The 72089-nt window shown below is 38.3% G+C and overlaps 2 protein-coding genes across 2 annotated transcripts; one reads left to right on the top strand and one right to left on the bottom strand.

Moving 5' to 3' along the window:
- Window positions 1–43627: 43627 nt before the first annotated feature.
- LOC145767007 (uncharacterized) lies at window positions 43628–46824 on the bottom strand. The gene is made up of 3 exons (XM_082578735.1): window positions 46115–46824; window positions 45677–45818; window positions 43628–45590 (listed from the first exon to the last, which is right to left on the bottom strand). The coding sequence occupies exons 1-3, from the start codon at window positions 46506–46508 to the stop codon at window positions 44066–44068; spliced, it is 2061 nt and encodes a 686-aa protein (XP_082434861.1). The 5' UTR covers window positions 46509–46824; the 3' UTR covers window positions 43628–44065.
- A 3677-nt stretch (window positions 46825–50501) lies between these two features.
- LOC145766890 (axin-1-like) lies at window positions 50502–66183 on the top strand. The gene is made up of 11 exons (XM_082578590.1): window positions 50502–50760; window positions 54473–54769; window positions 58207–58321; window positions 58869–59066; window positions 59314–59444; window positions 61174–61303; window positions 61630–61801; window positions 62255–62342; window positions 62874–63303; window positions 63705–63772; window positions 64385–66183. The coding sequence occupies exons 1-11, from the start codon at window positions 50543–50545 to the stop codon at window positions 65142–65144; spliced, it is 2607 nt and encodes an 868-aa protein (XP_082434716.1). The 5' UTR covers window positions 50502–50542; the 3' UTR covers window positions 65145–66183.
- Window positions 66184–72089: the final 5906 nt, after the last annotated feature.

Genomic DNA, 72089 nt, shown 5'->3' with positions numbered 1-72089 from the left:
CGGGGGCTGACGGGGCTGCAGCCCCAGGCCCAACAAAAAAAATAGGCCCACCGATAACAACTTATTGAGAGCAACTGACATGCTTATTATCAGGATCGAAACAATAAAGGACGAGAATCACAGAACTAATGCTAACTGTGCAAACCAGTGGTTCTTATAACCAGAGGGCACGCCTCCCCAGGGGGGGCGTCAGCTAGTTTCCAAGGGGGCACGAGACCTAGCGTGCTCTACAACTTTATTTCTGGTTTTAACTCAAGCAAACATCTCACTTACAAATTAATGTACTTATAAGCAGAATTTATGATGTCATAGTTTTTCATAAAACTAGTCGGGCGCTGCAGGATAGCAAAATTACTTTGAATAAGGCAACAAATTTGCTTCAGGGTCTACATGACTTTGTTCAAACATTAAAATCCCAATTTCAAGAATTCGAAGAAAAGGGTTAGTACGACTGTCATCATTATATTGAAGAAATTTCAAAGAAGAAAAGTATGCTTGGATAGCGAAGGTGGATCTGATTCTGAAGACACATCTCTTGATCCATCAAGCAGTTTCAAAGTAGACTCATATTTGCCAATCATTGACCAAATTATTTTGTGTATGAAATCCCGAATTGCAGCATACGATCGTCTTCAAATAAGATTTCCGTTTATGGCGGAATTAAACTGTAAAATTGAAGAGAGTGCTAAAACATTGCTTTACTAACATCCAGATGATCTAGATTCTAGAAGAATCACTGCCTGAAGAGATGATTCATTTTTCTGCACTGCTAAAACTACACCATTTTAACAGCGAATGCAGCAAAGAAACTCAAATGTTTAGATTCATCAATGAAAATGAGTTTATGTATGCATTTCTTAATGTAGCCTATCTGTTGTAGCCTACTAAGAATGTATCTTTGTCTGACGATTTCTCATTGTTCGAGCGAGCGCTCATTTTAGTGCTTAAAAGAGTAAAGAATCAACTGCGTTCATCTATGCCTTCTATGGGCCAGAAAAGGTTACATTCCTTAGCTCTACTCTGTACTGAAAACGAAATTTTGAAAAAAATAGACACCGATAATGTTATTAACAACTTAGCTTTGTTAAATCCAGAAAACATGTCATTTGAATTTGTTTAATAAGTAGCCTAGGCTAAATACTGTACTTTGCGTATAATTTTTGTTATTTCATTTTAATTGTGATTGGTAGCCTACAATGAGGGGAATGAAATATAGGCCTCAGATTACCATACAGCCCCAGGTCCATCAAAACCTTAATCCGGCCCTGCCCAGAAGTAATTGAATATTGTATAGATTTGATCTAGGCTACATTCTACAACAACAAAAATAACAAAAGTCTATTTGTTTTAGAAATATAAAACTTCAACAATATCATTCAAAAGTCTTTTTGACGCATTTTGATTTCTGCAAATTTGGCAATTATTTCATATGAGTTCAGTGACTTCACTTCAGAATGTAATTTTCAATATTCAAAAGAGTTACATAGTGTAGCCGCTCTTGCCCCATCGTGTTTTGCAGATAGTTTTTAATCAACTTCAATTTTGAAAATGATCTCTCTTCAGTACAATTAGTTACCATCACACATTGATAAATAGAGCTTCGGTAGAGAGTTTGTCTTGTTTAACCATAGGCATACGAAGCCGAGCAACGTGATCAAGTTTAACATCTTCAAGTTTATTACATTTACATAAACATAAAACTACGCAACAAATTAACTATCGAACGTTTTCGACATTACAAGATGTCCTCTTCAGGAATAATATACATACAACTTAACTACATCTGAAACAAAAATACAATGGTTAACTAAATCTATAAACAGAAAAAGACAAAAACTGCACACAGTAGCGTATTTGGGGGGGAGGATAAAGAGCGATGGCCTCCCCCTAATGATCAGGTAAAAAAAATACAAATTTTGCAAAAAAAGTTGTAGCGCAAGATATAATAATGTTTGGATGATTAGTCCTAGCGCGGGGAGGGGGCGGGGGTATACTTTTTGCAATGTAATTTGTCAACAGTTTTTCTTCCTTGACAGTTGCATGGCACAAATTCATGAGAGAATCAATGAGCACTGCTCGCTAGCTTTTAAAGTCAGCACATTTTTGCCTTCATTGATTCATGAAGATAAGGACTGCCCGATCGACGAAATTTTCGACTTCTACCATGAAATGCTGGATGTTGAACCAAGCAATTGCTTTGCAGCTACTATTGAATTGCGAAGATAGAGAGCGAATTGGCTTGCAGTTTCTGTGGATAAACAACCTGCGACTCTTGTGGGTGCGTGTCAAGCTGCTGAACAACTCGGCACTTATCCGATTATATGCATGAATTACTTCGAATCTTTGCTACGCTTCCAGTTACAACTGCCTCCAATGAACGATGTTTCAGTGAACACTAAAGTACTTGAAAAATTATTACCGCACGACCATGAACGAGCCACGTTCGGATGGTCTAGCTCAGATGTATTTAAATAAGGATAATGTACTCGAATATGATGCAGTCATTGATATATTTGCCAAGCGCAGCCATCGCATTGTAAACTGTGAATTATCACTGCGAATCGCCGAGAATGTTCAAAAGGTATTCGAGGTCGGAAGGACTAACTTATTGTTTATGTTCTGAAGTGTTTGATATCTTTCGTTGGTTCATTGATTAGAACAGTAGGCTAACTTACTTCTGCGGATTCGCTCTTGATTTTGGACCCCTCTCCCCAATGTGACGGTTTCAGGTAAACCCTCTGCCCCCGTAGTGACACATCATATGACATTTTGGTATTCCTTCCCCCCCCTTATTTAAAGGGTCAAACAAGTTTAATTTTAACTCAAGTAGAAAAAGTTGAACCAATTAACAGCCATTTTCACCAAATTCGAGCTTTCTGTGTAGCTTACTACCGTTGAGACTACCCCGTGTGTACTACCCCCAGACCCCCATTGGCCTCCAGCCGCCGAGTCAGCCGCTACACGGCTGACTGACACAATGTCTTGGCCTCCCCCTAATAAACTTCCTAAATACGCCACTGACTGCACAGTACTTCTGAGTTCTGACTAGCTCAAACTCAACGATATGGGCTCCACGAGAATCAAAGGTAAGTAATAATAATAATAATAAAAACAGAGAGAGACTGTTCACCAGGCATTTGGTAATAAAATTAATTTGCGTTAATTTTATTACCAAATTAAATTAAATTAATTAATAATAATAATGTTATGGTTTTATTTATTGTCGCTCTACAACAGCTAAGGTCTTTTAGCGACAGGGCTCATTTTTAATTTATATCAGGTTTACGATGTTATCACATTATTACCCGACTCATTCTCACTGCGCTATGCAGGATAGAACACAATCGGTACCGTTTTTAAAGTCTTCGGTTTGACCCGACCTGGAATCGATCTCAGATCTACCAGCACCAGAGCCGAAGGCGAAACCACTCGGCCACTGAGCTGGTCAAAGGTAAGTAGGTAACTGCATCAAAAGGTGTTAAACAGATCACATGATATGGTTGTTCCCGACAATTATTCACCAAATCAAACGTCATATAAAACCGTTATGGTCTACTTAACCTAGCTGGCATCTTACGTCATGGAAATTGCTAGAAAATGTCCAAATATTGCACCATCGTTCGTAAAACCTGATGAAATATTGCATTAGCCGCTTGAACACCTGTTTGAATGACTTCATAATTGTCTTTCATTATTGCGTCACAGTTACTGTCTACGTGCATTTGAGATATCGCAAATTATTCTAGTCATTCGTAAAATTGTTTGTTGGAAGTCAGTCGCAAGTTTAACTGTTTGCTTGGTGCTTGCTAGCTGGACAAATTTTCCGTCTTTTATCTAAGTAATCTGTTCTGTAGTGACAAGTTTTAGTGGTGTACGGCGTTGCATCCAATTTCGACAGCCAGGTGGCTAATTTTACAGAAATACAAATTTGAATAGACGTTTCGAAGGAGTGTTTCTTTTTCGGTCATTACATACAGACGAACGGATCCGGGAACTTTATGTTACAATTTTCTCACGAAGAGATTATGGTGACCAATGGTAGAAAGGCAAGGTGCGAAAAAACTAATTTTAAAATTAGGAGAGCAAGAAAGACGAGCCGCAAGCATACAATTGTCTGTTTAAAAGTGGATTGTGACGTTTTATGTACAAGGCTTCCAAGATCTTAGTTTGATACTCAGACCTGCCTCTGGACGTGATCTCAAACTGCTTGATAGAAACATTATTTTGGCATTCTGTACATGAAAAAATGTGATCTTTAATTGCGCTTTTCTGTATAGAATTCAAATTCAGGTGTTCCTCAGCTCTAGTCGATAAATGTCTTGTTGACATACCGATGTATGTCAGGCTTGCATCACGCAAACAACTGAATTTATAAACGACATTAGAACATAGAGCAAAGGGCGTAGGCGACTTCAGCTGAAGGTAGACGTAGGCGACTTCAGCTTTAAGGGGAGGCAGAACGTAAATTTGCCCAAATGTGCACGCTTTTATAGAAATTGCCCAAATAGGCTATAATGTATGCGGTGCATGATAACAGTGAAAAACTGACATAACAAGATCACCAGCAGTGGCGTAGCCACAAATTTTGAAAGGGGGGGAGGGAGGTTGATGACGTGTTTCGCTTATGGCGACACCCATCGGCGGGGGGCCTCCCCCAGAAAATTTTGAAAAATTACTTTGAATTTGGTGCATTCTGAGAATATTTTCAACAAAAATGTGGGTATGAATATTCCTGTAAAATGGTGCTGTCCGGTGGCATAGCAAAAGGATAAGATCATGTTTTCTTCGGCATTTTTCGGAAATAAAGCTACAAGTCTCTATGTTTTCTTGTTGCTAATTCCTGGCTGAGATATTTGAATGTTTGGTAGGTGGCAAAACTCGTTCTTTGCATATTTCATTTAAAATTAGGCAAACTTTGTTTTAGAGGCATAGACTGAAAGCATCATTCTCAATATCGTGACGTCACACACGTGCCAAAGGTGGGTGCAACCCCCAACCCTCCCCCTCCCCCCCCTTGACTACGCCACCAGCTACCTAGAATTTCTTACCAAAGGAATCAAGATAGAAGAACTAAATTCCTCTTTGAAGGTACCTTGCTTGTGCATGTGCATTGCTCGATGCTTCTGCACTTTGGCATGGTAGATAGGAGTAACAAATATTGTTTTACACACCACAAATAAAAAACAAACCCACTTAAATATTCAGTCGCTTTCGTTCAGACATGTGCAAATGGGGCCTGGCTCCCTCACCGGGATGCGAGTGTGGCGCCACAGACCAGACAGTAGATCATGTCGTCCATGACTGCCCAATCCATCAACCACCACATGGAGCGCCTGGACTGAAGGCCCTAGATGACGAGACTGTCGAGTGGCTGATGACATCATGCCCAAACATATAGTCCAGAAGAACAGCTCATACGACGAAGAAGAAGTTGTGATGTCATAAAAGACTCAGAAAAATAAACATTGCAGGAAACCTGCTCAGTCTGACCATACGGATTCAGAAAAAAGTAATAAACATGTAACTACATAACAATAGAGAAATTTAATTAAATAAAACACAGACATACTACTTCTTTTCAAATAAACTTTGTACGAATTTTAGTACAAAAAATAAAAAGGTCTGGCAGCACTACTTCTAAAAAAATAGTTAGGCTAGGTAATTTGATGACAAAAATTGTTTGTTTGTTTATCTTTATCCTGCATTGCGGGAAAGCGGACTTGAGCGCTATTCATCGGTGTACGCCTTCCGACATACACCTGACCCACGCTGCAGCCGACTGCAATGTCTGTTTCCGGTTCTTTACTCTACTTAAATGACGTAAATTTGGTACTACCCATTAATCGAAATCGATCACTAGGTAGAGGCAATTATCGTATAGTTTCTTGCCCAGAGAAACAACAGCAAGTGCGGGTGGCTGGAGTCGAACATGCAGGCTCTCAACTGCGAGCCCAACGCGCTAACCACTCGGCCACGGCTGCCGACAATATATTCTAAGGTTGAATACAGACGGTGACGTAGGATTCAAAAAACCCAATTAGTCTAACAGTTCGTATTTACATTTTCAATGTCTGAATATTGAATAATATTCAATCGTCGGATTTGTAGAAGACGTCGTTGGATTTTCAAAAAATCGCCGAATAGTAGCAGACCCTTTTATAAAAGTAACCAAACAAAGCTAAGCTACACCTTAACATAGGCGTAGCCAGGGGTGGGGCGAAAGGGGCTATGGCCTCCCCCCCAAATTTTCAAAGTTTGGATTCCGAAGTTGAACCCTTTGTTGAAAATATAATATAATTTGTATAAATTTATATTGTTTTTCAAGACATCTGGCTATTAACACTCTCCAGGACTTGTTTTAGACACACAGAAAGACACCAATGAGTTTTGCAAATCGTAAATCGCGCAAAGTTTACGCGATTTACGCTTCTTTTAACTAATCTGTGGAAGCAACTTCAGGATCGCTTATTCTGTTGGTTTTTTTTTGTAGTTTTTGTGTAGCTAAGTTTTTTTGTGTTCTCTAATTTTAGCCGCAATTTTTGCCCGTTTGTGTGTAACAGCTACCTTTAATAAGTTAATAACTGTTTATCTGTCTATAAATTTCATACAAATATTCCCTGAAAGTGTTTCCAGAAAGCGCTATAATCTATTATTTGAGTGTAATTTTGCAAAAAATTTCCTGGGGAGCATGCCTCCGAACCCCTCTAGTATACGCGTGCCTTCGGCACGCTCTAACCCCCCATCAGCTTTATTGCTTCTATTTCTTAACCCACCAGGAAACGCCACTGCAGATGTATTAAAATAAACACTTTGTCGTTCTCTTCAATTCATCAAATATTTGGTCCCCCCCAAATTTTTTTCTGGCTACGCCACTGCACCTTAACATTACTTTTAACAGGTAGGCTATAATATTTTTTTGTTAAATGTTGTGGTGTTGCTTAGCTATGTCTGTTTATGGTTGAAAAAGTACTGTAACCTCTCCACCCGAATTGTTTTATAAAAGTGTTTACGAGATTTATATAAACTCATATTTTGTAGTCGCCCAAATCAAGATGATGCATTTATGGATATTATGAAAAAAATTAAAGACTTTGTAAATTTTGATGCGAGGCAACTGTATCATGCCAATTGGGCAGTTTTATAAATAGACTATGATCAGATAATTTCATATTTTTTTTGTTGCCCAAATCTAAACGATACAGTTATGTAGGCTAAATGGGAAAAATTAATGAATTTGTTCATTTTGGGGAAACTGCCTCACGCTACTTTAGGCAGTGGCTATTTGACCGGCGCCGGCCTTTTAATCTGAAACACTATTTAACCGGCTTTGGTCTTTTAATCTGAAACACTATTTAACCAGCTCTGGTCTTTTAATCTGAAACACTATTTAACCGGCTCCAGTCTTTCAATCTGAAACACTATATGACCGATATCATATATAACCTACATTACTGTGGTTGTTCACGAAAAAGCCACTGCCTTAAATTAATGAATTTGTTCATTTTGGGGAAACTGCCTCACGCTAATTTGGGCAGTTGCATAAACAGACTAATCAGTTTTATCAAATAATTTCATGTTTTGAGCTGCCCAAATCAACACGATGCATTTGCGAAAATTAATAAAATTAGCTATATATATAGCAAATTTTGCGTTTTGATTTGGGTAGTTTCACAAAAGTATTAGAGACATATTTTGGTGGCTGCCCAACTTGGCATGATGCTGTTGGTTAAATGCATTTCGTACTACAGTTTGATCACCATGCAATACAATACATCAATATTGTGTGGCCAAATGAAGATTTTGCGGCCCATTTCTTGTGCAAATAAGAGGCTGTACTTAGTTTGATAGGTAAAAGATATTAATTTATAGTTTTTCTTAATTCATGCAATTTTGTAGCTTTTCATATAGCAATTTTTGCCCTAATAATTTCAAGATTTTGCCCGAATTCGCGACGTTTTGAAACAACAGGGGGGCGGTTGCCCCCCTGCCCCCCTGCCCCCCTGGCTCGTACGGCTATGCTTAATAGGGATTGTAGATCATAGGGATGTGAAACTTCATCCGCTTTTGGCTTATCTGCAACACTAGAAGGGTTACGTTTTTTTCTAATTTACAAAATATTTTACTTTTTATGGGTTATATAAGAAGAGTTAAGTTGGTTTTAAAGTAATTTAAGGTTTATAGTTGAAAGCAAGCCTGCAGTGAAGCGTAAAAAAATGTCAAATTGACAATTGACCCTTCTAATGTTGAAGGAACAACGGAGTTGCGCGTCTCGTAATGTACCGTCCCTAGTAACTTAATCATGCAGTTGCCTTTTTCCTAATGTAATTTGTTTTCCGTCTGCCTGTATTTTTTCCACACTATTGCTTTCAATTGTTGCGTGTTTCTTGATGCTTATAGTTAGTTGTTTAGTTAGTCAGTTACGGTACTTACTTTCAAGAAGTTGAAATTTATTTTATAACTATTTGCATATTCCTGATGAGGGCTTAAGTTAAGCCGAAAACGTTTGAATGTTAAACTATTTGTAAATAAAATTTTACATATTTGTAAATATGTAAAAAATATACTGTTGTAATGCTCAACCCTGTGGTATTGTTGTGTCTTGCCTGTTGTTGGTATAAAAAATGTTTAAAAAAACGCTAAAAGAAGGGAAGCAAGATTGGTTTGCAAAACGTTTTCATAACAATGGTGCGATTTCAGACTAAACAAAAACCATTCAACCCAAATTTTGAGTAAGTTCATTTCCTTTTTCCTGTGTAAGATAATATACAATGTAGGCTACATTGACATGACATCGGGTTCTTGATAAGTGATAACTAACCCATAGATCTCCTGCTTAAACCTCTTATTTGTTTTTCAAAGGTGTTTCTAATGTGACATCACATCAAAAGCGGTTTAATTAAACCGATCAAGCATTTTAACTGGTTCAAAAAAATAATTGAGTACCGGTACTTTTTAATGTTTTTCATCTGTTTCACTTTTACTTATCAAAATGCAACTTCATTGGCTATCGCATGTCCTCAATTTCATAAAAAAAAAAATCGGATTTGCACAGCAGCCTATAGCTGATCGGATTTGCACAGCCACACCAGCGCGTGTGACGTCAGAGAAAATGCTCGGGCGCTCCACTGCACAAGCAAGATCTTTTTAGTGGCTTGTTTAGCTTACATAAAAATGCTGCTTTGTTGAGTCAAATCATGGTTAAAGTTAAACTTTTACAGAAAAAATTGTTTTCGGGTGGCAGTTGGCAGCTGTCAAACCACGATTTCAAATTAATTTCCACCCCTTGATTTCCACACACAAAGCTGTGAACTGACGTGTCACACTTTCAACGCAATTGTCCGTTTGTTTGTCTTCGAAAGAAAGTAGTGCTATCACGCCAAATCGTGCAACATTAAAACTCTTTGAGAGAATAAGACATGCTTTTAGTCAGAGCAGCATAAAAAACGTATGCAGAACATGCATGGATCTATCAGCAGGGTGGGATAAGATTTTGGTGGACCTTGGGATATATGGTAGTTATTCCGTTCATGACACCAAACAAAATTGAAATGAAACAGCAAAAGATATACCAGACGTATTTACATATTACACACAGTCAGATGACATGTTTCGAAGCAAAGCTGTTCATAACATCATACTGTATTAAATAAATTTTAGTTATTACTATCTAAACCAGGGGTTTCCAACCTGTGGTACGCGAAGGTTTTTCAGGTGGTACGCGGGTAGTTTCCGTTTTTTTTTACAACTTTATATTTTGTTTATCTGGTTTTGTTTACAAAAAAATTCCCGAAGCCTATATTCTTATTGTTACGTAACTATTCCTGTTGTTTTCGTATCATTACGATCTTTAAAATACAGGTCATATCAATTAATTGTCAACAAGGAGCGCAGTTGCTTTGAAAAGCCGCACAACGCTGTGGGACAGTAGGCGTTAATTACAGTATGTCAAATGATTGCTCTTGATAGATATCATCTGCTGTTTTATAGCTTAATCTACAAATAGCCTAGCGTTGAATAATGCTAGTTGTAAGCTAAAAATAGATCGGAATAAAATGTTCAATAACAGTTAATAAGGAATGCTCTCCAACGAACATCTGGCTCAGTAATGGCCTCTTCATATTCAACGCTAGCTTCCCATGCTGTTCCACAGCTACTGATTTTCCCTTCCTCATGGAAATGCGAGCAGGGATTTTCAGTCATGATGAACATCAAGTCAAAAAGTGGAAACCGACTAGGTGCGCCCGGAAATGACTTCCGATGCGCTGTTGGCAAATTTACACCGCGCTTCGACCTATTGGTGGACAGTAAACAAAACTCTCATTAAATTTAATTGTGGTGCTTTAGTGTTATTTTAGTGAGCCAATATTATTCTTCTGAATAAAATATAATTCGATCAAATGAGTTGTTCAGCAAGAAGTGGTACGGTTGGCAGTACAGTGCGTCCGAGTGGTACGAGATCGTAAAAAGGTTGGGAACCCCTGACTCGGTATAGGGGATTTTTTTATGGTACCTTTTACAAAGTTGCCTCGGACTCGTCTAGGCTCGTTTGATCTGTGTTTCACCACAGGACTTTATTTGCCGTATAAAATCAAATGCTGGAAAAATAATTTGTGGTTTGGGTTCATCGTAAAACACGGTAAAGTGGTCATTCTGGTTTGTGGGCACGACTACATGCATGCGCAAAAGCGTACTAACAATACAAATATTCTGTAGCCTATGTTTCTCGGCAGCCGATTGTAGCAAAAATTGACAACGATAGACACCGAGTTTCGCCCGTGAGGCTAGACTCGTCAGTATCGCAACACTAATTCTTGCCACAAGAGTATTCGACCGCCGCTTTACACAAATATTCTGTAAGTCATTAAAGAAATAGAGAATAGAAATAGGCTACCACATCAAATTAATCTAAGGGTAAGCTATAGCAGGCCTACAGCTTTTATCTCACAAGTCACAAGTATAGGCTATATGGCTTGAAAGTTACACCTATCTTTCTTGCAAAAGTAGAACTTTAAATCTTCTTTGATGTATAGTTGGTTGCAGTGTTGTACGTTGACGTCGTCAAATTGACGCCAAGTCAACTTTTTGTTGACGCTGAGGCTAGCGTCGTGAGTTTATTTTTTAGTTGACGGAAGTGATAGCGCCGTCAACTATTTTGCCGATTTTAAGCGTCATGCGTTATGCGTCATTTTTTGTTTTCATGGAAAATATCGTTTCACAATGTAGCCTATTTTGGCCAGCGCGACTCATTCGAATTACCAGCTTTCGCGTGGGTTGGAATGGCTATCTGGAATACAAGCGGAAGAAGTTCGCCAAAGGGTGATCACTCATATCGTGAACAGTATCGAGAACGAAGGATCAGAGAGAGAAAGCGAAAAATCAATGAATGTCATCGCGAAGGTTGAAGATACTTATTTCAAGAGCTCTACGCCTATGCCCTTGAAAAGAGCGATGTTGGTGCAGTGGACCTAGTAAAAAAACTTATATATGCTAAGCCATCACAGCACGCTTGGAACAGTGATACCTTTCCGAGTAAACGTTTTCAAGACTTGTTTTTGAAGTACAACACACCAATACTAGCTATTCAGCGCTGCTGTGGAACACATGTTTTCACTTGGAAAGGACATTATGCGTCCCAAACGCAGCAGATTTTCAGACAAACGCTTTGAAATGCTTGTGTTTCTACAAGGAAATAACTCGTCGTCGTCGTGTGAGCCTCTGGGGCCGAGGGTCTATCCTTTTACCACCCCAAAAATTACACAAGTTATGCCTCTAAACTAAGTTGCAACTTTAACTTGTAAGATATAGCATTGTTCAATCAATTTCGCTTCGGTATAGTTAAGTTTATATTACTTTTCAGGTTAGGCTATTTCACTTTCGTGAGGAGACAGGAAGGAACCGTGAGGTCATCGAGACAAATATTTCATCTTTACCATCTGTCTGTGGTAGATAGACGGGATTCCTCCATCTTCATGTGTGAAGATCAGTTAGGTTTGTGAAGGTTTAAAGTTTCAGGTCTGAAATGGATCACTTAGCTTAATTCAGCAAATTTGCAACTATGGTTATTGGTTTTTAACTATAGTGTGCTGCAGATTCCGGAACAAGATTTAAGTTAATTTTTGCCTATGAAGAGAGTAAAAGAAAGTTGAGCTTTTTTTAGAAAGAAAAAGAAAGCTAGAGAAGAGGAACTAAAAAAGACTGAAGAAGCCAATGAGATAGCTGAACGAAAAAAAATATAGGCCATATGTGAATTCATAACAACAAGCCCGCTTTAGTTGTCAAGATAATTTTTATTATAATAAAATGTATCAATGTGGGTGCACTGGCGGTAGTTACGCCCTGTCTGAGGTGTCTCTTGGTGAGCTCTTTTTGCATCGCTTCCAATCAGGGGCGCGGGAAGTAGGGGTGCTCAAGAGGTGCATCCCCCCTAAAGCTAATTTAGACCCCCCTGAAATTTTCGATAATTGCTTCAGCCCTTCCTCCCTAGAAAATTCTAACAATTTAAGGTCAATAACATATTTTCAGAAAGTTATTTGACCAATAATAATTCTACGATGAATCGAGTTCCTGTTACATGTAGTCGTTTGCAATAGTTAAATGTAGTCGTTCTCATCATTTGCAATAACGAGTCGTCAATCACATTGAGCTATAGGCTATAGCCTACCTCGCAGTAGCGGTAGGCTACTAGCCACCCTCCCTACTAACACGGCAGTCCATCGTTTATTGGACATCATTCTGCAATATTTACATTTCATGCTGTACTTCTAAACATTACAATAATACATGATGTTGCTTTTTCGTCTCGTTTTGTTCGTTTGTAGGTCACCAGCTGTAGGCTATGTTGCTGCCTTGTGGCGTAGGCCTACTCATCCACTTTACAGCATAGAACAGCAAGAGATGACTTCGGGATTGCTTAGGCAACAGTTGATTTGTAAGTCGTAAGCTAATTTAAATTTTCACTTCTTTATTAGAAAAGATGAATCCGTTTCCAAACATGAAAGGAGCTAACGTCTTTGCGTCTGCCAATAACCTAAAGACGCCAAAGGATCCCCGAGTGAGCAAAACTCCAGCAAGATTTCGAACACACAGAGGAATCGGATACCTTGTCGTCTGCGGGAGAAGGAACGTGGAAACAGCAATATACATCGAAGCCCTTGATTTGGTTCAAGCTGAACTTGGTCGAAGATTCGACCATGCGGATCTGCTTACAGCAGCCAACAGAGAAAGGGCTCTTCTGAGCTGTGCAAACGGTGAGGAAAGATTTGATACTGAGATCGGCTTACCCGATGCCATCAGAAAAGATCGCCAAAAAACAGAACTTACCTTGCACAGCGATGTTGCAAGTGGAAAAACCGCGAACTCCGTTCAAAAGGTTGCTGAGATACTATCACAACCAAACCTTCAAACACTACATTTTTTCAAAGAAATGCGAAAATTTGTGGAGCTCTTCCTTTGCCTCCTGGTTTCAGCAGCATCATCAGAACGTTCTTTTTCTTCTCTAAAGGTGCGTCTACACGACGACTGTTTTCTTGCTTAAGCTAGCCAAACTTCTTGTTTCTTTAAGTTAATCGCAGTTTGTGCCGCTTACTTTTAAGAAAATGGGCGAGTAAGCGAGCCGTCGAGAAAAAATACGCTCCAGAGCGAAAAACTGGGCGCTTAAGTTAGTTCTCTTGCTTAGAAATGTTTTTCCCGCCAAAATCTCAGGTCTCCTCTCAGCTCAGTATCCAGACAGGGCAGGGCGGTATCGTTAAAGGATTTCGTTAAGTTTTGATCCCAACCCGTTCTTATTAATATTGCGGGCTGAACTGGCGGTGACCGTACTCGAAATAGCCCATAGAAAGCACAATATTTTCCAATTTCAAATCCAAAACAGGATCTCAACAGAAAACCATTGCCATTGTACAATGTACACTGGGTAATAAAAATAGCGGAGGAATGATCTTGCTGGTTGTTACCAGTCACCCACACTGACACGAAATTCTGTTTCCAACATTTCAACCTCACTGAGGTGTCTGAATGCTTCAATAAGCAGTAAATTGCGGGTTTGCATTCTTCGCTTTTTGCAGCATTTTTTACACAACTTCTAGGAAGCCATGACTGAAAGACTGCAACAACTTCAAATGGTTAAAGAACAGTCAGTTGCTTGGTCTACTCTGCTGCGCGAACTGCTATGCTTTGGCGCGAACTTTTTAAAACGTGACGTCATTGGAGATTAGATACTCACGTGACCGCGATTCAAGCGAGCAAAATCTTCGTCGAGGTTGCCAGTGTAGACGAAACGAGCTTAATCACTAGCTTAAGCAAGAATTTCTAAGCAAGAACACTTTCTCGTGTAGACGCACCTTAAGACGCATGAAAACGTATTTGAGAAGCTCAAAGACACAAGAAAGACTTAGGCGTACTCATTTTACGTTGATGCATGTTCACCAAAACATTTTGGACACTGTCGATGTCAAAGAACTCGTGACACAGTTCATAGAAAAAACACCTGAGGGAAAAGTAATCTTCGGAAGCGTGTGAGAACTAATTTCCACAAACTGTAGTTTTCATATCACTTTCTAATTTGTTCGTTTTCATTTTAATTTCCTAAACAGCTGCTTTGTTGTTGCCGTTCTTCATTTGTTACAATTTACAATGTGTGTGTTTTGGCGTCGTTTAAGCTGACAACACCAAGGCAGCTTCAGCCCACCTTAGAGAAAAATAGTTCTCGCGCCACTGCCCCCAATATCATTGATTTAGCGATATAATAAAGCGATGTAGCTAATGGCTGGTACAATTAAGACCAGATTATGGCAGGTAGGCTACAGATGAGTTTCAGCATAACTATCTACCATAATAACTTACTTAATAATATGATCTGTAGGAAAATCCAGCACAATGAATGATACTATCTCTTATAGCCCTACAGCATGGTTACCCAACTAATGTTAACAAAGGTCCGGTTTGACAAATTGAATAATTTTAGCGGTCCGGTGAATAAGTTATTTCACACGCAACCACGAAAGTTAAACTATCTGTACCAAACCACTTTTTTAGGTAAAATGTAACTCGGCTTGGATTTTTGAGAAAGTGTTGAGGAGTCCGAGCGTCGAAGCCCGCCAGCAACTAGGATAATCACAGTAAAAATTGCTTCCTCCCAGTACAAATCTGTTTAAAGAAGCCCTGAAACGTGGCAATGAGGTTATTCTACCAAAAGCTCAAGGTCCACCATCAACACCCAGAAGGTCCGGATTTGGACCGCGGTCAGCCAGTTGAGTAGCCCTGCCCTACATGGTCTACTAATCTGATGTAGCCCAAAGAGTAATGCGATTTGGCAAGCCTTTTGTTACGTTGCGTCACGAGAATGTCTATTCAGCAGGTGTTTAATTGCATTATAAAAAAAAAACGTTCAGTGACTGGTAGCATTTGACGATGTAAATAATGCCCGACTTCAAAAAGAAAAGACATGTTTTTTGTGACTACCGTAATTTAAATATTTTGCATTTATGCCAAACTAGAGATTGGTTATGGGCCAAACCGCAATGCCTACACTACACAGATGCCGATAAAAACACATGGTAAAATGCTTCGGCTTGTTTTAGTGATGAAGTTTCAATGACATTCATCAGGTGTCGTAAGCTTCAGAGCCAAACCAGCGCCGTTTGATCATGAGACTTCTTTCTGTGCAAAGTCAAACGCGCGCAGTAGCAGTGATAGTAATCTCACATTGATTGATTGATTGGCTTCAAGTAGCTACTGCATGTAGCTATATAGCCTACACTTTATGTCATCTCAAAATCTCGATGCTGGTTATATAATCATAATTTTTTGAGTAAACAAATAGCTGAACTCATAAACCATGCAAAACAAAACAAAAAATTAAAGTTTTTTCTCAAAACATTATTTTAAAGTTTCAGTAAAACCTTCAATATCACTTGTACAGCAACAAGTTTCTGAATAAACAGCTTCCTCAGCCTGCTTTTTACACCATCGAATTTCAACGGTTCCCACGCGTGGGTGATTCGTATATTTTAAACGCGAAAAGAAATTTTAAGGGGAGGGGGTTTGAACAAAAATTTAAACAAATGTCCAGAGGTCTTAGAATGTTCTGTTGTATTTTAAAACCAGGCTAACGTTGAAATTGAAATAATCCCCCCCCCCTCTCTACAAGTTAAGCGAACGTGCTGACGAGTTTGCTCTTTTTTTCTTTTTCACATTGCCTCACGATCGTATGAGAGAATGATCCACAAACTACAAGAAGAAATCTGTGGATGGAATGCGTTAAAGTGGCTGTTTTGTTTTCTGTGTTTTGATAATTTATGTGAAACATCAAAGGTAGGGAGAGTGGGGCTAGTCGGAAAATTTTTTTTTTAAAACTGAAATTTTAAAAAAATGGTGCATAACCTGACAACTTGAAGTGACTTAAATTATCATTTATGATGTCCTCTGTCATACAACCAAAAATAAGTATTGAGTCAATTAAGTTTTTAATAAAAATTTAAAATAAACAAACTTACTATTGATTTTTCAACTAACCCCATGCTTGGGGTTAGTTGAAAATGTCAGTTTAATGCCCACTAATGAACTGGATACTCTTCTTTCAACCAACAAACATTTACATAGGGTTGTAAGCAAATATGCTTACTTGCTTTAAAATCAAAATGCAATCAATTCTACACCTGATCATCATAAAAACATTTTTTAATAAACGCATTAATAAAACTTGTGATTGTGATGCCACATGTATATCACTTTCCAAGTTATTCAAATTAAAATTTTACAATGTTTGTCTGCTTAAAACAAGTAGGCTACATTGGAGCTTATACTACTTAGGCTATTATCATACCACGACGAAATACTCGTATCATAGCCTACTACATAGTTATCAAAACATTTTCCAACTAACCCCACCAACAATTTTCCAACTAGCCCCATTAGCGTATGACAAGTTATTTTCCTGAAGTATTCAAGCATGGTGCATTAGACTAAATTTTTTTTATTTCTTAGTTTTGTAGAACACCTACAGATGACACACACCAAAAAACTTCTACCTATCTTTAACGATATCGACGCATAAGATGTTTTTTAATACGCCAAAAATTTTACTTCGAAAGTAAGAAAATACAAAATTGTCAGTCAAACAGGTATATCTTGACTTAACAATTCGAAACTAACATGGATTATGTGTTTTTATAAACTACTTCACATGTTGACAGTAAATATTTAAAAAAGTTATCGACAGTTAAAAAAATGATCACTTTTCAACTAACCTCGCCTTTCAACTAACCCCACTCTCCTCTGCGGGTTGGTGGAGCGTAGGAGTGCTTTATAGCTCTGCAAATAAATTAAGAGCTAGATTTTTTAGGTGTTCTCAACTGGTCAAAAATACATTAGGCCTATTTTGATCGTATTGTAGGCTATGCATAGGTTATGTATGGAAGCGAACTAATTTTTGTATTCTAGAATTCATCGTTCGTTCCGTATTTTATATGGACTGCCTTGTCACATCAGCAATTATGAGCTTCAAATCTCTTGTGATATAATTACATTTGAGGCCTTAATAAGAAAGGCTCTTTTTGCGTTCATCAAGCAGAAAATCTCAGCTAATAGTTTAGTTTCGTTGCTTTGGAAATTGGATTATTTTTTTTTGTGGTTGTTCCATGAAGATTAGGCCTTACTGTACAATCAAACAATCCCAGACAACCACTTTATCTGGTACAGATCTTTAGCAGATTGGGTACGGATCTACACCAGATAAAGTGGCTGTCTGGGATGTAGCCTATCTGGTCCTATTCTAAATATGTCTAGATTAGGTTAGTAGGTTACTTGTTTATACTGGCATAGCCTATGTCTTAGTCCAGGGGTCGGCAACCTTTCTTCAGTCGCGGGCCAAAACAAAACCGCGCAGATGTCAACGGGCCGTACAAGTTTTCCATTTGCACTTTCGTTTTCTTTACTTTTCATAATATTGTTAAAATTGGCGTTCTTATCAGAGTATCTCCATATTTAGCTACTATAGGCTTATATAGATTAATATAAAGAAAATTAGTAACAATTGGTAACGAAAAACACCAAGTACTTTATTTATTGACAGCACAACATTAATGTGATATTTGATGTTGTTTCCTGCTAGAAAGTTTCTGAAGGTCAGGTGATAGGTTGGATGAGGCAAGAATCATAACATCTTGCAAGTGGTCATCAGTAAGTTGTGTTCTCAACTTGCCGTTAAATATACGGTTAATTGACTATTACTAACGCAACTCATGTAGCCTGCAACTAGCATGCAGTAAATAGGCTAATATAACCGGACTTCAAGGTGAAACTGCCAAGTACCTTGATGCTACTTTCTGCAAGCTTAAGCTAAATTTTGCCCCAAACCTAGTTTACTATAACAAAGCGACCCGTGATCGATAGGTCGCGGGTACAAAGGCGCTTTGTGATAATTTCCTATGCTTGGTGGATTCTAACAAGCAGCAAATTCTTCAAAGACAAGAATCACTTGTTGAAAAAAACGGAAAAATGGAACTGGGAGTAAATTATAACTCTAGAAAATAAAGTAATTTAAAAGTCTGGACCGGCTGTCACTAAAAAGGCCAATTTCTGCTTCCTAAGCTACACATATTTCTAAACTATCAACCTTCAAACAAACTAATTCTTAAAACTTCAAATCTATCAAACTATCTGTCAGGCCTGCAACGTCGCTCTCTCTAAAATGCAGTTCGCAGAGAAAGAATATCAAGGAAATTCAAAATGGCGACAATGCCCTAACTAAGCATTGTTGCGGCATAAGTACACAGGCTACGTGATTACAAGTGAGCGTTACGGATAAATATGGAAAAGTAAAAATTGCGAAAGTTTTACATAACATTCAGTAATCTTAATTCTGTTATGTAAAACCAAATGGCAGCATAAAATAATGGGATGTTTGTTTTGGCCGCCAACTACAATTTGCAAAAATGCTGCGGGCCGGATAATTTTGCTTGGCGGGCCGGATTCGGCCCGCGGGCCGTAGGTTGCCGACCCCTGTCTTAGTCTATAGCAGGAGTCATCAACCTTTTTTGCATGCGGGCCACTTTGGCTCTTAGGAGAGCTGTGGCGGGCCGCACTAATAAAATGTTAGGTAGGTTGACTCTTATGCTAGAAAAGAACGCATTTCGTACCCAGTATCAAGCGTTACATGTTGTTCATATTTATGTTAGAATACCGCAGAAACAAAATTAATCGAACAACGCTACTGCCAGGCCAAGCTCCCTTTACAAAACTTTTGACTTTTTTAACAATGCCTAATAAACGAGGCCACTTGTTTTGCGCACTTATAGCAAGGCGAACGGTTTCATCAGAATATTCATCGCAAAGCAAGAGTGGTGTTGTCACTTCGCTTCACAAAAGATATCTTGCCAGTAACAGTTTCAGGAAACATGGAAATGTTTGACACAAACACATCGCAATACAGGCAACAATAGTGACCTGCAAACATATCACTAGGGCCCGCAAAAGTCAATAAAGTCAATTTTTTTTAAGGTACTTGTCTGTCCATGAATCAAAAAATACAGTTGTTTGCAGCACCTAGGGGACTGTTTTTAAGAAGTTTATTGGTCAAAATAAAGTCAAAATTTTGATTAAAGTCAAAATTTGTCAAGTTATCGCTTTTGACGAACTTTTTGTGTTTCTCAAGAGTAATTTTTGTCAAAATCCTCGTAGAAGCATTGTAAATCAGGAACTGCGACACAATTAAACCATAGCAACCCATAAAAGCAGGAATGCCCACTTGGATCAGAAGTAAATTTTTTTGCAAATTGTCCATTGTTTATTCATTGCTAAGTATTTAAATAATTTCTTATAAAACACTTCCTCTTCACCAACGTGGTCTTTTCGAAGATCAACAGTTTGGATTTTAGGAATAGATTACTGACATTCTGTTATACAAATATGCCTAAGCAAGCTAAATCGTCTTCAGCAATAGTTAGACAGATTTGTCGAGATTTTTCTCATGAAATTAATGCAACTCCCAGGGGTGATTTAAGATGCAATTTTTGCTAGTTTATAGTGAAGTGCGATAAAAAGTATTCTGTTGAAAGCCACAGGAAAAGTAAACGCCATCAAGCTGGATTGGAGTGACTGATAACAAGCATCGCAATCAAGGCAAACTTTTATTGAACAAGCCCCTTTTCTTGAACACGTTTGGGTCTGAAATCGACAAAATATTAATTATGTTTGGGTACCTGGTATCAATTCAAGAAAGAACTGTGGCCTCTACAAATAAGCAATTTCGTTAGGACAAAATAAAGTCAAAATTTGATAAAAATAAAATCAAAAAAATTTTTTTTAGGTCAAAATAAAAATGGTCCTACATATCACCGAAAAATAGGCTCCAATAACAGGGAAAAAGAAACCAGGCACCATGAAACCAACGCTTGTGGAAATCACACGAAAAACGTAACTCCATCGTAACTCATGAACAGTGTTCCCTCTAAAAAAGCAATGAGTTGGTTTTTCATCCTTTTTGTGAGAGTTTATAAAACCGTCTTTCCTTGATTATTAGACAAATGTTACTTGCTGTGTGCTTATTAGCATGGCAAGAATTGTTGATTAACAACATTTTGCAGGAGGCTACTAAGCTAAATATTTTCATAATTGGCTACCAGAAAAAGTCTTTTAATTTGTATATAATATTTTTCCAATTAATTATAAATTGAGTTGGCACACCGACCTATTTTGCCAACAAAAGCTTGCATAAAGGAACACTGCTCGTGAAACCCAATAACGGTGAAGCGCACACTAGTGTTTACAGGACATTTACAAACTAATAAGCAACCCTATGCTCACAGACGTTTTCGAATTTCGAAAACGTTTTAATCAACCACTGGGACAGTGTGGCTGGACATCGCATTGGAATAACTTTAAACTAAATATACGACCCCTACCTGCTACCTAGAACTAACTTAAAATCTGATTGGTCGGTCGGTGGAATCGTATGCAAAGCAAAAATATGCTTCCTGAAAAGTATTTTTTGCCTTCATGCTGTTTAACTCCTCAAGAAAAGTATTTTTGGTTATACTTGTGCGCTGATACCTTCCGCGGGCCGCACATAACAGCGTGGCGGCCGCATGTGGCCCGCGGGCCGCCAGCTGGTGACCCCTGGTCTATAGTGTAGGCTATGTTGTATTCAAATAGATTTGTTGAATTGTTCTCTTCGCTTTATATGGATCGAAAGGTCTGAAATAAACATTTAGCCTAATAATTAAAATCCTAGCAAATTCACCAAAAATAAAAGTAGAAAAAACATTCAAAGTAATGCTTATTATGGCTACGTAAATTGTAGACTGTAGTGTGAATTTTTTTAGAAATTGCTTGAGAAATAAACTTTTTAGCGCTGATAAACCTAATTTTGGTTCAAAGGTTTCACATCTCCCCTCCTTTTTTTTTTTTTTCCGAAGTCAGACCATTTTTTCAAGGTCAATAGAATTTTATTTGAATAAGGACCTTCTGATGACCCCCCTTATAGGATGAATCAAGCTGTAGATGTGTAGAGAAGAGTAACTATATTTGATGTAATTCACTCTGCTTGGGTTTTTGCTTGGCATTGAGCACTTTTCGTAGTATTAACACAAGCATTTATTAAATAATATGAGATGTTTTATTGGTACAAATTAAGCTAAACTATCACACGATGTAGCCTATAGCCCACAGTGACAATCTTCTTTTATTGCGACGTTTCGTCAATCAGACACGACTGACTTCTTCAAGGGGCTATACCAGGTAGTGACTACCTGTATAGCATGGCCAGTGTTGGGCGCGATAACTCATTTTTCAGTTAAGCGATAACGATAATCGATAAACGAAAAATGCCTAAAGCAATAACGATAAACAATAAATCAAAAAAAGTTAAGCGATAACGATAAACGATAAATTATCGCTGATAATGTCCGATAACAATAATTTTTTTTTTTTTTTTTATTAGCGCTGCCCCATCCCATGCAGCACGAACTGTTTTCATCAACATGCCGAAAAATTGAACATAATATACTGTAAAGGGACAAAACTTTTTGTAAGTTATGCATAAATAGAATCGCAATAGCGGCAGTGGGTATCGAATCTTCAACTTCTTGATCCAGAATCAAACCACTGAGGTAACCGCCGTGCTTATAATTATGCCTTCAGATACCAGTTGAATGCTTTTATCAATTGAGTTACACTGCCGCTTACGTGCAGTAGGCAAAATAATTAAATCAAATGAAAATACCATAAAAAATTCCAAACTTTGTATTTTGCTTTCTGCTTAAAGGGCTGTTTACAGCAAAGTCAGCAATAATTGAAAAAATTCCAAAAAACGCAAAATGCTTGAAAATTTATCAGTAATTTTAAGCGTTATTGGTAGTAAAAATGTGCATAGCCTACTGTGAAATCCATCAAGCTTGTCAAATTAGTCGTGTTTGTTTAAGAACAATAACATAGTGAGGAAAGGGGCGTTCTTCCCGGCTATCAGCACATGGCTGAGCACTCATAACATAATTATCGTAATTTACTGATAATTTCAGATAATTTTTTTTTGTTTTCTTTTTAAACACCATCATTAAAGCAATGGCAGAACGCTGAGTTGTTGAGATAAGAATTACTATGTAGGCACTGTATTAGTGGGAATAAAAATATTTGAATGAGGTAGGCTATGTCGCATAGGTAGGCTACAGTAAATGAGAAAGGTTATACTGTATTTTGCATAATTTTACCACGCAACTCGATCCGCCTATTGTCATGCCAAAAACTACTACAAGATGCAAAAAATGTGATGTCGGTCTGCATGTTAAATGTTTCAAGCAATATCATATTCCGCAATGACTTGTTTCAGGGATGTTGTGTTACTTTGCTCATTTTCATCTTCATATTTTTTGAACTTTCATTTCAATAAAATGCTCGATGACAATAATGACATGACAAGACATGAACAAGACATTTCCCATTTATCACTTTAAGCGATAAGTAAAATGTAATAACGCTTAAGCATTACGCACAAGAAACTTGTGAAATTTGATAACGGACTTGCCTAGCGTCTTATATATAGGACGGCCTTTTTCTCAAAAAGTACAAACACAATTAGAAAAAAAATAATTGTGATATGTTTTTAGGTCATAATTATGCAATATTTAAATTTTCCGAAAATTTTTTTAAGTACTTTCACTTTGGCAAAAATGGGTTAACTTTTTAAGTGAAATGGCACTTATGCATTCGGTTATTATTTTTGGATTAAAGTTATATCGCCAAGCTAGAAAAAAATCGATCTTACAGTCTATAACCGATCTTGTGTTGTTATTGTGTGTGAATTTTGTCTTTTAATCTGAGTTTGTGACGTAACCGCACGTCTCAAGGCAAGTTCTTGCAATTTTAGTTAATCTACTCATCTAAAGATTTAATGTGCTTAAAACAGTAAGTTTCATGTTTTGACGAGAGAGATTTTATTTTTTTTACGACAATTACTAAAAACTAACACTTTCAACTTTCAACCATGTTTCCGATATAAAAGCGGCCTCGTATTGCAACACTTTCACAAACCACTTGCCAATTTCTTTCCTTTTGCTTCAAAGGAAGTTGTATCGCCTGTGCGCTTACATTTTAATTGTAAAATTCACTCGCGATTGCCCAATGCAGCAAAACAACAAGAGACTTGTTGCATGCATTTCATTGCATTGCAATTTGCAACTCTAAAAATTATTGTGTTGTCAGGGCCGTCGCTGCAGGGGGGCGTGCCCCCTCCCCTGATAACGACCTGTGCACACACACTTCAGGCACTGAAGAAGAACTGGTTTTAATTTTAGTTTCATTAACTAGGTGGCTAGTAAAATTATTATTTTTCATGATCTTTCCACTTGTGTGTTGATCCGAAATAAAATTTATCAGCGATTAATTATCGGCGATAATCAAATATTGCCTTTGGCGATAACGATAAACGATAACTGAAAAAATAATTAAGCGATAAAAATTTATCGCCGATAATGCCCATCACTGAGCATGGCAAAACACAGGACATACTGCTGAAAACAACTAAACATGCAAAATGAAAATTCAACTTCTGGACAAAAACTTATCGCGCGCAAAGTTTGAAATAAGTTCCAAAAAAGGGGAGACTTATTGTTAACGATCAAACAAGAAACTTAAATAACAACAAGATAGGAGAGTGAACGGCATGAGTCATGAATCGAGTTTTGTACGCACTACTGCACAGTTTTATAATCAGCATGAAACCAATTTAAAAAAACGTCAAATAAGCACTTAGGCTACAATAGATTTTTGTAGATAGCAGGAAAAGAGATGCCATCATTGCGATTCATTACATGAGGCTTTTGATTGGTGATCCAACTTTCAGAAAACATTCGCTTTTTATAGCCTAATCACTTTTAACTTTTAGAATTTTAGAATTGCTCCAAGTTATTTTATGATCTGAAGTTATGGCATGCATGCAAGAAGCAGAATGTTCAGGGCGTTGATATTTGAAAGCAGTGGCGCCGGCAGAGGGGGCAGGCGGGGCAGCTGCCCCCCCCCAATGTTTTGGGCATCATCTTTTTAATTTTTTTTATATTATTACATATTGTTATTATTTTTTTAATATTTAGATCCCAACCTGAAGTCAACTCAAGTTGCAAGGGGGGGTAAAAGCTTTCTCTTTTATTTTAAACTTGCTCTTCTTGCTGCTCTTATTACGATTTTGTGATTCTATTCACGCACTTCGCCTGCTGCCTGTCACGTAACAATTGTTACCGGCTGTTCAGCAGAATGGCTCTTGCTTGGTTCTTGAGTGGTGGCAGTGCATACAGCAGTGGGTCTTTCAATGTTTCAAGGATATAATTGGTCACAGCGGTAAACCATAATCTCTTCTTGGGAAAATTTTAACATAAAGTTCCCGAATCCGTTCGTCTGTATATAATGACCGAAGAAACACACACTTGAACTTCTTTTCAAACAGTGTATTTCTGTAAAATTAGCCCGAGGCTATCGAAAACGAGGGGGGTGCAACGCCGTACACCACTGAAAAACTGTCACTACAGAACAGATTACTTGGTTAAAAGACGGAACCTTTGTCCAGCTAGCAAGCACTAAGCCAACAGTTAAATGTGCGGCCAACTTTCAAACAATCATTTTACGAATGACCAGAATAGATAGCAATATCTCAAATTCACGTATGCAGTACTGTGACGCAATAATGAAAGACAATTATGAAGTCATTCCAACAGGTGTTTAAAGCTGATGTAATATTTCCTGTTTAAACAGGCCCAAACAGGTTTGACACAATTCTTATGAACGCTGGTGCAATTTTGGCACATGTTTTAGGAATTTCCATGACGTAATATTCAGTAGACCCGAACGGTTTCTACATGACGTTTGACCAGGCGAACAACCGTCTGGAACATAGCGGCCCCTAGTTATGACAGTCTGACATGGCATAACTAAAAAAGAATTGAAGACAATTGTGAGCCAATGAATAAAAACACATGATACACAAATTGTTTGAATCACTCACGTTTAAGTTAATACGCAAATACAAAGGGCTTGCAAAGAATGAACAGTAATAAGAATAAACACGATGATACATGAAATTGGTACCATAGGTATTAGGTACACGCAAAAAATGACGCTATATACAATGGTTGCGATAATAACCGACTGTTCTGGGCTCAGACAAGGGTCGGCCATCGCAGACAGAACCAGGCTCAAACCCTAACACTTAGGTGTTCTTTACGGGGGCGAGGCACGAAATATCCCTCAACACGTAGTCTACTTTCACTTTCCCCGTACTCTCATCATAGTTGCAGACGGCAACTTTGGCTCTACGAACCACAGGCTTCCCTTTCCTAATTTGTGGAACTACCTCATGCACCCTCCCAAGTTGATACTTCCCACGTTTACCAATGTCTTGGAGAGAACCTACCACTACAAGTTGACCAGGCTCCAAATTCTCGGCCATTTTTAGCCATTTTTTCCGGCCCTGAAGACCTGGCAAGTAAAAATCGATCCATTTACTCCAAAACTGCTGAGAAAGTGACAAATTGAACCGATAATCCCTTCTTAATTGGTCACGATCATGTGGTTGCCCAACAGCACAGTATGGGTCTAAGTATGGGGTCAAAAGTGAGGCAGGGGTGATGACAGTAAAATCCCTAGGGTCGTCACTCAAAGGTACCAAAGGGCGTTCGTTCACGATCCGAACGACACTGCCTGTGTACGTAAGCAGTTCAATAAAATTGGGCTTACGAATTGAAGAGTCCAAAATGTGAAAGAAGTATTTGGTCATATCGGCCACGAAACCAAATCTTTCAAGCCGAAATCTAGCCAAGACATCTGCCAGAGGGTTTAACAAGTCAGACAAGTCAAGACAAGAAGACATTAAATCATTAACACAAGTTCCTCGAAATTCAGACTTGCCATCGTAAACAATGCGTTTTTTTAATTGTGACGTAACAAAGTATGGTAAATACCATTCAAATCCCTTGACATTTCCAGCTTCACCAGCACGCTCAATATAGCCATTAGATTTAAGATCTTTCATGGTGTCAGTAAGGAAATCACGAAGTTCAGGTTGTTTTAAAGCTTTTTTTCTTAAAGCAGCAGCTCTATCTGACGCCAACACAAAATTGTTAGGTAGATCAATATCTTCCTTCAACGGAACAGGTATCTCAAATCGACCATCTTTCAACTCAATATTCGGTTCGACAAGTTCTCTAGCCAAAATATCATTGCGAGACAATTCACAGGTTTCATTTTGCAAAGTCAAATCCTGAATGACTTTATTCAGGTCTGCTATTTCCATATCACGAGACTCAATTTTACGCTGAAAGCCAGAGATGACATCCGACTCTGAAGACGTCTGCACTCTGCACACTTTAGCAACGCTTTCAACTAAGGGTGACTTACCACCACAAGCCAACCAACCGAGAGGAGTGAGTAAAGCATGCGGTTCACTGCGATTTTCACCAACACGTTCTTCTTTTGTCCACACCAAATAAGCGTTGTCATTGCCAATCAGTACATCTACAGTACTACAATCATTCAAATGAAACATATTCACGTCATGAAAATGACGGAAACCACTTAAATCTTGTTTATGGGGTAAAGTTTTAACATCGTCAGCCCAAGCTGGGTTAACCACCGAGGTTATATCACAAAACAGTTCATCAGTCTCTAACGACTGGATGTTGAGTTTAACAAGGTCAGCACAAGTAGGTTTCTGACCAGCCAGAGTATCCATTTTAAACGACGCTTTATCATACGGTTTAAGACCAAGTTCGCACACCAAATCACTCGAAACAAAGGTCAACTGCGAACCAGGATCATGCTGACAATACACCAACTTCGATTTGCCAGTCATTGGATTCAAAACACGAGCAGCAGTAACGCGGTTAAAGGCTGCTTTAACATTTCCAATCTTAACATTACGCACAGGAACTCTGGCACCAGCCTCATCTTTACCGACCAAATCCAGAGAATCACGTGACGTCACATAAAAATCATGCAGAAGAAAATAGTGTTTCCTATCGTTGGTAGGTCCACACTTACGACAGTTATTTGCATGATTACAGTCTCTAACCATATGCTGGCGCAAACAATTCAAGCATTTGCCAGCTTTCACAATGACATCTCTCCGATCTTTAGGTGTCAAGCGCAAAAATTCTTTACAATTAGACAAAAAATGATATTCAACTTGACCACGTGACGAACAACAAATACATGCCGGCAGGTCTTTTCGTCTAGCCTCACCACCGCGCGGTGCGCCAACAGCAGTCGAGTACTGCGAACTTCCTGACATGACATTATCATGGGGTTTTACAAACGTCTGCCTAACCGGACATGAAGGCAATTTTCCTTTGCCAAACTTTTTAAAATGCTGCGACTCACCAGAATCGCCCATTAGCATAATGCTAAAATCAGTCGACTTGCGCGTTTCCTCCCGTACTACAAAATCAAACAAACTCTGAAAAGTAGGTTCCTCAGTGCTACCATACTGATCACCTAAAAAGTCAAGATAACGCTGCTTAGCGTCAAACGGGAGTCGCTTAGCCAAATCCAAAACAAAACTTCCTTCTAATTTATCACGCTGACCATAAGCTTTCGCGTAAAGCAAACACTGCGACAATTCATCTTTAAACTCTTTCAAATCACTGGAAGAGATAGAAGTCAATTTGCTACCATAGCGATACTTTCTAATTTCTGGTTCTGCGAAAAGACCTCCACGAACTCCAAAACGTTGGGACAAGCGAGCTAACGACATTTCTATCCTGTCTTCCTCTGACAAGCCAGGAGTGTCGGAAACCAAATTAGCAATCGTTTGTGCAGCTGTTCTAACACAAGCTGCTTGCAACAAAGTCAAACGAGTTCCCTTAAAGGGCGAAGCTGCCATCAAGGCCATAACACGATTTTTAAAGAAGACAAATGGCATATTATTACCATCGTAACCAATCAAGGCCGCCTTATCGAAGAACGTCCTACTATTTTGGTATTCAAAAAAGCAATCCTGCTGTTGAGAACTCGATTTAGCGGGAGAAGACAAGCTATATCCCTTAAGGGGCTGAGTGGGCTCAGTCACATGCACAGCCCGATCACGATCCTCAAACACGTTAAAATCAGGAGACGCGATACGCCTCTCACAACCACCCAAATTACGTGTAGCTGGGCGATCAAAAACTAGCGGCGCTGAAAACTGTGAAGGGGGCATAGCATTACTGCTAATGGCGGCCCCGTGACCTGTACGCTCTGGGGGAGGAGTTCGGTTGTAATTTGCAGACCTTGGCTCTACAGACTTCGGAAGACCCTTAGCCGCGGCCCTGAGACCTCCTGAAACAGCTGGAAAACATGTGGATTGTACAGGTCTACTTACAGATTGAACAGGCGTCTGGAAAAGGTTAGGTAAATTAAACTGCGATTGATGTTCACTTCTGGAATGCCTAGAAGAGCCCTTCCTAGAGCTACGCCGGGAGCCCAACTCAGAACGATATTCAGCTAAAACTACCTCTCTACGTTGTACGGCCCTCAACTGAGCGTCTTTGAGTGCGAACTCAGCAGCTCTAGCTTCAGCTTTCGCGGCGGCCTCAGCAGCTCTCGCTTCGGCCTCAGCTCTCGCGATGGCCTCAGCTCGTATGGCCTCAGCTCTCGCGATGGCCTCAGCAGCTCTTGCTTCAGCCTCAGCTTGGATCTGGAGCTCCTCTCGTCTTAACTGTAGGTTAATTTGTGCAACTATCCGTGACGAGCTCTCAGACATCCTAGTGCTTACATTTGAGGCGCTATCCTCAGGATGTATGTCAGCATCCAACCTATCTGAGAACTCACTTTCTTTTTGTTCGAAGTTATTTTTTAACGAGTTAAATTCGGGATCTACTCTATCACGCAGGGCCGGATTAAGGTTTTGATGGACCTGGGGCTGTATGGTAATCTGAGGCCTATATTTCATTCCCCTCATTGTAGGCTACCAATCACAATTAAAATGAAATAACAAAAATTATACGCAAAGTACAGTATTTAGCCTAGGCTACTTATTAAACAAATTCAAATGACATGTTTTCTGGATTTAACAAAGCTAAGTTGTTAATAACATTATCGGTGTATATTTTTTTCAAAATTTCGTTTTCAGTACAGAGTAGAGCTAAGGAATGTAACCTTTTCTGGCCCATAGAAGGCATAGATGAACGCAGTTGATTCTTTACTCTTTTAAGCACTAAAATGAGCGCTCGCTCGAACAATGAGAAATCGTCAGACAAAGATACATTCTTAGTAGGCTACAACAGATAGGCTACATTAAGAAATGCATACATAAACTCATTTTCATTGATGAATCTAAACATTTGAGTTTCTTTGCTGCATTCGCTGTTAAAATGGTGTAGTTTTAGCAGTGCAGAAAAATGAATCATCTCTTCAGGCAGTGATTCTTCTAGAATCTAGATCATCTGGATGTTAGTAAAGCAATGTTTTAGCACTCTCTTCAATTTTACAGTTTAATTCCGCCATAAACGGAAATCTTATTTGAAGACGATCGTATGCTGCAATTCGGGATTTCATACACAAAATAATTTGGTCAATGGTTGGCAAATATGAGTCTACTTTGAAACTGCTTGATGGATCAAGAGATGTGTCTTCAGAATCAGATCCACCTTCGCTATCCAAGCATACTTTTCTTCTTTGAAATTTCTTCAATATAATGATGACAGTCGTACTAACCCTTTTCTTCGAATTCTTGAAATTGGGATTTTAATGTTTGAACAAAGTCATGTAGACCCTGAAGCAAATTTGTTGCCTTATTCAAAGTAATTTTGCTATCCTGCAGCGCCCGACTAGTTTTATGAAAAACTATGACATCATAAATTCTGCTTATAAGTACATTAATTTGTAAGTGAGATGTTTGCTTGAGTTAAAACCAGAAATAAAGTTGTAGAGCACGCTAGGTCTCGTGCCCCCTTGGAAACTAGCTGACGCCCCCCCTGGGGAGGCGTGCCCTCTGGTTATAAGAACCACTGGTTTGCACAGTTAGCATTAGTTCTGTGATTCTCGTCCTTTATTGTTTCGATCCTGATAATAAGCATGTCAGTTGCTCTCAATAAGTTGTTATCGGTGGGCCTATTTTTTTTGTTGGGCCTGGGGCTGCAGCCCCGTCAGCCCCCGCCTTAATCCGGCCCTGCTATCACGAAGTTCTGCCAAGATTGCAGAGTTAACAATTTTACTCAAAAGAGCATGGAAATGCCTTAATTCCTCTTCTAAAGTAGATAACTTAGATCGAAAAATTAACAGTTCCTGCTTATCACTCAAAGAACCTAGGGCTACAGAAAGTTTCCCAATTTGAGTCAAAATATCCCGTCTAAGATGCCGGGCCTCTCGAACTGACTTAGCCTCATCGTTAATGGGGCCCTCCCCAGAATGGCCTGCCCGACCGCAAAGAACATCATCAGGCTTAAACTCAGTCGAGTCGACGGCGGTCGAGTCCCTGTCACCACCGAGTGTAGACATATTAAATGTTAGGGCTAAATTTAACAATTAAAAAATTAAGTTACACAAACACACAAATTACAGTAGTTATAAAAAACTTAACTGCAAAGACCGTAAAAATACAAAAAAGAATTTAAATGCACGATACCGTAGCTGTACGAGTATGTGAAGTCCTAAAGTCCACAAAACTTGCTTGGATTCTTCCACTTGAATCTTCAAGCACAGATGGATTGCCTTTAATCTTCTTTCTTGCCAATGAATGTCAAAGTTATTTTTCTTCTGTACCAAACTGAGAAGAAATGTCTTTACTTTTTAGCTTAAAGTTCTTCAGTTGCCTACCGAGAAGAAATGTCTTTAATTTTCTTTGCTTCTTTAGACTACCAACCAATAAGATCTTCTTTTATTATTTCTTTGCTTCTAAGTGCTTCTTAGCCTACCAACTAGCAAACTTCGTCTTTTATTTTTTATGGTCACAGCGGTAAACCATAATCTCTTCTTGGGAAAATTTTAACATAAAGTTCCCGAATCCGTTCGTCTGTATATAATGACCGAAGAAACACACACTTGAACTTCTTTTCAAACAGTGTATTTCTGTAAAATTAGCCCGAGGCTATCGAAAACGAGGGGGGTGCAACGCCGTACACCACTGAAAAACTGTCACTACAGAACAGATTACTTGGTTAAAAGACGGAACCTTTGTCCAGCTAGCAAGCACTAAGCCAACAGTTAAATGTGCGGCCAACTTTCAAACAATCATTTTACGAATGACCAGAATAGATAGCAATATCTCAAATTCACGTATGCAGTACTGTGACGCAATAATGAAAGACAATTATGAAGTCATTCCAACAGGTGTTTAAAGCTGATGTAATATTTCCTGTTTAAACAGGCCCAAACAGGTTTGACACAATTCTTATGAACGCTGGTGCAATTTTGGCACATGTTTTAGGAATTTCCATGACGTAATATTCAGTAGACCCGAACGGTTTCTACATGACGTTTGACCAGGCGAACAACCGTCTGGAACAATAATGTAGATTTAACTCAACGAAGTCTACTAAAGTAATACAGTCAGTAACCAGTGGTTTAATGACTATCTCTGGCTGGAGTATTCAGAAGCTAAGGATGCCAGATTTTGCTTTCCCTGTCGAGTTTTCAACAGCTTGGTATGTTGTAATTCTGTTAATATTGGTTAAAGTTTGAAGAGAGGGGCGTTCTTCCTGGCTATCAGCACAAGGCTGAGCACTCGCTAGTACAGCGAGTTGTTGGCTCTTTCTTTGTTTCCACAAAGATAAGAGTTAAACTGACTGGTAAACCGGTGGTCGAATATATCCTTAAATAGTTGACTCTCTTCCTCGTGGTAGACCCCAATTTTATCCGCTCTGCCTACTGGCAGACCGGGTATAAGAGTCAAGTACCTTCGCCGAGGTCGCGTGAGGGAGACGTGGGCGCCGCCCGGTCGGTCAATTACTGCCGGTTCCAGCGTCCACACGCGACGGGTTGCCCGGTCCGTCGCAGGCCATCTTTCTGGGCAATGCAGAAAGAGCCTGTCTCCCTGGCCCGCTCCGCCATTCTAAATTTGCGGACGGGTCATGTAACGTTTTCGATCCACACTCTCCCTCTACAGGTACCTCGACTCCCCAGCCTGGCCCCCGCGACCTAAGCTGGTGGACTTACCCCTCCGGGTGCATCGTCACGCCGCTCCCCGCCGCCGCGGGGTGTGGCAGGCCGGTTTTCTAAAGTCTTCGACCTGGCTATGTTTGTTTGTGCTCTCTCGCCGTGTCAATTATTTGTACCCGTGCGCTGTTGATGCAAATAAAACAGTTTAACACTAGTGGTGCGATACTGACGAGCCCAGCCTCATGGGCGAAACACGGTGTCTATCGCTGTCAATTCTTGCTACAAATCGGCTGCCGAGAAACATATTGGTTAAAGTTTATTGTATTAAACTGCAATTATGCTCCACCGGTGTTAAATGATTTTTTATTCTTAATGTTTCTTTATCCTATCCAAGAAGATTTCATGCGCGATATAATGGCGATAAAGTTTAAAACACAAAATGAGCGAACAATTATATTACAGACGTATTAAGATGCAAAAAATGCAGTATGACGAAATAATGCAACTAAAGTCAACATGTTCCTACGTTTATTAGACGTTAAAATACGTTTCACTTGTAGTAAAATTATTTTCTCATTCTTTTATTTCTGAGGATATTGCGTTGCTTATTGCCTTTAAATTGGAACACTTGCGTCCCCGCGAGCAAAATTGTGCATTTTTTGCATCGATTCAACGCCCTACAACGTTGAATCGATGTACCATCAACAGATTTAGCTGGCTGGGGTTGGCGTTTTAATTGATTATTTTTACTTTCAATGAAGCTTGTTTTTACGTCTAATAAACGTAGAAACAGGTTGACTTTAAGTGTATTGTTCCGTCATACTGCATTTTTGGTATCTTAATAAGAAATATAAAAATTGTTCTCTAATATTGTGTTTTAAACTTATCATTTGGTATTGTGCATTTTCCTGATGAAATCTTCGTGGATAGGAAGAAGAAATACTAAGAATAAAAAATCATTTAACACCGGCTGAGTATTTATTGCAGCTGAACTACGCCCTGTAGTCGTCACAGTATATTTATTCCATTAACTTTTATTAGCCTCAATTCTCACAATGTCATAGGCTACGCAATACGCATGTGACCGCCTCTGCGTTTGATATATCTACTATGTTTTGACATCTGTATTTTCCAAGCATGGAAAAACGTTTTCACAGCGTTTCAATACAGTATTTGATAATTTCTCTGTCAACTAACATCATCATCATCATTTTGTTCCTTCCTCGTATGAAGGGTTGGATAAAATGCGCCATTGTTCTCGACCATGAGCTGTGCGTACTGCACATTCATAACTTAATTTTGTCCATTTTGTGATGTTTGTTGTCCAAATCATTCTTGGTCTGCCTTTACTTCTTTTACCGTTTATCTTCCCTTCTATTAATGATCCTTGTAATGAATTTTGCCTTATCGTGTGTCCGAAATACTTCAATTTTCTTCTTTTGACTGTTTGTAAGAGCATTTTGCTTGAATTGAATTTGGAGAGTACTTCATCGTTAGTGATCTTTTGTTTCCATGAAATTTTTAACATTTGCCTGTATGTCCAGAGCTCGAAGGCATCGATCCGTTTCTCCATTTTTGTCTAAGTTTCAGAATTGTATAATAGGGTCGACCAAATATAGCATTTTAAGATCCTGAGGCGAGTTGATAAATTTAAACGTTGATTGGTTAAAATATTTTTCATTTTTTCAAATGTAGTTCTTGCAATTTGTATCCGTCTAAGAATTTCATGGTCACACCTCCCATCTTCAGTTATTAAATGACCAAGATATGAAAAAGATTTTACTTTTTGTATAATTTCATTGTCAATTATAATTTGGAGTACTGGAGTGTCTGGTGATTTTGAGATTATCACTGATTTGGTCTTTTTAGCATTAATTTTCATATTAAATTCTTTACCAATTGAGTTAACATTGTCCAATATTTCTTGAAGATCTTCTTGTGATTCAGCCAACAGAACAGTATCATCAGCATAGCATAAATTTGTTATATTCAAGCCACCAACTTTTACTCTTTTCATATCATCAATGGGTCGAAAAATCATTTCTGTATATAAATTAAAAAGACATGGAGAAAATACACATCCTTGGCGTACTCCACGCTTGATATCAATTCTTTTAGACAAATCTTTTTCCATGCGAATAAATGCTTTTTGATTCCAGTACAAATTGATAATAAAACGTAAGTCTTTGCCATTCATACCAATATTGGACAAACAATGAATCAGTTTCTCATGGTTAACTCTATCAAATACTTTCTCATGATCAATAAAACATGCATATACATCTTTATTTACTGCATTGTAACTCTCACAAATTGTTCTGAAGTTAAGTATACCCTCTCGTGTTCCTTTACCAGTTATAAATCCACTTTGAGTCATGCTAACCTCATTCTCAATAGATTTTCGATTTCTTAATAAAATTATTCTCAACAAAATTTTCAGTAGCCTACATGACTGATCAAACTTAATGTTCTAAAGTCACTGCAGTTCTTCAACTTTTCTAAAGTCACTGTAGTTTAACTAACAGACTAGTCAAAATCATGATTAACTAACAGACTATTGGATAATCAGAAAGTGCATTTGTAAAAATGGTTTTTCAATCTGAAAAAAAAAACCTACGCAGAATTTCGCTAGCAATGGCAGTTGCAAGTCCCATACAGAATCAAACTGTGATTTATTTTTTTCAACAGATCAGACATGTCAAAAATGTAGGACTTTTGGTAGGCTATATTACAGTAAACAAATAGACAATAGCAGTAGAAAACAAGAGAAATTAAATAATATATCACTGTCTTGCATGTCTTGCACCAGGGAGTGGGGTTTGGGGGTTTCAACCTTTCAAATTGAATTTACAGATGTTAATACATTGTTTGCAAGAAAAGCTTTAGCCTATGATGTAATTTCACGTCAAACTGTGCAAGGATGCAAGCCATCTGTAACTGCTGATATCGCTTGTTCGATTTAGATTAACCTCTAAACAGCTATTCGTTATACAAAACTTGAATATATCAGAAATAGCCTAAAGTAACTTCATTGTCTCAAAGCTTTTTGTTTGACACTCATCAAGATGTATGGCGTCTATGACGTTACATTTTCTAAACTTTGGGTTGACTTCGGAGCATAAAAGTTAGTGACTTACCGGAATAAGATCGCATTTTGGATCAACCAAGGGCAAAATTGATAAATAATAAGACTATAATAATCTCGCAAAAAAAAGCAAATCAACCTATGTCTCTAAAACAAAGTTTGCCTAATTTTAAACGAAACTGCATTAAAAGAGCGAGTTTTGCTAATACCAAACATTCAAATATCTCAGCCTGGAATTAGCAACAAGAAAACGTAGAGACTTAGCTTTATTTCCAAAAAATGGAAAAGAAAACGTGATCTTATCCTTTTGCTTAGGGCTACCATATGTCCTCTTTTAAGAGGATTTGTCCTCTTTTTTGAAGAAACATAAATTGTCCTCTGAGGACACACAAAAATGCTCAAATGTCCCCTTTTTTACATTTTCAGTTTTCTTGCTCATATTTTCAACAAGATGTCATTGTTGTGTGACTTTTTCGCAGTTTCTAACCATTTCGGTACCAATGCAACATTCTGATTTATAGATTTTCAAAAAACCATTGACGTACTATTTGATCTGCTGCTCTAAACAATCTTAGACATTCATTGAAACCATGGACACCTTAAATAGAAGGACTAATAGTATCTGCTATGCTCGGTTTATGGAACTTGGGTCCCAAATCCAAACTTGGGTCCATCTAAAGTGTGGTATAAATTATTCATAAAACTTTGCTTTTGATGTTTGTTACAGGGTTTTGGGGGACAAGGATTCCAATTTTCACAATTGTTTTGTTCTAAAATATCAATGAAAGGTGTTTTGAAGCTTATTCGTCGCAAAAATATTACAATTATGGCAAAAATGGGTATTTTTTACTTAAGTCAATGGAACAAGAATTTGAATTAACATTCAGTATACGTTTAAAATGTATAAGATTTAAAACTGCAAACTGGTTCGAGGTACATCAATGACATCAGCCTATAGGCCAGTGGTTTTCAACCTTTTTGGTGGAACGGAACCCAATGAAACATTTTGTCCAAAACAAATCCTTTCAAAAGAATATTGGACATCCGTCATGCAAGCTGCTTTAATTCTAGCCATTGGGCTATTGATATGTGCTAAAATTTGGCTTACGTGAATTCGACAGCAGTGAAAGTTCTACTTGTCAAACATGTGATGTACTGAATAAACAAAATGAACTGTGAAAGTTTGTGTATCATCAGTCCACCCGGTTCAAACTCTGAAGAAATGGTGAATCAATTGCATCTGTTGCATCATCGTAGAAATTTTCATTCTCAATTCCCGGGTGACGACACTCATCCTGCATGTTCAAAGCAGAATAGCTATCCTTGACATTTATTATGTAGAATCAGTTAAGTCAGTGATGAGCTTCACAAAAATGACAGTGCCATCACTACAAATTGAGTAGCTTTTTCAAAGTGGAAAGGGAAGCCACAGTCTTTTCGTGAAAAATCTGTCAAACAAAAGGAACACTTTTCCGCAAAGGCTTGGGGTAGGCCTACACAGCTGTGTATGTGACCTTTGTTAAACGGATGCTGTTTTACGATCTTCATTGTAGAGCAGGGGTCACCAACTGGCGACCCGCCACGTTATTATGTGCGGCCAGCCACGTTATTATGTGCGCCCGAGGAAGGTATCAGCGCACAAGTATAACCAAAAATACTTTTCTTGAGGAGTTAAACAGCATGAAGGCAAAAAATACTTTCCGGGAAGCATATTTTCGCTTTGCATACGATTCCACCGACCGACCAATCAGATTGTAGTTCTAGCTGGGGGTCGTTTAAAGTTATTCCAATGCGATGTCCAGTCACACTGTCCCAGTGGTTGATTAAAACGTCTGTTTTCGAATTTCGAAAATGTCTGTGAGCATAGGGTTGCTTATTTTAAGTTTGTAAATGTCCTGTAAACACTAGTGTGGGTTTCACCGTTATTGGGTCTCACGAGCAGTGTTCCTTTTTGCAAGTTTTTGTTGGCAAAATAGGTTGGTGCGCCGACTCAATTTATAATAAATTGGAAAAATATTATATATAAATTTAAAGACTTTTTCTGGTTGTAGCCTATTATGAAAATAATATGAAACCAAGGAACTTTCAGAAATAATTAATTAAAATACTATTGAACGTTTTATAGGCAGAGAAAACTTTTTCTCGAACCGTAGAAAATTTCATTATCAGATCACCGCTTCAATGCGTGATGGAAATCTACAGATAAATCTGCATCAGGCATTGCAGAGTGCAAAAAACAGTGTTGCAGAACGCGTTTTCGAATATTAAATTCTCATCAGTGCAACTACGTTTATGAACGCAATAACGACGGTTAAATTTAAACTCAATACAATACATTACAAACATTATAAGGACATATTCTCAGTGTTCAATTGAAAATTAATAAATCCAGAGACATCAGAAAATCACTTCCCGCATGCAATTCCAGACCGACATTACTCGCTTAAGGTTTTTTTTGTTAAAACAAACTTAATGTTCAAAGCAAAAAAGCCATCACAATGAACATCTACCGAAGTATACTAATTTACAGTACTTAGATAAGCACTGAAACTTAATAGACGGTATGTGTAAGTATTGTGTCTGTAATGTAATGTATTGTAAGTGTTTGTAATGTATTGTATTGAGTTTAAATTTAACCGTTGTTATTGCGTTCATAAACGTAGTTGCACTGATGAGAATTTAATATTCGAAAACGCGTTCTGTAACACTGTTTTTTGCACTCTGCAATGCCTGATGCAGATTTATCTGTAGATTTCCATCACGCATTGAAGCGGTGATCTGATAATGAAATTTTCTACGGTTCTAGAAAAAGTTTTCTCTGCCTATAAAACGTTGAATGGTAGTTTAATTAATTATTATGAAAATATTTAACTTAGTTCTGCAAAATGTTGTTAATCAACAATTCTTGCCATGCTAATAAGCACTGCAAGTGACATTTGTCTTATAATCAAGAAAAGACGGTTTTATAGACTCTCACAAAAAGGATGAAAAACCAACTCATTGCTTTTTTAGAGAAAACACTGTTTATGAGTTATGATAGAAACGTTTTTTCGGTGATTTCCAAAAGCGTTTGTTTCATGGTGCCTGGTTTCTTTCTCCCTGTTATTGGAGCCTATTTTTTACTGATATGTTTGCAGGTCACTATTGTTGCCTGTACTGCGATGTGTCAAACATTTCCATATTTACTGAAACTGTTAATGGCAAAATATCTTTTTTGAAGCAAAGTGATAACACCACTCTTGCTTGGCGATGAATATTCTGATGAAACAGCTCGCCTCGCTATAAGTGCGCAAAACAAGTGGCCTCGTTTATTAGGCATTGTTAAAGGCATATTCAATGAAATTTTCAAACTGGAATTAAGCATTAAAATGCGTAAACTGAACTATCAAGAATACATTTTTAAAAAAATTACCGAAAAAAAAATGTTTTCAAGGGCGCTGGCAAGGCCCAAAGTCCAATGTTTCATTTATTTTTTATTTTTTTCAAAATGACCAAAAAGTGGAAACACTGCTAGAGTATAGGCTACGTCATAAATGCCAAGAGCTCCAGCAATATCAAAAGTCTTTTCGCGCGCTGGGTTGCAAAGTTCGGGCGTGTTGCGTTCAAAGGAGTTTTGCAGGATAGTTTTACACGTTTTTTAAGTTTCTAGGATATATCGTTGAGTAATAGTAGCAATGTTACGAGAAAGGTGAGGTACGGTAGTATAATTCTAGTCAGGCCCGCAACCAGCAAATATTTTCGGGGGGGGCATTTAATTTTTATCAAAAAACAAGCATTAAAATGATGCATTGTGACATTTTTATGTTAATGTCCACGCCCATTGATAGAGTGTGTGGCACTACCATGTTACGGTTCAGTGGTCATAACTTATGTCAATCACGTTTTTGTTTAGTACAGCATTAAAGGAAACTAGCCTTTGTAACCTTCTCTCATTTAGCTATGACTACCCAAGGAAGAAAATTACGATAATACAGTAATGTGTTCAGTCGATTACAAATAAAATACAACATCTGTAGGCTACGAACTGCATTGGCACGACTGGAGTCATAAATTAATCAATAACATATATTTACATCAACATAAACAAACAGATAGCCTACATATGAATAAACTTAACACGGTAATTACAAATTACAATCCTGAAACATTTTGTTGGCTCAACAAGTTTTTATGTTTGTAGGCCCAAAGAAGTTGACTTTGCAAATGCAAAATGACATTTTAATTTAGAGCATAATGTCTAACTTTCTACTTGATTTGGCAAGTTCGTTTAATACCAATTCCGCGCTTGGAATTTGAGTACGATGGATTTGCATGAAAATTTATCGAACAAAATCGTTAGCATGTCTTCCAACTAGCGTAGCCTACTTTCGGTTTCGATAGTCTACACAGTACACAGTATACAGTATGGCTGTACGTGTACGACGTACGTCTATTCATAGTAGGCCTACATTTCATACTGCATAAAACGCTTAATTTTTTTTAAAAAAATTTCGGGGGGGGCAAATGCCCCAAATGCTCCCCCCTGGTTGCGGGCTTGATTCTAGTAGCATTGCTAAAAATTAAATGTCCATAAAATCAATATTGCATCATTGTTTGACTATTGTAGAAACAATATTGCATCATAGCAAATACCATGCCTGACTTTTGTGTTGTGCTTGGCTGTGACACGACAGCATTGCATAAAGTTAGTATGTTTGGGTTTCCCAAAGACAGTACACAAAAAAAGGAAATGGAATAAATTTGTCAACACCACAACTTGTCATTGGAGTGGACCAAAACCACACCACAAAATTTGTAGTCTGCATTTTCAAGAAGCAGACTTCAAAAATTTTCTTCAATTCCAAATGGGATATGCCAAAAGACTTGACTTGACACCCGGTGCATGTCCATCAATCTTTCCTTCTCCACCAGAAGCTAATTTACAACAAGGCCATTAACCTAGTGCAGGGGTTCCCAACATGTGGGTCGCGACCTCAACTGGGGTCGCCTGACAATTTGCCTGGGGTCACCTGAGGCCTTCTGAAAAGTTTAGAATTTCATTAGTTTAGAAAATTTGCCACAAGAATTCCAAGATACAATGAAAAGCGTTGTAAGTGTCGTGAATTTTGTAAAAGCTAGTGCTTTAAACAGCCGCCTATTTTCAAAAGTTTGCAGTGAATTGGATACATCCAGTAATGTTCTATTATTTCACACTAGTGTGAGATGGTTGTCCAGAGGCAAAGTTTGGAACTGTGTTTTTGATTTTCGTGATGAATTAAAAACATTTTTTAATCAAAAATCTAAACCACAGCTTGAAGCACTTTTCGGCGACAAAAACCAACTTCACAAAATTGCTTGGTGTCAAACTCGTATGTTTACTTAGTCATTCTGTACGAAATGCGTTATTTTCTAGCATAAGAGTCAACCTACCTAAAATTTTATTAGTGCGGCCCGCCACAGCTCTCCTATGTGCCAAAGTGGCCCGCATGCAAAAAAGGTTGATGACCCCTGTTGTAGAGTGCTTCAATATCACGCCAGCGTGCAACATGCATTTTCGCCTCTTTCATGAAAGAGAGTTCTTTTTTGTGCTCAGTTGCAATTTATGAAAAGCGTTGCAATTAATTGCAATTCACATTTCTTTGTCATGCTTTCGACGATTTCACACTTCGTTACGCTGCTGACCAACTTTTTAATTCAACTGTTTCATCACAAACCATTTATTTGTGCTGCAATTCATTGGCAAACATCGCTTGTTCGTTAACTGCAATTGTTGTGGATATTTTTAATAGATTTAGCAACAGTTAGCCATAGTAGCCTACAGTAAGTCATAGCCATGTATGCGCATTTGCGCAAATTACTTAGACTTGTTCTAAGATTTTGGGACCCAAGTTTAAAAACCCGAGATTGCGAGTTACGAGTCCTTCTATTTAAGGTGTCTATGATTGAAACATAACAGTACTACATTGCTTTGCGATTGTCTTAAGCAGCCAAATAGAGACCAGCCATGAGTGCGAGCGGAACTGCGAATTCAATTGTGAGGAAATTTCCTCATTTGAGGAGATCTGATCAACAAATTTATGAAAAAAGAAAATTGGGACAAACTAAAAAAAATTGTAGCCTAAATATCAAAAAATGAGTAAATCACAAATAAGACATTAAAAAACTCCAAAAGCTTGCAAAAGAGTTTGACATATTTACATTTTAAGGTTCTCATTGTTTTACAATAAATTATTATTTTACCCAGATCTATTTTGTACTGATTCAGCGCTTGTAAACGTTGCTGATTACCAACTTAGTAGTTGGGCTAATTTGTCAATTAAAGCAAATCGAAAAAAAATAATCCAAAGTGCACTATGCATAACATAGGCTACAGCCTATTTCAAAATATATTGTGGCATGGATACTTACAACTTATGTGGGTGCAAATATAGGCTAGAATGACTTTAATCTATGATGCACCACAATGGCACAAGGAAAGAAACAGCTTTTTAGTTGAGTCTGTTCTTAGCATCCCATTAACAGCCGTGTAGGCCTACAGCTGCAATTATATTTCGTGCAAGTAATTTTATGATTTCGTAAAGCTGATCTTTTTTTTCTAAAAAAATTTAAGGCATGGCGATCTGCAGACACTGCTTGATTCGTCACATTTTTATGACATTATTAGGCCTACATCACATTTCTATTTTGTCGCACAAATCCAACTAATCGGCTTTCGAGAAACAAACAAACTTGCCTGTTTTTTTGGTGTTTGTTTTTTTTTGCTGCAAAGGGTATAATTATCCAAAAAAATGTCAAAAATTCTTCATACGTAACATTCTACTTGTATTTTATCCGCTGGCAAAACTTGTCCTCTTTTTAGGCGATGAAAATATGGTAGGCCTACTTTTGCTATGCCACCGGACAGCACCATTTTACAGGAATATTCATACCCACAATTTTGTTGAAAATGCTCTCAGAAATCAGAATGCACCAAACTGAAAGTAATTTTTCAAAATTTTCTGGTGGAGGCCCCCCAGACCCCCCGCCGCTAAGTGTCGTCTTCGGCGAAATCGCCATCGGGCTTCGCCCGCCAGCCGTCAACACCCCCTTTTTAAAATTCCTGACTACGCTACTGTCTTGCACTGTCAATATTTTGCCCCCCCCCCATTGTTGAAGGTCTGGCGGCGCCACTGTTTGAATGCTCTTTTGTGTTCATTAATGCGAGATTTAAGATCTCGTTTTGTTTGGTCAACATAAATTAAATTGCAATCATCACAAGAAACTTGGTAGGCTACACTAAACCTGAGATTTTGCTTTATTTCAAGGGCTCTTTTATAGACGGCAAAAATTTACTTATTGTCAAGAAAGGTTTCAAAGCGACTTTTACACCAATTTCATTTAAGATACGCCGATTTTTTTCAGAAACTCCCTTAACATATCGGTAAGGTAAAGAAACAAAAGACTTACACTGGGTAGATGCGGATACTAAACTTTTAGGTTGTCGTTGACAAGCATGCTTTCTTGGAAATCCATTGAGGCGCAAAGTATTGTGTAATGCTTTGTTCTGCCGTGAACGTTCATGCGAATCTGCGACATGTGTGTCAATGCGGCCATACAAAGTTTTAGCTACAGTAAGTTTTTGATGTTTGGGATGGTGTGAATTAAAATTTAAATATTCAATTCAATTTATTTTTCTTTGTCAGAATGCAAAAGAAATGATATTGTGAAAAAGAAATACAGTAACAAAACCAACAAAAGGAAAAGGTGGCAAAACCTTAATCGTTTAAGACGTGCATGAAAGGATCTAATATTGCGGTATATGCATCAATAAATATAGTTAAGCACGGCCACCAAACCTGATACTTTAAAATAAGTTGATGAATTAGTTAAGAATCAGTCGCCTCCTCGTTCCTGGAACAACTGGAGCGCCAATTCTTAAAGCAATGAGAACACGACTGAACCCAACATCACAAAAACAAACTAATATACACAGTTACACACAGAGATGGGCAAGATCACCAGTAGGGGAGGGTGGGGTGGTTTGAACCACTTTTCTCAATATTCCTAATGTCTGCTTCAGGATTCAATTTTTCAGCAATTTTTTTGCATGACATCCAAGTCTAGGATGTACTTGAGCAAGCCCAAAGTGAATTTGCAAATGAAATTTATTACAACGAAAAATATAAAGTATTTTCAGAAAGTTCTCAAGTGGTTCAAATCACCCTTGGGTTGGGGTGATTTGAACCACTCAAAAGGGTGATTTGAACCACACTGGGGTAATTTAACCCACCTTTTCAAAGTTGGATAAATACACATTGTTTCACAAATAATCAATGAAAAAGATGTCTCAAACATTTACAGCGGTATAAGTACAAAAATAATAAAAAACATGCAACACAAACAACGACCAGTAACTGTCAATCAACTGTCTCGTAAGAGTAATTAAGCATTGTCAACATCAATATGTTATCATTCCAAATTGAACTCTTTCAGGCAACAATTGAATATAAAATGGCTCTCCCTTCTTGCAGTTCCTCCCGCTTTTTGTGGATTGGGTAAAACTTTTACTATGTCGCTTCGTGGAAAAGACCCTTCATCATTTTCTTTGAATGTAAATGATGGCTTTCCACTCTTATTTGTAGATGGAACCTTTTGCAAGAAGCGAGCTTCAGGCTCCTCGTCGATTGTGCCCACGTCATCTATCTTGCCAATGTAATGACGTGTGTTCTCTTTGGTATTAAATTTAACAACAACAAAATCTCCTACAGCAAGTTCTTTGGGATTTTGCTCTTCATTTACACTACTTCCACTCTCTGATGCTGTGTCTGACATATCGTCCAAAGGAACTGCATCATCCTCATCAGAACTTGAGCTTTCATTAAGAGCTAGCACACGTTTTGTGGGGGGTTTCTTTGGCTTTGGTCTAATAATTTTTTGTTTTCTTCTGAGCAATTTTTCCTGCTTTGCACGTCTTTCTTCGTGCTGAATTTTTATTGCCTGTTTTTCTGGAGTCTCTGTGAGAACCCGACTTTTTACTCGTTTCCTTTTGCGTTGAACTCTTGGGGTTTTGCTTGATGGTAATGGAATAACTTCGTTGGGTGGTATGAAGCTTTCTGAGGCGTGATATTCCTCGAGATCTTGCAATGAAGATACGGGTAAATGTGTCGCACCTTCAAAGAAATAAGCATTATCAGTTGATCGGTTAGCAATAGTGTTGGGAACTGCGGCCATAACATTAGCTTCATTCACTTCAGGTTGATGGGAGGTACTTGTTTGGGGATTTGGTCTATCACTCAGAAGTGATGGGGCAAAATCTGTGTCTGTGAATATACTTTTGTTAAAAGGATATATTCCTGTAGAGGCAAAGCCAGAAGTGATGTTCCTTGGCGTCATAGCGTTTAAAAAAGCCTCCTTAACGCATTGTGGAATGTCATAAATCCGAAAAGTTTTGTTGTTGTAGGTTCGCATCCATCCATCTACAGCCTGGTTGTAATAGCCTTTAAATGGCCCAAACACTGATTTATCAAGCGGTTGAAGTTTGTGAGAAGTGTGAGGAGGCAAAGTCAGCAATTCAATGCCACTTTTATCAGCAAACTCCACAGCCTCCCAAGAAACGTGAGACTCATGGTTGTCGAGAATTAAGAGGACAGGTTGAGAGGGGGAACAACCACTATGCTTCACAAAATGTTTCAAGTAGACCAAAAATTTTTCTTCGTTAATCCACCCAGATTTGGTACCTTCTCCAATGGATTCTGCTGGTCCATGTCTAACAAATTCCTCCTTATATCTTACTCTTGGAAAGATAAACATGGGGGGAATGGCAACACCTGAAGCACTGACAGCACATACAACTGTTACAAGTTCTCCTCTCTCTGCAGATGTCACAGAACCAACTTGTTTTTTTCCTTTCGTTGTCACGATATGATTTGGTCTTTGCACGGTTGTGACACCTGTTTCATCAAGGTTGTATATTCTACTTGCAGCAAAGTTGTACCTAAAACACAAAACGATACAATGAAGCCTTTTTCAGATCATAAGAATTGCTAAGTACAAAGCAATGTTAGGCTATTGTTACGAGACCTGTCCATAACTCTTCCAAGGTTGTCGAAAAACTCCCCAACAGTTGTTTTGTTGAAAGCTGTCGCTCTTCCTAAAGACGTCGCTTCTGGTTTACGACATGTCAGATGGTGTCTCTCCTTGAAACCTTCAAACCAGTCAATTCCTGCAAAAGTTTATGGGAAAGAATTGAGAGGTGGTGTGTGTTGAGTAATGTCGAAAAAACAAACCAATGTGATCTACAATGTGCTACCGTACACAATTTTCCACACAGAATTAATAAACAAGTTAATCGTGTCTGATTAACGAAACGTCGGAAAATAAATGCAGATTATCACTAAAAACACCTTGTGATAGTTTTGCTTATTTTACACCAGAAGAGCGTATCATGTTATTGAATTAAATGCCTGGTGAACAGTCTCATTCAATTTTTAAACAACATAGGCTTAAAATAAAACAAACCTGCCATCTTAGAAACCACCCAGTTACTTGGCATCTGAATGTTGTTCTTGTCAGCCAAACTGAAAGCCAACTCACGGCATTTGGTGCGTGTGAGTCCGTGAAATCTATCGTCCAGGTCTTTTATGTGCTGTGCGAGCAGACTTTCCAACTCCCAAGGAAACACCAGACTTTTTACCTTCGTTCTATTATAGCCAATGTTTTCTGAGAGTCTACCATTATCAGATCCAGGACGATTGCACTCTTTGTAATAGCGACCTAAAGTGGTCCTGTTAATATGTCTTCTTTTGGCAACTTCTCTGATCGACATTCCATTCTTTATTTCCTCCAAAGCAAGCAACATCTCCTCACGAGTGGCTGATGCGTGGCTTGTAGTTCTAACATGTTTGCGAGGCATAGTGATGGAAATAAAAACTTAAATTCAACTAATGCTTGTAATTTACTGTGGCCAATAGGAATACCCTGTGTAAGCAATTCGCAATATTACTACAGTTAACATAGACTGTATAGCCTATTTATAAGTAGCCAAATGCATACTAAAGCACTAGACTTACAATACATTGACTACTACAGACCGCAAACTATTTCAGAAGAAGCTACTAAAACTTATTTTCTTCTGGGAGGTTTGAGCCACCGGTTCAAACCTCCCGAATCAACTGGTTCAAACCTCCCTGTTGCCACCATTTTAAGAAACTTGTCTAATCAGCTATTAAATCTTTCACTTACAGAGCATTTGCCAGCATCATTAAACACCTTTTAGATAGGAGTATTAACTATTGCCTAAGTAAAACAGCGAAGATGGCATGCAGCTACAAACTGAAATTCCTAAAATTTACTTTTTGCAAGGAAAACAAGTTCTAACCTGCTTGCGCTAAAATCGCTGCTGCTATCGCTCTAACGTAGACATGCTTTGGAATCACTTTACTTCCTCTGTCTACAGACATAGTTACGTCATTTCTACTTTTATGGTATCCGCAATAACAGCCATGGTTCAAACCTCCCAGTGGCTCAAACCTCCCCACTCTCCCCTATTGGTGATCTTGAAGATCAAGATCACCAAAAATAGGTGATCTTGAAGATCAAGATCAAGATCACCAAACTATGTGATCTTGAAGATCAAGATCAAGATCGTGATCTTGAAGATCAAGATCACTTTCAAGATCACTTTTTATGTACTTGAAAAAAAATAAAGTTTTTGATCAATACTGTTGCAAAAAATAATTACTATAAGCAACCTGGGTAAAGGTATATAGTTGCTATTGCTAACTTTCACTTTCAACTACTCGATCGCTGGCTTAAGAATTGTAATAAGTTAGTGACTGTTTCTATTAGGCCTCAAGCCCAGATTTAGGGGAGGGGCAGAGGGTGCAGGTGCCCCGGGCTCCCCGACTTTTGAAGGGCCCCCTACTTGGAAAAAATGCGATTTTGTGTTATTTTTTTTCCTTTCAGCTTTTAAAGTTTTCTGTAAAATGCTGTGCAGTGCTGGATTAATGCTACTGTAGACGTAGAGGTGGTTTTTCGAAACCACAGGCGCGAAAAATTGTTTTGCACCGGGGCTCCCCGATCTAAAAGTGCCCCGGGCCCCCCATCAGCTACATCCGGCCATGTTAGGTCTATCAATTGTTGACGTAGTTTGCGTAGAATCGTAACGTCACACCCAAGGCCGAGGTTAATTACAGTAGTACTAAAAAAGTCGCAAAATTTGCTATTAATTTTATACTTTATATTTATAATAAATAAATAAACATAAACTTTGAACTGCATCATTTTTTACCAAATTTTTGTCTGGTTCATGTGGGAGTTTTGATTCGTGTTATTAAGTAGTTTTAACTTTCACTGTATTATGTCAAAGTTTATTGCACCATTTATCCATCTGGCAACCTTGATACTGTTGTCTGCTATCAAAAAAGTTCAGAGGTTTGCGGTCAGACAAACCCCTCCATACTCAAACACTAAACAAGTCTTGGTCTGGTTGATTTGCTGCAATAAACCACTTTACATGACCAAAGTCGGCTAGAGTCCAGATTTTTTAACACCGCCATTCTAGACTTTTGAAACATCTAAAATTGGGTCAAAGAAAGCAAACATTTCTTTAAAATTAACACATGGAAATTGTGAACAAAGTTAAATCATTTTTATTATACGTCAACATGAAGTACACGGAAGTTGACTTGTTTATTATGACCAACACTTTCAATTTTGAAATGGCAATACTGACCAGATCAGATGGAGACTTTAAATCGTCTTTTGTTGGACACATATCATATCAACAGTGGCTTAATGTTAGTAGTTGCCACTAGCTACTTTGTACAGTACGAGTTCTAAAAAAATGCCTCTATCTTGTAAGTACCCTAAACTTCAATTTTAAAGTGATCTTGATCTTATTGTTCTTCAAGATCAAGATCACACAAAAAAAAGTGATCTTAGATCAAGATCAAGATCACCAAAAAAATAGTGATCTTCAAGATCAAGATCACGCCCATCTCTGGTTACACACACATATTGAAATTACGTAACGGACTATCAAAACAAGGACTATTTACAGATTTCATACAGAAATAAAGTGTTCGCAGCAACGATATTAAGTAGCCTATATATTGCAGAACAAATACATAATATGGCAGCTCATTATCAAGATAAAATAGTTAAAAAAGCTTTGTTTTTTAAATTAATTTCCTGCGCATGTAAGAGCATAAGAAGCATGATGATATAGCAGCGTGTTTTTGGTATTTCTAATAAGAGTTGAATCATCTTTTATAGCGTCAATGAGGGATGGAGTGTTTTTGGTATCGCTAATGAGAGGTGGAGATTCTTTGGTAGTGCCGATGAAGGATGTAGTGTCTGAGTTGTTTCAAGCATCTTTTCCAAACCAACCTAAATAATAATCTTACGAAAAGTCAAGCGATCCTCTGAACGAACACAATAGCTTATAATAATCAGGGAGTAGTTGGATGCAAGCTGGTAGTAACATAGTGATATATTCTTATCTGGCAAATATTAAATTATACAAAATGGTATAGTAGCTTATTCATGGAAGAGTAAAGATAGTAGGCTAATCATTATCCTTATCCGGTCGGGTGTAATATATAAGATATACGTATAGTAAGATATGTTAATGTATAATATAGTAATATATGATATGTAGGATAAATTTATAAAAGTGGCATTTGGAAAGGCATGCTATACCAGGATATGGTTCAACAATCAATAATACAGTCAGATAATTAAAGAGTTACAGCATAGGTTGTTAGAGGTTAATTTTCAAAACGCAAGTGCTTTTTCAAGTTACTGCAAAATATTGAAAAGGTTTCAATTTCAAGGATGGTTTTCGGGAGATGGTTCCACACTTTAACTCCACTGAACTGAATGGATTGTTGAGTCAAGCTTTTGGAGAAGTAGGGGAGGAAAAAGTGATTGTTGCTTCTGGTTGATATTGAGTGCAAATTGTTATTAAGTTGAAATAGAGTCAGTGTGTCTGGGTTTTTTAAAAATTGTAGTGGTCAACGTGTGTGTAGCATTGTGACGAATAACTAAGACGTCTAAAAATGATATGGAGTTGTTTTTTTCATGTTAAATTATTGACTAAATGCTCTCTACTGCCAAATCCGACTAATCTATTGAAAAAAAGAAAAAAAGTATAGCCTACATCAAAGCATCAAAGCCAAACCGCCGTGCTGCTTCGTGTTTGCGAATGTGAATGATGAAATGTGAAATTATTGGGAGTGAGTTCAGGGAATGCTTGTTTGACTGCAAAGTTTAATTTATTGGTGTAGGTTTATTTAGTCATTTAGATTTCGTGAATGCAATAGATAAATTAAGAATGACGATTGAATGCAGATAAATGAAAGATATTTGAAAATAAATCATAATTGATTTTGTTATCAACCTGCAACCACTACAAACTGGTCCTGTTGCCTAGATGTACGGTAATGCATCAAGCAATAGGTTGAGATTTTGGGTAAAGCTAGCTTGCGTACCTGCAGAGTCTGCATGTTTTAGTATAATGATTCTGAAAACTGGCTACTCTCGACCACTTCTTCGATGAAGTTTTAAAACATTGTCAGCCTGGTGATAAAATAAAAAGACAGAGGTTCCATGTGCGCAGCCACAGGGCCGTAACTTCACCACTTGGGCCCTCGGTGCCAACATCCAATATGGTGATAGGCCCCTCACCTCATGCTTTCTGTAGCCTATGTATTAACAACTAATGGGCTATTTTAGTTTCAATTTCAACTATAAATCTATGCATAACGATTGTTAAGAAATATATTATACAGTATACTTGTATACTGTTTAAATCTTATTTTCTTAGACAGTGCATTTGCATATTGCTCAGGTGGATAAACATAATATTATAATGAGGATTTTATTTTTTCAGTATGATGATACTCCAAGTATTTAAGAAAAGAAAGCGTTAGTTTTTCGAAAAGTATGCACCCTTGCATACATTATGGCTCTAAAGGCCAAGAAAAGATGGGGCGAGATATAGTCCAGTCCTATATGTTGGGACATAACTTTACTAAAAATACTGGAAATGTCACTGCACGACCTCCAGTAATTGGTGAAGAACATGATGTTGCATCTGTTAGTGGACGGTCATCTCACAGCAGTGTTAGTGGAAAATCGGAACTTTCCACCGCAACTCCTAGGTACGTTAACTACTTATTTATGAAATGACACATTGTAAAGTTCATAGTTTTTATTCTCTATTTCTGATGAAAATCATGACATGGCATTGGTACGCAATTAACATATCCTTACACAATGTGAGATATCTTCCACAAGGACACAACTTATAGCATTTCCATGTGTTTTTTTTTTTGCAGCAGCATGAATGTTGTTATTGGTCTTATTAAAGGTCTTCTGTTTTGGCCTATGTGTGAATAACATTATTTGTACTAATTTTGAGTAGGGATGTGCTGATGGATGCAACCTAATTCGTATCATAAACAATTCGTACCGTCAGTTCGTACCTTGAAAAGATCAAGTGAAAAAATTTAAAAAAGCCGAAGTCGCTGATTGCAGTTTAATTGCACAAAGCCGAAGTCGCTGATCAGAGTTTCCGCAAACAACTCGAGGGTTAGGGTTAGCGGAAACTGTGGAAAAATATTTGCGGAAACTGCGATCAGTTAGGGTTAGAGAGCATAGATTACTCGATGGTTAGAGTTAGGGTAAGCGGAAACTGTGGAAAAATGTTTGCAGAAACTGCAATCAGCTAGGGTTAGAGAGCATAGATTACTCTATAGTTAGGGTAAGGGTTAGCAGGCCTTAAAACTCGTGTTTTTTTCCGGCAGCCATCGTGGCCTACCGAGAGCTCCTTCTCGGCGGCCAAATCTGCGTGCTTGGAGGCCAAAATACAATAACGATAGCACAAGTAAATAGCATTAAACTTGCAACAATGTTAAAACGATCACTTAGCGTTGTTGAAGTCTGGGCGACGTCCTGCAATAGAATCGTTGTACCACGCATTAAATGCTTTATCAGGATTGTAATCTGGTATTGCGGACCATCTAACGACTCTAAATTGTTTTAACTGCTCGCAGCTCAGTAAACTGTTTCAACTGCATACCGCCTTTCATAAAACCTGACCATTTATTCCGTTATGATGTCACCATTGAGGGTGTGAAGTCACTAACCCACAGCGTTCTCAACTATGAACATGAAGACACGTGTTTTACCCACGGATGTCAACTAACCCAGTTCTCCTTTTTAACAACGATTCAATATCCGACAATATTGAATCGATATAAAAACGACAATATTGCCAGCCGATGTAAATTAGCACTTCGGATTAACACTTTGTTAAAATAAACATCGGGAATTGCAAACAAAACTTACAACGCTGGTGATCGCAGCTGGATATATTCAATACAACAGCAGTGACTATGATGCGCTGACCTGATTCTGCGTCACTCTTTGATACTACATATTTTCGACATTTAATCCACGATCATTCTATTGAGAAATTAAATAATTGGCTAGAAGAAACCGGCGGCCAAACTTGGCCGACGGAGGAGGTAGCACCGGCGGCCATTCAAGCACTACTTAGCGGCCATGGCCGCGATGGCCGCAGGCTGCTTTAAGGCTTGGGTTAGCGAAAACTGCGGAAAAATGTTTGCGGAAACTGCGATCAGTTAAGGTTAGAGCATAGATTACTCTAAGGTTAGAGTAAGGGTTAGCGGCAACTACGGAAAAATGTTTGCGAAAACTGCAATCAGCGAGGGTTGGGACTAGAGCATAGATTAGTCTATGGTTAGGGTTAGCGGAAAGCCGGGTGGAAAGTGCAGAAAAATGTTTGCGGAAACTGCGATCAGTTAGGGTTAGCGGAAACTGCGATTAGCGACTTTGGCTTAAAGCTATCTTTCTCTCGATCTTTTCAGGGGGAAAATTTAAAAATGTTTGCGGAAACTGTGATCAGCAACTTCCGCGTTTTTTAATTTTTTCTCTCGATCTTTTCAGGGTACGAACTGAGGGTACAAACTGTAAACTGTTCAGGTTACGAACTAGGTTGCATCCTTTGCTGATTACAAAATTTTTGCCGATACCGATTCCGATGCCGATTCTTTAGTGAAATGATTAAAGCTGCTTTTAGTTGGCGCTCTACAAGTGGTTGCAATTTTGTTACAAGTTGCTGCCTTTGAAATGTCTAAAAGAGTTCAATTTTATGGCGAATTGCAAACTATGGTTTTAATTAAAGAGGCAAATCTTCTGCGGTTACCCCGAGTAATGAAAAGAACACTAGTTCAAAAGCGTTTTGAATCTTTCAGACAGTTGCTCGCATTTTCTTTGCAGTTTATACTCACTCGCTTTTTCTTTTCTTGCTTTTAGCGCCTCGCATACTGCAAGCGGCACTAAAATAATAACTATTATGTATTTTTTTGTAATATTTAATCCATTTCTTCTTTAACTTCTAACCGTTGTGTAATCATTCAACTTTTATATTTTATCTGGTCCAGGGTTCAACCTTAACTTTTTTTCGCACTGGCCAACCGGACCAGTGGCTCACCATTTGCACTGGTCTGCACGAGATCGCACTGGTCCGTCCTGTTTACTGATAAAAACAAGATTGTCGAGGGAAGCACGAGGCCAACCCAGGGAAAACAACCTTAAAACGACAATAATGAATGGTGGCAATAACATTGAAATATACAATGGCAATAACAACAGTTTATCTAGGCAAGACATTCAATCTACGTTGAGTCTTCAATCTACTTGGGGCTCTTCTTCAATTTCTAAATCCGATGATGGGTCATAATTGGAATTTAATGACGGGACGATTATAATACGGGGTCATAATCAGAATCTGATGTGTGTTTGTCTGGCCTTGTAAACACATAGCCAGTGTCAGGCGTTCTTGACCTCACAGATGAATCGTTTGCCAGCCATGGATGTATGGCAGGTTTGGAGTCGAAATCTTTTATTTCTGCTGACTGTAGCTGGATGGTCAGAAGATCTGTTACATGACCAACGTTACGTTGATGCCTCATCACTCACTTGCTCTCTAGCACAATCTTAACATTTTTATGCATCAAATCTCTTGAGAACTGTACTAGGCTACCAAAGCTCACGTGTTGTTGTGATTACCCCTTTTCTTACGATTTAACACCGTCACGTGATGTTGCGATTGTTTTTTCTTACGATTTAACACGTGATGTTACGATTGCCTTTTTCTTACGGTTTAACGCGCACAGATCATGTGTTTTGTTGTTTGAAGAGAAGCGCAAATGAGAACCACGCACTCTGAACGATCAAACGACATAATACGATGATATTTTTGCACTGGACAGTCGGACCAGTGCGAAACGATTCGTACTGGTCCGCGGGGAACTCGCACTGGACATTGACCAGAGGACCAGTGCTAAGATCAAACCCTGCTGGTCTGATTTTCTCTTTGAACATTTTTTGTCATTTCAAAGAAAAAAAAGTATTTTGATCTGGTGCCTACTAAACAAGAGTTTACAAAATGGCGGACAATCGTCCTAATTTAGACTACCGCTCTCCGAATGCTCGTTGACGCTGATGCGGTTGTTCAAAAAAGCTGTTCTTCGATCAGTATTTCCACACGCTTGCGCTACTTTTGATTAGGAAACTTTGATAAAAAGTCAGCAATTTCTTATTAATTAGGAAACTAGAAACTTGGGACACTTTGATAAAGAATCAGAAAGATTCCGATGCTGATTTGAGTCCAAAAATTGCCGATACCTGCTGAGTGCTGATTCCGATTAATCGGCACATCCTTAATTTTGAGCTTTTATAACTTGCAATTACATCCGATTTCCAATAAATAGTATTCCACTGCATAGTCTATCTGCACATTTAAAGGTAAACCTTTTTCATTTTGTGTAATTTTTTTTTTTGCAGACGGACAGATATTGATTTAGGTTATGAACCTGAAGGGAGTGCTTCGCCTCTTCCTGCTCATGAACGGTGGAAACTATCTCTATTCAATATGCTTGATGACAGTGAGGGCATAACAGCTTTCACAGCTTTTCTGGTGAAACTAAATCAAGAAAGTATCATTGAGTGTTGGCTGGCTATGAAAGGGTTTCGAGACTTTGACCGACCAAGAAGCAGTGGGAATTCATCTGCCGCATCATCAACAACAGGATCCCTGTCCAGTAAATCAAATCACTCATCTGAACAAAAATCTGCACAAAAGTATGGTGTAATTTTATTTGTCAAAGTAAATTACATTCTGATGTTCATGACAGAATGTCTAACATAGTTTTCATGAGCTGTGATTTACAGAGTGATCAAACCAAGTGTAAACAAGTATTTACTGAAATAGCAGTACATCTAAACAAGAACAAATTTGCACATATAAAGAAAAATACAACAAATAATATAAATACACAAAATGTATATACTCTTATTTTCAATGTATATCCTCCCTTTGCCTTCACCAAACGCCTTAGTTAGTCTGTTGTGCACTTGACTGCATGAGGCATGCAGCCATCACTTTTTTGGACACACATAGTTATTCACTGTCCAGGATGTGCATACTGCATGGTCATCAGAATGATTATATTTATGCAAAGAATAAAGAAGATATCCCACTTAATGAAAGGCTGATGTTTCGGAGACAGAAACCAGCCTCTGTGATGGTTTGGGGCGGGGTAAATTCAACTGGTGAAAAGATTCCCCTCTTCTTCATTGAGGAAGGAGTAAAAGTTAATCAACATGTTTATTTGAAAATGTTGAAGGAGAAATTGATTCCCTGAATCAAAACAACATTTGGAGAAGACAGAATAACTCAAACAAGATGGGGCTATGAGTAAGTCCCACATAATGAATCTTGTCCAGGATCAGGGTTTTGGCCAAAGCAATTATGTCCTTCATCCTCTCCTCGTCTAAACCTAATGGACTTTGCAATACGGAGTATCTTGGAGAGTGAAGCCTGTTCTTCAAATCATTCTACCATTACGGCTCTGAAGGCAAAATTGCGCACTTGTTGGGAGAAACATGTCATCAGACACCACATGTGCTTCATGCAGTCAAGTGCACAAGAGAAGATATGTAGTGTACCATATTGAAAAATAGGAGTATATACATTTTGTTTATTTATACTTTTTGTTGCATTTTTCTTTAAATGTGTATATTTTTTCCTCTTTAGATGTACCATTATTTCAATAAATATTTGTCTACACTTGGTTAGAGATGGGCAAAATAGAATACCAAATATAGATTAACCGGTTGTGAAGCCTAACCGGTTTCAAAATGTATATATATATATGAAATCGGATAATTGAAACCGCTTCAACGATCGACTTTGTACCACTCCGTCTGGTCGCAACGAATTCCCTACAGCGAAAGTAGAATTGTTTATCGATTTGGTGCAATCCGGCGTAGAGAAATCGCACAAGTTTCGTTGTTTGCATTAAAGAGATCTTTCTTGTCAAACCCCCTGATCCATCGGCTGGATTATTGAGGTTGTGTTAGGGGGCAAGAACTGCAACCTAATGATTGCCAGCTCCACATGAGGATGGGCAGTATAGTTATCTACCAAAAGTAAAACGTTTCTTTTTTCTCGTGCCAAACAGGCATTCCACTCCTTCAGCCAATTCGTGAACAACTCACCTGTCATCCACGCATTTTTATTTGCACAGTATGACACAGGAAGCTTCTCTGTATCTATACCCTTAAAACACCGGGGCTTTTTACTCTTTCCTCTCACTAGGAGTTTTCGCTTGTCTGTTCCTGACATGTTGGCACAACATAGAACTGTGACTCTGTCCATAGCTTTTTTAGAACCTGCGAGCTGGTCTTTTGCATGACCTAGCGAACCATCTGGTGTTGCGCGGTAATAAAGGCCTGTTTCGTCTGCATTATAGATGTTATCTGCCTCATACTCTTCCAGCAGCTGTGGTAGCTCTGTCTCGATCCACTTTTCGGCACTTTTGACATCTGCGCTTGCTTTTTAACCACAAGCCCTTTTGTAGACTATGCTACGACGCTTCTTCCAATGATAAAGAAAGCCTTCAGAAGCTTTGAACTCCGTATCACCCAGTTTGACTGCGAACTCAGATGCTTTTGACAACAGTATCGGACCAGTAATTACCTGTCCTTTTGCCGATACCGCGTCAAACCATTCTGCCAATGCTTCGTCAACGTCTGCTGATTTCGCACCTCGTTGGCGTTTACGCGAAGCTGTAGCTGCACTACCATTATTCTCATGCGTTGCTCATAGATCATGTAATTCCCTCTCCTATACACGTAGCCTTCTTAATGTTGACTTTGGTAGGCCAACAATCTCGGCTAACTTCCTCTCTGACGTTCCCGAAGGCTGGTTTTTGATTTTGTTAAGAATCTCTATTTTTTCTTTAAGTGTTCGATCTACGCGAGTTATTGCTGCCATTTTTATTCAAGCACTAAAAGCATTCATTCATTCTTCTGTACAGTACAGTATTCGGTGCTGCATCACAATTACTGCAATTCTGATTAGATGACAATTGACCTTATGACGTGACAACAAGCGTTTGTTTATCTATAGCCTACTTCACTTTAAAATGGCTTAGCGAGAAGGGTCTGCTACTATTCGGTGAGTCCGATTCGGTGAGTCTGATTTGGTGAGTTCCTAACCTCTAACCCCTAACCTCTAACCCCTAACCCTAAAACGGCAATGATAATTAGGCTATGGTACCCGATAATTTTTTTAAAAAAATGAAAAAATCCCCCGTTAAGGGATCGGACTCACCGAAACGGGCCATTCCGTAGCGAGAACGTAGCATGTTGCCCATCAACTACTCTTGACGAGTCACCTCACAGAAAAATGTACAAAAAGTAAAAAACGTTAACCATAAAGGCCTATTTTAGGGCGGAGGGTGGTCCGTTTAAGCGGGGAAAATTGTACAGAAAAATGGATTTGGATTCGGGACCAGTGCAAAATGGTCCGAATAAGCGGGTGGTCCTATTAAACGTGGGCTGATTAAGCGGGGTTGACTGTACTTATTTATCTATTTTGCAACCTGTACCACTGTAATGACATGATTGGCATCGTCGTGAAACTTTGTGATTTCTTTAAAAATTTGTACCTGTTAAAGACTTCATTTTATTGCATGTTAATGTTATTATACAATTAATTGATTTTATTTTTCAACCAACCCAAATATGATTGCTTATAATAATAATGTTTGTTTTTATATAGTACGGTACTGCATCAATTGCAGAATGCGTTGCTCCTCAGCGCTTTACAAAGCAGACAGTGTCAATGCAGCCGTATAGAGGCGCAACTGAGTACATTATTACCCGAATCCATTCCATTGCTCAGTGCTAAGCAGGAATTAAATTCAGTACCATTTTTAAAATGTCTTTGGTATGACCCGGGCCGACATTTGACAAGGGAATCGAACCCATGCCTACCGATTCAGAGGCGTACGCACTGAGCCAGTTATGTGATATTAGCCTATGTAACTTGTTATGATACTTTACTCTCTTTCTAGTTAACCTGAATATCTATATTGAGTACAGTATATATAATATAGTTGTAAGGCAAGTTAGTGATGAATTTCTTTTATTAGTTGTATTGCTACTTGAGTATACGAATGCAATGGACTGCACTTCTAAAAATTAATTTAAAGGTGATTGTGTTGTTTCAGATTGAAATTGGCAACAATCATTTACAAAACGTACTTGGCACTAAATGGTTCAAAATGTGTCTCTGTGATAAAAAATCCAACCAGACAATACATAGTCAAAAAAATCAAAGATGCTGTAAGTGCAGTTGTTCTTCGATACTATGGTATACAGTTCAGAAGCCTAGTAAATAACTTACGATTACTGGTTTGAAGTATACACATCTGACTAGGTGTTGAAATCTTCAGACGTTCTTTTTATCAGCACATTTATTGGGGTTTGTTGATGGTTTGCCCTTCTTTAAATTGTTACTGATCAATGGTTGTTTATAGTCAAATGAAAGAATGTGAAAAAGCACCAGCTGTAACTTTACTCGCATGAAAATTTTATGGGCTACCTTGCTTAAAATAAAAACATGAATCGAATATCACTTGTGTAACCAGTTTGTTTTTAATCTAAATGCAAAAATAAATCCTCGCTGCTGACGTTAAATCATTGTAAAAAGAAAGATTTTCCTTCGTGGAGAACTTTCATGTGTTGAGTTTGTGGAATTGATTTCTATATAATATTGAATTTATTTTCAATTTCAAGTTTTGTTGTCCAATTGTCTACATATGTGGTAATGAAGCTAGCTTATTCAATTATTCATGTTTCATGACAAATAGAGCAACATAATGTGTTTCAGGCTAAAAACGGTGGGTACCTGGATTCGGAGTTATTTCTACAAGCTCAAAACGAAATTGAACACAATGTGGAATCAAATTCTTACAAAAGCTTCCTCGCAAGTTCAGAATTTTCAAAGCATGCTACTCAATCCGATGGTTCTAGTCCTAAACTATCATCTACTGTCACTCCCCAATCGAATTCGTCGCAGTCTCCTCGGGTAAGCAAATGTTGCTTCATTTTTAAAGGTAATAATCATTTATGAGCTTTTAGCCCGTGGTGAAGATGTAGATAAAATGAATTGCACTGTATTTTGCAAGTTAATCTTTAAGCCCATGAAGGCCGGCCAGTAGTTTGAAAATCACAAATTGTAAGAGAAGTTATAATGATTAAAACATGTCATCAAATGCATTCAGTCGCTTTGCAGCTTTTTGGCTATCAGATTTCCAAATTTCTTTCCCAAACAGAATGTGGAAACATCATCGATGGAGTCAGCAAATGATCAAAATGCAACACAATTACAGACTGGCTCCTCCCAGCCTTACCTCCCAAGGCTTGATGAGAATCGAGTGTGGAGTCCGCCGAACAACAGGCCGAGGTTTGCTTTGCTTCTACTCTGTTTTACTCTGTTTGGACCAACATTCTTGTAATTATGAGTCGGACTTGAGGATAGATTCGCGCTGTGTTTTTTACACTTACCCCTTGGCTCTGCAGTCTGCAATCTGCATACATCAGTTTTTAAGCTCTCAAAAGGTGACGTTGATAAAATTTGACTATAACCCATGATAAATGCGTACGTCGCATTGAGAATGATGAGTCCCACCAAGAGTTTTAAAACCTCTTTTTTTACCGTTACTGCAAGTGTTGAGCCTCTTTGCTAACTTTTAGGTTACTACACCGCTGTGTGGACCACAAGTCGCCACTGTACCAGACAGAAATAAGCTGTCATCTTGGTAGATTGCAAACATTTGCTATGTCATCATAATGACTTGTTGTAAGAGTTTTTTGGTGGTACAAAATTTAAAGATAGCAAGAAGAAAGTGGTGAATGGCTCGAAGTTTGATCCCATGCCCTGAGCCACCTTTTATTTGCCATCATTGTGGCTTTGTCTTGCAGTCGACCTGGCGGACATACAACGCGGAAGTCAATGTAGATTAATATGTAAACAAGCGGCACATTTGATTCGATTGAGTGATTCTTCTACATCCTTTGCTCTTTCATGCAATCACATATTTTAACAAGTACATATTCAGCACGGAAGGATTCGTTACACTGACTTTAAGACCGTTTACTTTCATCTATGGCTGCGATAGTGGTATAATTGGACCTTTTTAACAACATCACACACTGTTTGCACAATGTTCAATTGAATATTTTGATCTGTTTGAAGTTAGATTTATTTCCTAATCAATTGTCTGTTCTCGAAACGCCTATGCAAAGTCTTATTTTACTAATCCATTGTCACAATTTCGCAAAAAAAGATTTCAAAGAAACGTTTAATGTCTTAATAAATGAACCAACAAAACCAGTTATTTGCATAGCGTACCTAACATGTATGCTAACGTTAAATCAATGTAAAAAAGACTGATTTATATATTGTCTTACATTTGCATGACAAAAACTTAGCCTTCATTGAGACACGTTTGTCTTGATGAAAGGCAATGTTTCAAGAGATTAAATATGCCGATTTTTCATTTCTTCAACCTTTTCAAATGTTTTCGTCAATGTTCTCCCCGAGGAACAAGGCAATGATGCCAAAATGCGTGAATTTTACAGAAACTTGATTCTGTCAAAAAAGGAAACAATTTTCAAACAGTTTTTGTATATCATCTGTGCCTCGTCATTGATGTGCGAAAAAGAAAATACCAGTTATTATACAGTATGCGATAATTCGGCACTCCAATGAAAGAAGCGAAATCAGTAGCTTGTGAGGCTTACAATGCATGAAACGTTATTTGTATAATACGGCGTGTATAATGACTATAGGCTTTTTTGCACAATGACTATAACAGCATACCGTATCTACAGCAACTGTGGATGCAAGAAAAATATAGCGAAAGTAGATAAATTCAATCGTTATGCTAATTTCAGCGTAATTGCATAACTCTGCTTGAAAGATTTTCTTACGTTGTGAAATGTTTTTTATGAGTTGTTTGTTGGAAGACGTTCGTCGTCGTGTGAGCCTCTGGGGCCGAATGTCTATCCTTTTACCTCCCCTGATTGGTGACTTTCGGATTTTGATTGTCGATTTCGATTGTCTTCCGTCTTCTCTTTACCTTAAATGTGTTTTTTTGACAAGCGGTTCAACCCATACATTTGGATTGCAGTTCGTCCCATGTCGCTAATGCTCAGTTGACTCCTGACTCCCTCGCTAAGACCGCGATACACAGAGCTATGTTCTCAAACCAAGCTTCATTCGAGCGAAGTTCTTCAAGCTTCACACCTTCTAATGATCAGGTGACGACTTAGCATATAACATTGCATCACTGCCAGTGAAACTTTGGACAACTTTTTTGAAACGTGAAGCTTTTTTGCACAATGACTGACCAGTGACCATGGCAAAATATGAAAATTTTCATGATTATTTATGTGCATCTGATTCTTAAACCTTCCAACCGCTGATTTGTCAAACCGTTTCTACTACACAAACACTTTGATCAATTGCAATTTCAACTTATGTATAAATTACAACATTACACGAATGGAGCTCTGTTTCATAACCTACGGATGTGTAACTTCTACTTTATTTGGTTTAAAACATAACTCCTTGATGATTCCATCAGATCAGTGATGCCTCTCCTTACTTCACTCCTGGCATCCCTTACTGGGTTCCTCCAGCATCCGCCATCGGCAGCGATCAAGCATCTAAGTCATCGGATGCAACATCGGATACTTTGTCATGCACAGACAACAGCAGTGTGGATGCGATGGCGACTTATTCCTCCAGCAGAACAGGTATATACCTCGCAAGTGTTCATTGACCTTTTCGTTTGTTTAATGTCATTTAACATTTAATTTCCAAACAATATTTACTTCTGTGATTTGCTCTGCGTAGTTTAGTGATGAGAGCCCTGACACGACGTTCGCAATACTGCGTGTTGGACACCCTCTAAAAGCACCCGGCTGCGTGTTTTGACACTTTGACGCTTAATGACATGTCTAAAGGTGAACGCAAAGGTTGGCTTCCCTTCCCTCAATTTTAAATCTTCACTCACCGCACATCGACCTGAATTTGACAAAAGAAATTTTGACGACGAACAACGAACAGTGCAATTTATCGTTGAAGTTTTCATCATCAATTAACGATAAATTGCTGTATTTCTCAAATAGATTCTCGTTGTGATTTTGTTTTACATTTGCGGACTCCTTTGTCCATCAAGCTAATAATCATCCTTGTTGTTTTTCCAGGTCAAAAGCGGATGATGCGGACTCACATGAAGAAAAACCCAACCAATGCTTTGCCGGAATGCACGGACCACGTTCCAAGAACATCAAGGTATTGCGAGTTTTGCCAACATCATTGCTGTTGTGCTTTGTTATACAGTAGTCCCCGCTTATTAGGCCCGCCTCGGAACGGAACGATTTTGGGCTTAAGCGGGAGACGAATTTCTGTTCTGCCATTTCTATCCGCATAATTGACTATGGTCGACTGTACTATGGCTAAAAGTGGCTAAATCTGTACACAATGATCGGTTCGAGTTGTGTCAGCAACTAGCGGTGTTTTGTACAACCCAATGAAATGAGATATCCGACTAGGTTGAGCGATTTTCGACGAAACAGTTGAATTAAGAACTGAGTTAGCAGCGTATTAAAGCTTGAAAATTTTGAAAACAAAACGGAAAATAAGAAATTGTGACGCTTTTTTTACACAACTTCAAGCAATAGCTACAGTAGCTTTTGAACCAGCCCCTTTTACATTGATTCAAAGTCCTTATACGTAGAAACATTGTAAAAAAGGACTGATTTTATGGCTTGATATCTCTTGTGTGCTTGCTTTGTGCAATAATTGAACTTTCAATAATTTTAGGATGAAAGATATTCCTGATCTTGCTACCAAGAATCCTCGAGTTTTCTTTGAACAGCTTCGATTCAAGCTTCTCAAGGTTCTGGACGAGCAGAAGATCAGACACTGGCAAAAGTTTGGACCTCCTCAACGTAGCCGCGTGATCCCGATACCCAATGCTTCATCGGGATCCGCAGCAGCTGGATCCTCCATCAGAGGTGAAGATGAGGATCTGGATGCGATGATGGAGACCCATCTTCAGAGGGTGATCTCTAGTCCCGGAGGACGACATTCTCCTCCTTTAGCATCCGGAAAAAGATTAAGACAAGCTCCTTCTCATTGTAGCCATGACGCTTTCTATGGGCGGCAAAAGAATCCTGCCTACCGAAATCCCTCCAATATTGCAGTTGCTCCGGGGATGTCGCAGAATGAAGTCCCGGATGTTCAAACTCCCGTAAGTTATAAGTTTTATTAAAATAACAAGAGAAAGATAAAAGAGTTTTTACCATTTATCTGATGGCCAAGTTATGTATCACTGATATTTCAGTTTAAGCTGGGTGAGTTCGTTATTCTGCTGATCGTGTAAGTTTTCAAAGTTGATCGGCGTTTAATTTTCAAAGCCATCGACAAGGTGAAGTATTCTAAAATAGATTTTTTAGCTGGACTTTTAACTATTGATTCTTTGTCGATGCCTTTGGTACTTTAAGGCAGTTTTGCATCTGGGAATCAAAAGAAAACAAAATGTGCCCATATGAAATTCGGTTTATCCTGGCAACCTTTTTATTCAATGATAGCATGGCACATGTGCAAGTGCACTGTGCAGTTTGTAATGTAATACACTTTCCACTTTTGTAGGTGATTCCTGTGGATAAGAATCGAATGATAAATGCCTGGATCCAAACGCCCCAAAGCCAACAACTCAAGTGAGCAGAAACATTTTTACTATATTTTTTGTGTACTTGGTTGTGATGAACCAACTTCCGGTTCCGGCCATTTTTTTCAATTTATGGCCGGAGGTGACTGTGGTCAAGCTTATGACCTTGGGTAAATCTAATATTATAATGTATATCATTGTGGTATTGTAGCAATGCAAGAATACACAAGTTGGCTGCAACATTGGTCTTAACTGTATAATGTAAGATTGAAAATGGATCGAAAAAGTCAATTAAAAATATTTAACATCTTGAAAACAATAGCCAAAAGCTTACTCCTAAATGGACCGTAAGCATTGCCATAAAGCACCTTTTCAGGAGAGTGCTAATGAACGATAACCGGTTCTGCAACAAATAAATTCTTGCAAAATGCTGTGTGAATGATACCGCTTTTGGTTACCATGATTTGACGAAGATGAAAAAACTTTAGTATATTTTTATTGTATAAAGTAGATATTACGAAAAGCCAGAAGCTCCGGCTGGAGTTGCCATTCTCTAGCGGAAACATTCAGCCTAAACGTTATCTTTGGTGCATTACTAATACTTGGTTTACTTCCGCCAAGTCGTGCTATTTGTTTTAAAGCGTCAATTCTTCTTCTGCAGGATCAAAAAAGTCCAAAAGAAGGATCGAAATGGAGCACCTTTTATGGAGACGTCTTCCGAGGGAGCGGTTCCTTTTCTTCATCCTGCTGGGAGCACAGGCCTGCAGTCCGGATCCAGTAGCCGGAAGTTGCAGCCTCTTGCTCAAGATCCTACCATGCCTCCGATTGACCAGCCGGACGCCGGCACCACGATTGAAGAAGTGAAAAGAAGATTGATGGAGGAGACGGACGAATCTTATGATGATTTTGCTGCACTAGAGTCATTGAAGATCGGAGACTCCTCCCTTGTCTCTTTGCCGCTTGCATCCGGACACGGTCTTCCTCACAACATGCCATTGTCTCACACTACCTCTTCCACCAGCCAACCTCAACATCCTTCTGACGTTCTACCATCCAATCCAGTGGAGGATCGTAGATCTTGCTCCGACACTGACTCCTCATCCGAGACGGCTACGCTCTCAAACGTCAATAACTCTTCAGCTTCAAATGCACAACCGAAGCAAGTGACAGAAAATTCCACCACTGTTGTCTACTTCTTGCCTCACGAGGCAGTGCCATATAGGATCAAAATTCTTCACCATCCTCTTACACTTGGCCAATTCAAAAACGCGCTGCCAAAAAAAGGAAACTTCAAGTATTTTTTCAAGCAACAATCAATTGAACTGCAACGTCCTGTATACTTTGAAGTTTCCAAAGACTATGAGCACCTTCCTCACTGGGAAGGCATTGTCTTGGCTAAAATCGAGCCATGTCCAGCCTAGGTGCCTTGCACCTGCCAGATGACATTAACTACCCCTAACCATTCTTGTATAGTTTTTGATACTAACCGTCATCATTATCATGCTGTAAGTTTTTATCGTTTCAACACTTTTCACTCAAAGGCATCGCGAGCTGCTGCCTGTCGCAAAACTATTGCGTCGTTTTTATGTTGAACCGATGTCATCTAATGCTTGTTCAACATCAAAACGCGGTTGTTTTTCCGGTGGGAATGCGAAATGCCTTATCTTGCATCCGAAATCATTCAAAGCAGTTTCACGGTTTGTTCTTTTGCTTGACGTCATTTTAGTGCTAGAAACGTCATTTTAAGATTCAATATTTTCAGCTTTATTCTGTTTTTTTCATTACGTCATGTTCACGTGTGGACGACGTGCTTTGGAATTCATGCTGCAAACTGCTGTAATGTGTTTAATACGAAAAATTTATTTTTGTTGGCGAGTGCTTGTTTCTGTGCGGTTGCTTTTACTTCGTTGGTGCTTATTCAAACGCTCAACAAGCATAGTTATTAGTAATGGTTATCTTTTGCATTGTTTTGACGTTCCTAGACGATGATTTGATTTAAAATTAAAATTGGCTTTGCTATCTGTTAAACCCAGCTGGCAAACGTTGTTGCCACTTTTGCATCATTCCAATGTTTGAAAACGTTGAAATGATGTAAAACAATGACATCGTTGCTATCTGGAAATTTTGAAAATTCTTGCACTAGTTTTCGCCTCAGACAAAAAATAGTTTTGTTTTTACAATGATTTAGCTTCTGCAAACGTTGAATCAATGTAAAAAGACAACTGATTTGTTGACTGGGCAGTTGAAGCATTCACCAAGTGACCGTATGCGAAGGGCGTTTGTGTTGCTTATTATAATCATGTGATGTTATTATAATGAATAGATTAAGAAAGGTTTTAGCAGAAGGCTGATTTCAAGTGGCAGTTTTCAAGTGTACATGTTGTTTGAGGAAGTATATTTTTTAACCGAAATTTTAATGCTGCGCGCTATCTGAATAAATGTTCACACTTTTGTTTATTATTGCTGCATGATTGTAGAGGCAATGGCACTAGCCAGATGACATCATACAGTTTTATGGATAGAAATTCCTACACTTGTCCAAATGAAACGCGGCTCCATTTGGTGGCTGATCTCCACTTTGGTTTTTGAAATGTCTTGACAGGTTTAGCTTAGAAATTGGTCAATCCCTTTGCTTGCCCATTGCTTAGAACTGAGCAACGAAATCTGTGATCACTTCAGATCTCGTGTTCCATTCGTCAGCCTGCTACAATCAAAGGCATAATTGGGGTTTTTGTTTGTCGTATCCAGGCTTACGCCCGGTGATTGAAGATTTTGATCAAGTGGACGGAAGGCAAGGAAACCATTCGTGACCACATTTAGGCATGTCTTTAAGTGTCCTGTCAAAGACACAGGCGCATGCTCTTGAGCGGTGTCGAACCGGCGCCCATTCGAGTGTCGTTCCGGAGCTCTCACCACTTAACAATCCAGCTGAAATAATTGGGGTGTTGCACCATAACACAGAATCACAACACAAGTTTTTGGGATGCTTTACGCTTACACCAAACCAGCTGTACAGAAAAACTTGTTGCAAAATCGATGAATTACGTAGTTCTCTTTGCACAGCTTGAATATCCTATTCAAAATGTGTGGCTGCTCTAAGCAGAGTGTGCGCTTGTAATGTGTTACCAGGCATATCTTTGTTTGGCAGCATTCAGTGAATGGAGTAATGTATATTGTACAGGTAACAACAAGCGAGATTGCTTTCAATTTTGGTGACTGGGCCTATGTAGGATTTTAAAGCCTCCACGACAGGAGTTCTCAACCTTTCTTACGTGACCATTTGTAGTATACAAAAGCTGTGTAACATATTATATTTTATGCAAAGGCACTACTACAAAACTAATTTGAAATATAAACCAGGACTCGTATTCTCCTTGCCCATTTAAAAACTTTTTAAATTCTTCTTGCAGTTCAAAAACTTTCACCAAAATGTTATCTTGGACAAACTATACTCCGGTGTAGGTTGTCCGATCACAATATTTTAGCAAGTAAATTGGTGCTTAGCATTCACATCAAAGAGTAACTTTTTGAATTCATTTTTGTTCCATGCTAAATTCTGTGCATGGATTGCTATCTTGTGTTTCATAACCTTCTTTTTTCATTGCTTTGGCGCAGTTGAGAACTCGCTATGCCCCACCAGTTCAGTTTATTTTTTGTTTTGTTGGCGAAAAAGAAAGACACAAAAAGCAAAAAGACAATAAACACAAATAATTCGCACAACAAGGATGGCAGCGAAAGACCAAAAGGTCAGCTGCCACCCAAACATTTAAACAAAAGACCCAAAATTAAGAATATTAACACATACGGTATATAATATATAGCATAATACCAGCACTTTAATTTGTAAAAATTAACAATTGAGTAACACAGGGCAACATAAAAAAAACATTGTGTAGAGAAATAAGCGGATGATACGTTTCAGGAGTGATCATTGTACAAATTCTTTAATAAACATTTAAATTTAAAAACATTGTAAGACTTTTCTTTTATTTCTTTTGGTACTTGATTCCATAGTTTCACTCCATTAAAACATAGCATCTTCTTACCAGAGTTTGACGTTGTAGAAGGCAAATATAAATCATTTTTTTGGTTCTGACGGGTTTTATGATGGTGAATTTCATTTACAAAAATAAAGCAGCCAGCAAAGGCTTGTTGTATCTCAATTTGAACAAGCTTAGCCCATAAGGATTCCCACATTCAAATTCTAGCTACCAAACTGAAGCACAATTTTTAATACCGCTGGGTGGCATTTGAAAGGCAAAGGCACTTTCTTGCTTTTTTACATTTAGTCACGCTTCCTGCTGCAACACCTTAAAAACTAACTTTTTAATCCAGTCGAAATATGTGCTGGCTGCTTGGGTATGTATATGGTATAATTTATATCAGGCGAAAAAACAAACTACTGTCACCAGCTAGATACATGTACCAGCTTGCCTTTTGCCACGTCTGTAATTTCGTCAGGTGGCGCCCTGGTGCAAACATTCAATCTTGGCCGCCCATTTTTTGTAAACTACGTTTTTCCAGTAAAGGCTTGTGTGATGCTTGTTCTGTTGCTTTAATGTTTCTCCATTGTATATAACACGCTTTCGCATTACGAGCGGAGCTTTCATGACGTCAAATTTGCTGCGATAAATATCTCCAGTCCTATAAACATGTTGTCTCCCATGACTTTTGAAGTGTGTTAAAAGTTATTGGAGAGGTATTTTCATGATGAAATAAGCATTGGTGAATAACTAATATCTTCGTAGTTTTAGACCTGATTGTGTTACATACGTTTGAAAACAGATGATCGTTTTGGAGAGGATCTTTAAGAAAATGTTCTTTTAAGTTGTTTGAGACTTGCTGCAATAATTGCTTTTTTGATCTTAGAGTTTGCGATAATGGCGGGAAGGTTGTCATTGTCATTATCTGTATTATCTGTAGCCTATTATCAAGATTTTCTTCACTGGCATTATTGTTGAAACTCCTAACAGAAACGAGTAGGAGAGTAGATTTCATCTCTCTGATGCTGATCGAAGTCTTATCAACTTCATTATCAAAACTCACGAAAGCTTTATGGACATTACCTGTAGGTACTACAACTTTCTTGAACAAAAAATAAGAAATAATTTCTGTCCTGCAATCGAGTTTTTCGTGGTAATTGTTAATTTGTTATCGTCACTAACAGTAACACAATACACCGAAGTTACTTGCTTGGCTGTTGCTAAACCAGTGATGGATCCAAGAGGATGGGAAACCGCCCCCTAAAACACAGAAAAGGAATTTTATTTACGATGTGTTTGATTCGGTATCAACATATTTAGCCTAACTTCCATAAGAGCAAAACAAACCCGAGCCATACACCAACATGAAGTGGTAAAATGAGGCTCTCCATGAGCTACGACAAAAACCTCAAGTAGGCCAAAAACAAAATAGCCTACTGCACAAAAAATATTTTAGTTTTTAACTGAAATATAGCAATGCGGAGTCCCTTGCTCTGGATACACGGCGGTAGTTATGGTTCTACCTTTTGTGATGTTACATAGTTTAGTTTTTCAGCATATTCTACTGTAAATAGGGATTTAACGTTTTTAAATAGACTATAGGCTATTTCTTGTGTTTCAAATCGGATTTAGATTTGTGTGGTTTATCCAGCATAGATTTGTATTAGAATTTAAATTACTGTAGTAGGACTTGATCAGGCAGTCTATAGACGGTAAATCAATGTAAAATTACGAATTTTACGAAATTGCTAATAGATAATTTCAAGCAAAAGTCAAAACTTTCAGAAGTAGCCAAACTCCAATTTTGGGAAAGAAATATGACAATGGGAAGAATGTGTCCTTACTGTCCAACCATGACCGAGTTTCATGAAGACGACGAGAATGCGCGGTTTGATGACAATATCAAATGGTTAGAAACCGTATCTTCTCACAGATACCGAAGTTTGTGAATATGTTCAATGAAGATGATAATACTAAAGAGTTCATAGCTCAAAAAAATGAAGCAACTGCAGAAAACGCCTTCACAAAGACGGCTTTATCTGCAAGAAAGAGGTGCAAATGTGACCATTCGACCTGTGATGTTTTTTCCGAAAACCTGGCTGTGTGAGACTGACTTTTCAGCATTACTGGTAAAAAAGAATAAGGCCGAAATGAACTAAGTCAATATTTGATTTAGATCTAAGTTGTGCTCTAGTAAAAATACCGCCACTCATAGACAAACTTGTCATCAAGATGCAATGCTAACCAGCCATCTTTGTCTGCATATTATTAATGAACTCAATAAATAAGACTAACTTATTTTCAATTCAGTGGCATCATATTTATCATATATGTTTGCCTATTGGAACTTTTTGTTATTGCACCCATACAAATGGTCAACGTAAGATGCTTAAATGAACACTTTTGGAAGAGGGTCGTTTGGATACACGGATAGCTAAGATGGGTCGCGGGATAAAAATGGTTAAAAACCAGGGGCTCCGGACACTTCCTGAGAGTGGGGGGGTAATTTAAGCAGGGGCGGGAACGATGTTTTGACATCGACAGGGGCTTATTGGATTATCGCATCACATATACTTCTGGAAGGTCGCTCCCCAGACCCCGTTCGAATTACTGAAAGCTTCAGTTTCTTATACAGCGCCTTAGGCTGCATGTTTGGCGCCGAAGGCGCAAAATTTTTGCCTTTCAGCACAATTTAAAATCAAAAAATTCTTTCAATGAATCTGAAATCACGAGCAAAAGCTTTTTAACACTTGCCACATTTTTTTGAGGTTTTGAGACAATTTTGACTGGATGAGGGGACGTACGCAAAATTCCTCTCTGTATTCTTCCTTGGCTCAAGTCCTCCAAATTTTGCACTTCAGATGCTAAAAGGTTAGATTTAAAAGGCCAAAAGCGTTAAGGTCAAAGCTATAATCTATAAAACTTAATTTACAATTACATGAATAGGCCTACATCACGACAACCTGTGCCATAACATCCATAGTGAAATGAAACTTTTCAGCATCTAGGGCTAGGCCTATATTCAACTCAGAAAAAAAAGGAAGCTAAAATGCATTAACTTTTACAAGAACTGAAAATAAGGAGACATCTTGATCGATACTATAGGAAGAAGGCCTACCATCTACGCCGTTATGAGAAATAACACCAAACAAAAAATGCCATAACACCCAGGTAATAGGCCTACCTCGTGCCAAAGCAAAATCTCACAAAAACTACAAAGAAATAACACTATAAACGAACACCTCAACTCAAACAAAACACTGTGTGCACTCTGCTTCTATTCTAAGCAGAACAGTCAGAAGTTGCCAAAGACTTTAAATCTTTGTGCATTGTTGAAAAAAAATTCTTCGCAGATTTCATCTACACTTAGTTCATCCAAATACACTTAATGGGCATGGCACATGGCAATGAAATTGAGTCTTGAAGCAGTCATTGTGCTTCGGAGCCATGTTTGTAAGCGGCGTAGCGAGCTAAACGATCTTTCAGCTTCTGCAGAAAAAGAGCCATTGACCAATAGCAATTTTACAAGTTTTTTTCACACTGGCATAAAACTCTTTGACAATAATAGGCCTAACTCCCATTAACTTGTTTCGAACATCACACCCATACTTGATCGGCCCAAATTTCTGATGGAAGTGGCTTAAATCTTGGCCCAAAATTTTCACGTCGAAGCCATATCGTTCCAACGCTGTAACAGCACTGTCGGTGATTGTGCCAGATACTAAAACTTCAAGCATTTGGTGAGTTTTAATTTCTTCACCATTGAAGCGGTGGGTGAAGCCTTGCACTATGCTGCCAATAGATGCATAGAACTTCCTTCTGTAATGAGAAGCGAGGTCATGGGAAGCACTTTGCTCACAGCGCTTTCTTGAAATTGAACTTTAGCTAAGCCTAAGCTATCCACTTGCTACTGAGATTCCTTGTATAACTGCATAAATTGTTCTTCATTTCAAAGACTCTGGTAATTAACTTTTGAGTTTTCAACCAGCTCCATCTTGTCGCTGATGGTATAGGCTAAGACTTGATCTGCAACATGCCAGTTATCTTTTCAAGTGGTTTGAATAAAACTTGGCAAAACTGCAATGCAAAGTAGGCTATGTGTTGCCTTGCAGTAATTGGGTATAAAGCCCTAATGATTTTGCATTGTTGAAATTTTGATTTTGACTGATTTTTGCAAACTATACTTAGCTCCTGAACAATTCCCATAACATTATGCAGGTCTCTATTGCATATTTGCGTTGTCTTGCGAGTCGGAGTTTCCAAGCAAACAACTAAAAAGTTGTGCAACAAAATAAAAAAATAAAAATAAAACACAAAAGTAGAAAAAATATAAAAATTAAATGTTTATCTCTACATTAGTGGGGGGGGGTAATTTTGCATTAG

Source organism: Aplidium turbinatum, chromosome 3 (genome assembly GCF_918807975.1).
Source record: "Aplidium turbinatum chromosome 3, kaAplTurb1.1, whole genome shotgun sequence".
NCBI lineage: Eukaryota > Metazoa > Chordata > Ascidiacea > Aplousobranchia > Polyclinidae > Aplidium > Aplidium turbinatum.
This window is presented reverse-complemented; position numbering and strand designations above follow the sequence as displayed.

Coding starts and splice junctions, on each gene's coding strand:
- LOC145767007 (XM_082578735.1), bottom strand. CDS start 46,508: ATGCCTCGCAAACATGTTAGAACTACAAGCCACGCATCAGCCACTCGT. Junction 45,819..46,114: donor GGTGGTTTCTAAGATGGCAG/GTTTGTTTTATT, acceptor AAACTTTTGCAG/GAATTGACTGGTTTGAAGGT. Junction 45,591..45,676: donor CTTGGAAGAGTTATGGACAG/GTCTCGTAACAA, acceptor TTTGTGTTTTAG/GTACAACTTTGCTGCAAGTA.
- LOC145766890 (XM_082578590.1), top strand. CDS start 50,543: ATGCACCCTTGCATACATTATGGCTCTAAAGGCCAAGAAAAGATGGGG. Junction 58,322..58,868: donor TCAAAAAAATCAAAGATGCT/GTAAGTGCAGTT, acceptor AATGTGTTTCAG/GCTAAAAACGGTGGGTACCT. Junction 63,773..64,384: donor CCCCAAAGCCAACAACTCAA/GTGAGCAGAAAC, acceptor CTTCTTCTGCAG/GATCAAAAAAGTCCAAAAGA.